This window comes from Phyllostomus discolor, chromosome 2, assembly GCF_004126475.2.
Source record: "Phyllostomus discolor isolate MPI-MPIP mPhyDis1 chromosome 2, mPhyDis1.pri.v3, whole genome shotgun sequence".
Classification (NCBI taxonomy): domain Eukaryota; kingdom Metazoa; phylum Chordata; class Mammalia; order Chiroptera; family Phyllostomidae; genus Phyllostomus; species Phyllostomus discolor.
In genome coordinates, this window is record NC_040904.2 from 72,610,954 (window position 1) to 72,683,042 (window position 72,089).

At 34.1% G+C, this 72,089-nt stretch overlaps 1 pseudogene; it reads right to left on the reverse strand.

The window, feature by feature from the left end:
• Window positions 1-25,427: 25,427 nt before the first annotated feature.
• Window positions 25,428-45,030, reverse strand: LOC114488315 (annotated as a pseudogene).
• Between the last annotated feature and the right edge of the window lie 27,059 nt (window positions 45,031-72,089).

The window sequence follows — 72,089 nt, forward strand, 5'->3', positions numbered from 1 at the left end:
ACTCGGCTTACATTGCTAGGTGGATGGTGGAACTATTCACTAAGAGGGAGACTACATGAGGATGAGCAGGGTTCAGGACAAAGAATATGACCACTACTCAGTGTGAGTGACTGCTGTTCCCTATCTAATACTTAATCATTGTCAGGTATCATGTCTTCTATGACAATTCTGACTTTATCACTTTAAATGTCAATTTTAAATACCTTGTGTTTGTTTATTGCTGTTTTGAATCTTAGCCAGTCTTTCTTTCTGCTGGGACTTGTCCTATTTCTGTGTTAGGTGTTGGTGGAGAAGCAGACCTCACCAGAGCCCCTGGGCTTTCACAGCACCACGGTCGCTGCTTCCATCACACCAGGATATCACAGTGCCCTAGTTTAGAGTTCACTGATTCAATGGTACATTTGGAAGCTCTACATCATAATTTTTTTATTCATGTGTGGAAATTACAAATCAATGCTTGGTGTGGCCTGGAAAATTCTCTTTAATAATAAAACCATTGGAATACACACTTTACTGAGGAAACATAGTCTCAACTAGAATCTAAAGCTTCATTTTTAGAACATGTTCTACAGTCAACCTGGTTGTTTCCAAAAACAAAATGTGTTTTTTTCAGTATAAGTATATTTTACACTATTTTTTTTTTCTGAATCAATCATTGATGCCTATAAAGCATACTTTGCCTCAAAGATCATCTGAGACAAATTCATGCATTCTTTATTGTATTGACTAAAAATAAAAGTTTCTTTCAAAAAAAGTCTCAGTAACCTATTTGTGAGTGGGTATTTATTTCAGATAGCCCTTCTCTAAAATTACCACAAATATATATTTTTCTAACATTGAGTGGTCATTCTCAAGTCTATCTGTTGAAATAAATCTTTATCTAATCAATCTGCTATTGCTTATTGTTTCTACTGTTCAATGCTGAAGCAGATAAAGTAGAAGAATTAATAAAGAGATTACACTTAACTATGGCCTTTCACTGATTCACAGACCTTAATTTTGGGGGTCTTCCCACCTGACACCCTCTACTAATAAAAAGTTTTCCTTGTGATGGCATGGGCTGCAGGGCCTGGGTTTCCCTTCTTTCCTGAGTCATTTTTATTGCAGCCCAAATTAGTTACTGGAAGCTAAGGGATAAGGATAGAATTATTTTAGATTATTTTAGATAGAGTGATCATATAATTTCTCTTAGAAACCAAAATACTTTGAAAGTGAAAGCAGATAATAAAATAAATAGAAACCTATTTAGTCATAAGCAGATTGTCTAGGCCAAGTAGGGTGGACCCAACTTACAGGTGGTATGTTTTTGGGCAGTCTGACTAAATATTTTTGACAACCTAATATGGGTCACCATACTTAATGATTGAACAGATAGTGTTCAATCTAAAATAAATGGATAAATTAGTAAGGCATATGAATATTCAGAAATTATAAAAACCAAGATTTTCCAAATGTGCAACTTAAGGCAAAGTTTCTTCAAATATACAATGTTTTGTTAAACTCTTGTTAATTCACCTACTCTAGTTTTCCAACCTATTTGGATGTCACCACTAGGTAAACATACATATGGAAAGAAGGACTGTTTATTCTGCAACTTTAGTAACTTTAGTTTTTATCCAGATACCTAGGAAATCTTTGCTGTAGAGAGGAATACCCTGAAGCAAAGACCAACTTTCTCACCTGCAATTATATTATTCATGGACAATCAAAAGCAAGAACAGTCACTGCTGTTCTATATTTTTGGTAAACTGTGGGGTGTACTCCGAGGTATTAGTATAACATCAGTCCTTTGCTGCCTGAATGGTCTCTGACTCTGCCATCGGCACTCCAATGCAGGTTTCCAGTCCTATCAACACACTTTAGTTATCTTCTGCCAAAGTGATGTCATGGCCCTGCTTTCTCATTAGGAGCTGATATTTATTTTCAAAAGTTTGATTTTCGTGGATGAACAGACTTTCTCCCTGAATAGTGGAAAAGCCATCAGTATTCTGCAGTCACATGCTGGGTCTTTGGTCAGACACTCCAAATTTTACCTCTGTGGAATATTCGTAATGCCAACAAAAGTCTAAGAACAAGTTGCTTTCCATTACCTTAACCTGAAATCATAGAAGAAACCTAGGCAATTGAAACAGAGCTCACAATGTTTGAAGACTTATTCTAAATATATATTTAAAACCATGAGACTTTTGGAAAATACATTAACAAAAATGTTTCAGTAAAACTTTTTAACTTGAAAAGCCTAAGGAAGTAAATTTTACTAACCAGAAATTCAGTAATTAGAAATCTGGACATTAACTTTAAGTCTCAGATATCTTTTATGAGTTTAAGGAGGCAGATTTGTATGACACACTCTTTGATAAGAATGCCTATTACCGATTGATGTAGAGGAACTGTTAAGAACATATTCAACTTTCATCAATATAAAGTATTTAAATTTAACTCTGGGAATACTATCAGGGTCTTTTGAACTAAAGCCTTTGGATTTCTTTTTAAGAAAATATCTATTTGTAATGATTGATATTTCATGACTTTTATTCTTTTCCAAAGTGATCTCCCAATGAATATAAAGAGGAAATTTACATTTCTAATGGAATAAATCTCATTTTATCTTGCTATTTTCCTAAGATTCCATTGGGCCCTTTTATAAATATAAGATTTATTATGGAAACTTGATGATTTACTTTTACTATACTTTGTGTGCACGGGCTTCTATCAGGGAGGCACTGGTGACTTGGAGTGGGCATAGGGAGAGTGCAAAGACTATATGAGAGAGAAACACTAGTCAGTTGTCTCCAGTATGCACTGTGACTGGGGACCAAAGCCTCAGCTTAGGTGTGTGCCCTGACCAGGACTGAACTTGCACCCTTTTGGTGTGCAAGACTACGTTCCAATCAACTGAGCCACCTGGCCAGGGTGGACATGTGTGTTTTTGATGAAAATAAATCCTTGTAATTTTTATCCTCCTGCCTTCTTTCTGCTCTCCCATTTAATATTGAATAAAGGAATGTGATTATCTTATTAATGGACTAGATTGTATAGTCTAGTACATTTTCAGAGCTTATGTGGTGTGACAGGATGTTTGTATTATGAAATTCCTAGCTCAAAGTGAACAAATTATTATTCTTGAACTAATCAGTTAATTATTGTAATATTTCAGGTATAGAACTGATTGTGGATATGGCACTTAATTGGCCTAAAGTGTTTGATATCAATATATGTATAGTAAGACTTGACATATGTGTCAATAACAATACATGAGTTAACAGTTTCCGACATGAACTAAAGCAACTTGAGCAGTTTCTTCTTTCATTCTTATGCTATTCCAATCCCTTTCATCTTTCTTTATATAAAATGATGGATTAATGGAACTATTTTCCCTTGGGCTGTGTAACATAAAATAGATCCAAATCAGTATGGTTCACTATTATAACGATAGTGACTAGCACAATTCCAAGCATACAATAGGAGAACAATAAATATTGATCAAATGAGTACATGAGTTAATAAGCAAATAAATATAACAATATAATGCTACATCTTTTAGTTTATCTTGTTTTCTTCTCCTCTGCAAAGAAAAAGCAAATAAAGTTCCAGAAATTCAGGTAGCACAGTAAAATATCAACTTCTGGGGACTTCTGACAACTTGTAAATATTATTCCTTTCCTCCTGCAAACTAAATCTATTTCTCATGCTTCTTGCTTGCTTGCTTTCATACCCACATACAAACAATTGGATTTTCTTGCTTTCCAACTCCAATAGAATCAGGTCAGCAGTGAGGATAGAAGCAATAAATCTCTTTATCTCTGTTGACTTTTATGGAACTGACATCTCTTAAAATATTTTTCTTGACTTTGGTGCTTTTTTACTGACTGATTAGGCAGTATGGCACTGCAGTCAATTGAATCTTTCTAAATCTAATATTAAAAGCAGAAAAGGAAAGACCTGAGGGGCAATAGAATAAGTGAAGAGGACCAGAGAAGGTCCAGTAATTCCTTTCCAAAAAAATCAGAAATTGTATTTAAGTGTTAGCCTTTCTAACTGCCTGAGTTATTGTCTTTATGGCTCTGACACTCTCTGTTTTCTATCATCAAGACAGCATTCCACTACTTTATGTTCATAGCAGACTCAGCTCCTGAAAATTGATTGATGATAAGTGCATTACAAAGTAAAATGTTCATTTCTAATGCTGAGTTAGAAGAAAAGATTTCTCCATTGTGATGGAATAGACAAGTTATCTAAGATTATGGAATATGTGGAACAAAAATGTAAGATCCAGGAAATTTTATTTATGTTTCTAGGTAAACTTTTTAATTTGGGTATACTGTCATTTGCAAGAACGAATAACAAGAAAAATCTGGACTATTTCACTGCCATCCCAAGCACAGTCTCTTTTAACTTCTAAAGAGTGTGGATATAGATGACACTGAGGGTGGCGATTGAAATGTGTCCAGATGCTTGAAGACATAATTAAATTTTAAAAACCCACACAGAGACATTTGCTAAAGCATCGTGTCACTTAGCCAACTCCTTATAAAGAATTTCCAAGGTTTTTTTTATTTTTAATTCCCCTGGACAATATGAGAAGCAAACACAAACAAACAACAAGAAAATTCTTCCATGCTCCTCCCATGAGGAAATAAATATCTTTCCTGAACAGCTTGTCAATATTTGCACAAGGACATGCTGAATAGTATAAGGAAGTATGACAATGTCATCTTAGAGGATGATATCTAAGAGCTTCTCATTTCTTCCTCTTTTTATGAAAGTTTTTTCCTCTGAAGCTGATAGAGAGGGCTTAAGTTGGAAGCTGTCATAGCACTTAATCGCTTCTTGTTTATTTTCCTTGAAAGGCCCTAGGTGGCTTGGAAAAGAACCATTCAATGTCACTTTTTGTATTTTTTTTACTATAACAGCTTTCCAAAAATATCCTGTAGATACCATGAAGAGAGGTAATTAAGAAACATGGTTTCATGCTAAAAAATTATTGGTCTTTTATATCATTGATTTTTATTATATAAAGGTTTTCAATAGTGTACAATTTGCCCGGCTTCAAATTCAACCTGAAAAACTGGAAAGGTCAAAGTCATTTAAAAACTTCATGTAGCCATAGTCAAAATAAAAATATGACCATGAGTTCCTAGGTTTGTCAGTCTGCTTAATGTTAGGTAGTCATAGAGATGGGTTTAGCTGGCAGAATATTTCTCCTCTAATATCTTTTAATAGAAGAGAAAAATATTTACTATTTGATAATTCTAACACTAAAGAGAACTTCGTGATACAAATTATGAGTCCCATCTTTATGTTTGAGCTAGTTAACTCAGGACAAATTCTGTGATACATTTTTGTGGTTGATTTAGAAGTCATCTAAAGGAAAATTCCAGAAGACCCTAATATAGAAGTGGTCCAAAAAGACATAACTAGATTTATGTTTTCCCTACTTCCTGCACAGTGAAACTTAGGTTATTTTAACTATTTTTATTTATACTTCTTCTTAGAAACAATAGAATTTGATGAGGTTTCCTAATGCTAAATTGATCTTTACCATCTATTTTACAGCCCACACCAAAAGTGATGATTCAGCTTCGTTTTCTTGATAGATGAATGTTTTTATGCTAGTTTCTCCCCTAGCATTGCTCATGATTGTTGTTAATTTTAGCCTTCTGGCAATTAAGAATCCTGATTTCCTCAACATCTACTTAAGAATTATTCATTAGGTAGGACACCAGGAGGAACAGATAACTGTCTAAGTATAGATAATTAAAAGTCACTGCAAATCCCCCTCAAATATTTTGCCCACCTGTCAGGCTCTTTGGCGTAGCAAAATTATCTTTTTTGTCAATTTTCAGTTTTTCAATAGGTAAGAGGATTCTGAATGAGTATCAACCTGTTTAATTGTTGGAAAAATAATTTTCAGAGCATCAGCACTTTCTGTTTCTCAGTGCAAATTATTAATTTGCTAAATATAAATAAAAATGCAATTTGCCTGATACTTTGGAATATATTAGTGTGAGTATGCAAATTGGAAAACTTCCTTCACTATAGTCGCATTATAATTAGGCCAAACTTTAAAAGAAAACCAAACAAAATAACAAATTTGAAGTCATTTTAATAAGTTTTTTTCAGCTTCTATTCCCCCATCCATATTAACTCCATCTTAGCTTTTTTCCCCTCCCTTTCTACCTTTCTTTCTATGAAATTCACAGCTTTGAAACACACTATTATCTTATCTCTTGCCTTTCTTTTCCTGCAGGTTCTTTCTATTACCTTTCTGCTAGATATCTAGAAAAAGTTGTTTTTTAGGGGGACCTCTGAGTGGTTCTTGGTAAGTGAATATTGATCAACTTTGGATCGGTCATCATTTTTGTCAGACACAGTTTAGATGGATTTACAACTATATATGTATATAATTACATATTACAACCTTTTATAACTGATAGTGTCTCAATTCTTCAAATTATAATTAAATATAAAATTAAAACATGGGAATTAAGAAGTACAAATAGATAATTATATAATAGCCATGAGGATGTAAAGTACAGTATAGGAAGTGAAGTAGCCGAAGAACTTACATGCATGACCCACGGACATGAACAAAGGTGTGGGGATTGCCTGAGGGAGTGGGCGGGGGTGCCATAAGGAGGGAGGCAAAGGGCTAAATTTGGGACAACTGAAATAGAATAATCAATAAAAAATAATTTAATTTTTTTAATGAAAGCACAAAAAACCCAAATTTTATTTTCAAATGCTAGCCTTTCAAATTTTTTCTAAAAAATTATACTGTACCTGTCCTCTCTTTTAACTTCCTTCACTTTAAACCAAATTGGATCCTATACCTGGTCATCTCATGCATTCAGCATTTTCTTCTCTGCACCTTCAGAACAGAGGAGGGCTCTAGATGGGGGTAGATCACTTCTGTGCACTGGCATGCCTCTCCAGCTAGCCCCATGCCATTGACTGCCTTCATTTTGCATCATTGATATTTCATTTTTAACCTTGTAGCCAACCATATTTCCAGATATCTCCATCCTGTAACTTTCACAACCATTTTTTTGAACTAAATATAAGATTTTTATACTATTCCTTTTAAATTTAATCTTATTTCTTTGGACTAAGTATTCCAGCTTGTTGAAAAAATATTTTACATCTGTCATTCATCATTTTCCTCAAGTATATTCCATTCTAAATTTGATAAGCATATTTTCTGTGTCCTATCCCAGTCATTATTTTTTTCCATACAAAACAGGATTAAAGACAGAATATTTTTATCAAATGAGAAGAAGCATCTTGTCAGGTTGACATTAATTAATATGCTCTATGTATTCCTCCACCAGTTATTTCTGATACCCAAGAATATTAACAAAGAATTGTCAAATATCTCAACAAAATTAAAATATAGTATGGTGTTTTTCAAATCAATATTGTCAGTTAAAACTTCTAAAAAGCAACTAAATCAATTTTGGAGTTACTCTTCCTTAATAAATCATTGCTGATTTCCAATTATTTTAATTTTATTGTTAAATAGTCATAAAATTCTTGTTTAATAATTCTCTGTATTCTAGCATTTCATGTGACTGTTATTTTACTCACTTTCACATTAGAGCTGTTTAACCTAGTCTATTAAAACCTAATTTTACATGGACAGATATCTCCAATAGTATAATGGAGGTCATCTAGGAAAGGGAATACATGTTATAATTAGTTTTCCTGAAATATTTCTATTCTGTTAAGTGAGGATGAATGAACAAATTTATTAAAATGCAATGGGTATTTTACAAATTATAGGTTAGTTTTTAAAAATTGCTTTATGATTAAATCACTCAAATGATTATTTCATAGTCAATGCTATATAGTACAGATTGTGAAGTAGAACTTTATTAATTTAGCAGCCTCCAGGTATATAAAATCTAAATAATGAGAAAAATAACAAATTAATAATAAACATGCATATGTAATATGTTTTACATTCCTGCTATTTTACTGGATGAAGACATAAAGGTAAGGTATACTAGATCAGGAAAAATAGATTACTGATTAAAAAATCATACTGTAGCCCTGGCCGGCGTAGCTCAGTGGATTGAGCTCAGGCTGGGAACCAAAGTGTCCCAGGTTCGATTCCCAGCCAGGGTACATGCCTGGGTTGCAGGCCATAACCCCCAGCAACCACACATTGATGTTTCTCTCTCTCTCTCTCTCTCTCCCTCTCCCTCCCTCCCTCCCTTCCCTCTCTAAAAATAAATAAATAAAATGTTTAAAAAAAATCATACTGTATACTGTATCTCATTTGATCAGAAGGTTGTATGGAAAAGATAAGACATAATTGCGGTACAAGGCCTAAAATTAAGGTCCAGTATTTTGTGCCTCCATGACATCTGAGTGCCTCACACAGCCTTTCTATAACTTCACCTCGGTACTCTGTTCTTACGCAAATATGGTTCTCTAGCCAAACAGCCCTCCTCATTAAAGGGGCCAGGTAAATTTTTTGTTTATTCCTAAGTAGCAAGTTGCAATTCCCTGCTCACCCATGGAATTAATTCAAACCAGCTAATCTCTCCTTTGGAAGCAAGGAACACCTCATCCACTTGATAATGTAAAATCTACCTCTCACAGCCTCTGGTTGTTCACCCCCTTCCTAAATTCAACCCTTGTGTCATCCTGCATGGCATGTGGTGGCCTCTTCCCCTGGTCTGTAGATCTGTGAGTATATGTGACTAATAATCTGCTGTTGATATCCTTTATCCAGAATAAAGGTGTTGGGTGTTGTGCATTCAGCCAATCCCTTAGCCTTCTGGGAGAATTCCTCACTCTCCATTGCATGAATAGGAAGTGTTGTAAACACGAAGCCAGATCTGGAAGAATGCAGATATTAGCCCCAACAGGAAAGTGAGGAGGTATTGTGAGTGGGCATGGGGTAGAATGGAGATAAGCATGACTGGTGAATTTGTGGCTCAAGATGAAGATTGCCCTGGCTAGAATTGCAGGTACTTTCTAAGGATAAATACATTTAAATAGAGATCATGAGCCATAAAAATATTCAGAGGGGCTTGATTTAATATGGTTTAAATTAATGAGTGTTTGCAAAAGTAAGTGCTTAAATGAAAGCATTATTTGAGGAAGATTAGAAATATGAAAACCAGAAAGTCATAAAATCTCAGAGTTGGTAGAAATTCTAGTCCTATATGCCTTTCATTGTTTGGCCTCCTCTACCAGATTCCAGCCATGTGATTGTCCAGTATGAACATAAGCTTGAAAAAAAAAAATGCACGCACACTGCCTGCTTCCCATGCCATCTTTGGATATATCTAATTTGTGAAAATGTTGTACTTAAATTTGATGCTTATATGTGTTGTTCATATTTATAACTACTAAGATCCAGGACAAGTTTACTAACTCTTTCATGGGATGATTTTTTAAAGAAACATTTCTTGTACTGCTGCTAGGACCCAAAGAAGCTAAGTAAATGGCCTATCACCCTTTGAGCAGGGAGCTGCAAAGTAAAATTCAAATCCAGTTTTTCCAATGAGGAGTCTTTTCATTATACCACTGTTGTCATTGACAAAGACGGGGAAGGTATCTATCAATTACTTTTGCAATTGAAAAAGTATGATCTAATTTTATGGTGGGAAGCTTAAAGTAAAATTATATGTATTTTTTAACACGTGTATTCAGATTTTTTTCTTGTCTATAAGTATTACTGGACTTTATCAGCCTAGAAATATATACAACTACTAAAAGTAATTACTATTTGTTTTTCAATGTAATTGGTTAAAGAAAATTTCTATTCTTTTTTTTAATAACTGACACAGAGAGTCATTTGCAAAGATGAGTATTCTTCTCAATAGGGAATGTACTGTTAATAATGACTCCATAAACCACTGTTGCATTAGTCAAATTCCCACAAGAAACATACACATTCAAATACTTTCAAAAACTTTAGATCCTCAAACTATAGAAACTGATGCTTTTGAATTGCTTTGTAATTAATGACCAGCATAGTTGTATAAAAAGTACAGGTCAAACTCAGGAGGTATAGCTCTCTCATGTGAGAAGAGGTGATGGCTCCACATTTAGTACTGTTTGTGTCAGAGTTATTTTGGTGTCGATACAGACATTGTTCATACATCAAGCGCCCTTACATATGAAAAGGCACCTACCTTTTCGTTTTCATTTGAAAGGTTAGTTTATCGGTTGAAGTGTCAAATATATTTTGGTATGTATTCAAGTGTAATTCACATGTTTTTTTCTGTCTAAACTGCGATCATAAATTTGAATATCACAGTAAGGTCTGAATTAGTTATTCAGTTGAAATGATTTTTTCTACACAGAAATACCCTGGAGCATTATATTTTCTGTACTCATCTTAGTAACTAGAAAAAGGACTTTGTAGTCTTTGCTTGAAAATGAAAACTGCTGGGAAATGAGGGAGAGAAGATGTATGCAGTTCTTTGTCCTGAGTCTCAGCTTGCAGGGCACACAATTCTACCACGAGAAATGAGTTCTGTGGAGTTTTTATGCCTATATCACAGAAAATAGAAATTTGAACTTGGGGTTATTTTCCCCTTTTTTATGACATTGTAATGTTCTGGACAGATACATTCCAAGCTCTAAGGAGCTATCTAAAACCTTTGAAACATAAAGACTGAAAATAACAGTAAGTTACAAACCAAAGGAGCTTTGTAAACTCTACAGTGGGATGTCAGTTCATCACATTATCCTTTATATTTCTTTTCAAAGCAGACAAACTTTCCCAGTCAAAGTGTATTGTTAATAAAATACAGCACCAATTCCCATGACTGTGCATTGGTCTACACTCACTTTCTACTGTTGCCTAAAGACTTTTCAGGCAATTTCAAGCCCAGGTGCAACATGACCATGGGCTGGGGGTGGGAATTGGAATAAATAAAAATATGTGGGAACTAATGAAAGCTCTGAACATGGACATGACTTAACCTCATTCATAAGCTAATATTGCGCAAAGGAACAAAATATGGTTTAACAGAATATGTTGAGTAGTTGCTCAGTATAACATAGCTTTCCATTCATATGATTGTTTATCTCCACCGGTATTAAAGGAAGTTGTCATGATTCTCTTTGGAGATAACAGGAGGAATTGATATAGACATAAATAGACTGCATCTGGAGGTAACACACAAATGTTTTACAGGTTTAGAAACAAGGTTATTTTCAGAGAAACTCTAGCCTCTCAACTTTTGATTACTTTGGTAATAACAAAAAGCATCTTTGGCAACACACCTGCATTCAAACAATTCTTTTTGTCATTATGGTGAAGATAAGACTTATTGAAGTGATTTGGCTGCTAGTGGATAGGAGGCAGTGAAGCTCAAGCAGGAAAGGAGACTAGAGATGACATTATCAGGTAACTAGTTCTTGATCTGGTTTATTAGGGGTAGAAATCATCATTTTTGGAATTTCTAGATTTAGTGTAATCAAACTTACATTTAAGGCTTACAGAATATGAGTGTAAGAATAAAAGCAGACAAAATAGAAACAGAAGCATAGATACATAAAACACACTGACAGCTGTCAGAGGGGAGGGGATTTGAAGGTCTGGGTTAAGAAAGGTGAAGAGATTAAGCAAAAAAATATATATATGTATCACATAGACATGAACAATGGTATTGTGATAGCCAAAGGGAGAGAGCGAAAAGGGATGGGGTCAGGTGGAAGTACGCAGGGGGAGATCAATGGGGACAGAAAGAAACTTGACTTTGGACAGTGAGTGCACAATGCAGTATGTAGATAATATATTATTTATTTGGACACTTGAAAACTGTATGGCTTTATTAACTAATGTCACTACAATAACATCAATGAATTAAAAACAAGTAAACTTTTAAAAAAAGAATAGAAGCAGAAAGACCTGTCAGGATGCTATTGCAATATCCCCTTGAAAGAATGTGGTGGCATGATTCAGAAGGATTTTGTAGTCAAATGAATAGATTTAGGATAAATTTGTAGGTATAATTAACATGCCTGTCTGATGGATCAGTATGTGATGTTAGATAAATAGAGGGGCCTAAGATGACTTCCCCCACCTTTTTAAAAAAGTCTGAGCAACTAGGTGAATGAAGGAATCTCACATGGAATTGCAGACCATTGGAGAAGGAGTAGATTGAGAGAGAAAAAATTCAAATAATTTGGTTTCAGACACATACAATTTGAGATGCCACTTAGACATCCATAAGGAGATATGAGCAGGTAGAAAAAAGAATATCACATCTAGTGATAGGTAACTGTTGAGATAGATGGAGACTAGAGATTGACATTTGAGTGCCATCAGCGGTAAGATATTTCAAGTCACGAGACTGGATGATAACAGGAGTGAGTATAGGTAGTGAGGAGGTTCCAGGACTAACCTTTCTGGCACAGAGAAAGTTTGTGGTAAATACTTTATCTGTGAGTCAAAACCCTTGCCATGAAAATTTCTGATGCTGCAATGAACATTGCTATATCTTGTCAGTTCCAGTACCAGGATGACAATTCTACTGTGACTATTGCATAGCTTTTAATGATGTGTTTTGTTTTCCTTAACTGAATAAAATTTGAGTCAAGTCAACAGTTAGTTCAAAGCTTTCTTTAAAAATTAGCCAGCTTTTTTTTTTTTCAGGTAAATCCTGAAAAGCAGAAGTCAACTTTTTATTGACTTACTGACTTGGGAGCCTAGCCATACCTATGTTTGAGACATACTCATGTTGAATAGATGCCCCCAAAACTGCTGATGTCTCTCCTAAACAGTAAAATGAGATAGAAGGTCTAGGTAACTGTTTGATATTATTTGGTTCTCCCCCAGTTTACCTGAGAAGATTTGGAGGCATGCGGAACTAAGAACCAATGTGACTTCCACCACATCTTGATAAGTACAGAAAAATGCATTAATTATGAGTGATATGGGGAGAAAAAAAATTGCCTTCTATCCCTTTAAGTTTATGGCTGAGACTCCTGTAGTAAAAGACAGATTCATAAGAAAAAATCATAATTTTATTAATATGTATACCTCATATATACATGTGAGATACCCAAGGAAAATAAGTAACTCCCCAAGGCAGCTTAAATTCAGGATTAAATACCATGTTAACAGGAAAAGGAGAGGAAAGATGTAGGACACTTAGGGGGAATAAATGATTTTTAGGAAAAATGAATGGGCTCTTAAAAGGATACAGGGGTAGGCAAAAGCAGGTTTACTGTGACATCATGAAATTCTTCTGAGTTAATAAAGCTATCTTAATAGTCATAATTTGCATGTCTTTTTCCATATGAACAACTGTAAAACTACTTTTGCCTGATCCTGTATATGAGAAATATGATAGGTTGTGACAAAGTTTATCTGGGTGTGGTGTTGACTTCTACTCTCCTATCCTGGTAGAGGAATTAGTCCTACCTGGTTGATAAAACTCCCAGAGAAAGGATTTGAAACAGTACAGTTCTTTTTGGTAGATATATTTTCAAGTAAATAAAGACAATTTATAGAAAGTATCTCCTTATATTTGCTTTTTAAAGTGCCTACAGCTTTAAAAAACATCAATGTATCAAAGCTATGTATTTTGAGGTGGCAAGTCCTGCTACCCTTCATGGCTACCAGAGTTACCCACTTATACTCTGTGTCTGAATAGCTTTCCCTGTGTGCTCCATATAGAGCCTTGTAGATGAGACTTCTGGGAAACTTGAATGGGAATGTTTTACATTTGGGAAGTACAGAAATAAATCATTGGAGGCCAGGGGTTAGACTCAGCATGGAGTCACTTAATAAGGCCTCTCAGTGATCCCTACCTCCTAGTGTTCCTGCCCTTGTGAAATTTTCCTTTGAGAATGGGCCAAAACTGATGGTTTATTTCTAACAAATAGAATACGGAAAAAGTTATGCAATGCCACTTTCATGATGAGGTTTTAAAGACTTGACTTTTGTTTTTCTAGAAGATCCTCTCTGTTGCCTTCTCAGCATGCTTCTAAAAGGCAAGCTGTTTTGTTTGAGAAACCCACATGGCAAGGAACTGAGGGTAGCCTATGGCCAATAGTCAGTGAGTAAATGAGACTGTCAGTTCGACAGCTTTTCAGGAATGGGATTCTGCCATCAGTCACATGACCATGAAAACAAATCTTTATGCAATTGAGATATAAGATGACTAAAACCCAACTTACATTATTTTAAAAATATATATTGATTTTAGAGAGAGGAGGATGAGGGAGAGGGAGAGAGAGAAACTTATATTTGTTGTTCCACTTATTTATGTATTCATTGGTTGATACTGTGTATGTTCTGTGGCCAGAGATCAAAACTGCGAGTTTGGCATATCCAACGATGCTCTACCAGCTGAGCTACCTGGTCAGAGCTTGCCATCTTGATATAACCTGTGAGAAGTCCTGAAATAGAAGTTTAGGAAAAGTTGTATCAGATTTCTGACCTGCAGCAAATATGCAACAATAAATGTGTATTCTAAGCATCTAAGATTTGAGGTAATTCATTATGCATCAATAGATTACTAATCCAGAACCTTTACTATCTCCAGGTTTTGTTTTTCTTTGATTGTTGGCTTAGTTTGTATAGTGGTTTGGCTTCCTCCTCATGATGAGAACTTGGCCTTCAACTTCTTTTGGGTTTTATATATTACAGTTTTTGCCACTAAAAAACTAACACATCCTCTCTTTAATAAGGATAAACATTTGGATATGTAAAACAAGTTGTACCGCTGACTTTCTAAAGCCCTCACTCCTAGTAGCTTCCCAATCACACTTAGAATATAATTTTTCCATAGAAAATGACCTTACATGAGTAGGCATTGCTTTTCTCACTCCCCACTTCATCTTTTTTTATCTCCCCAACCCCACCTAACCCTGAAAACTCTGCCCTATTTTCTGTTCACCATTGTACTTTTTATTTTTCTCAAACATATACACTCACTTGGCCCTCTCCCACCAGAATAGACTATATGAACAACTACATACTTGCCTCAGTTGTTCCCCTTTCTGATCTTTGCTCAGAAATGATCTTTGGATTTTCCCATCCTTCTCATCTCACCAAAAATGTTTCCTCTTTAGATCTGTCCCCACATTCAAGCTAAAGGAGCACACCATCCCAGGACAATCATATACAATTCACTGTTTAATTTCCTACATAATAACTGCTATTTGAAATCATATTACTTGCATACATATTTGTTACTTGTATTTTCTTTTTAGGCCATAGGTTACATAAAACCTAGTCATCTGTATTTCATTGTTGCAACTTCAAGATTTGTTAAACAATGAATAATGAATGAATGAATAATGTAAGTTATAATGGAATTACAATTTACATATACTGTGAGTTCAGAACATTATTTTTGGTTTTTGCATGAGAAGTGGACATTTTGAGAAACCAAGATAAGACTGGCGGTGACTTGTCATGCAGACTAGCTAAAGGGAATATGATAGAGAGGAAACTGCCTGAAAAACATCTTCTATAAAGTTCATTGAAATTCTCTTAGTGCCTGGCACAATTTCTTTGGAGTAATACTAAAGAAATACAAATTGGGACATCATTTTGCAATCTACTTCCAAGGAAGAAGATCATGAGTTCAGTTTTGAACATGGGAGCTCCAAAGGGCTTTGGAGACAGCCTTATATATATAATAAATAATAGTTGGATGGAGTTTCTCATACACAGAGGAGTGCTTTGGGATAATGATATTTGTTGTGTGTTTTGTGCAGAGAATGAAACTGAGACCATGGCATGAATGAGATCTCCTAGGGAAAGAGCTTTGGGAAAGCAAAAATAGATTAGGGCTGAACTTTGATGCACACCATTATTTACAGGCCTGGAGGAAAGAGAAGGAGACTGAATAAAATCCAGAGATATCAGAAAAAAATTATAAATAGAGGCTGGGGGAAATAAAGTTTCAAGAAGGGACTAGTAGCAACATACATTCAAAGTAAAGGTAAAGAGAAATTGTCCACTTACTTAAAAATTATAAAGGTAATGAAAGAAATTGAACACATACAACAGTGTGGGGGTTGCTGGGGGAAGATCGGGTGGGAGAGGTAGAGGAGGCTATAGGAAGATAAATGGTGATGGAAAGAGACTTGAAGAGGGGTAGTGAACACATAACATAGTGTACAGATGATGTGTTGTGGAATGGGGGATCTGAAACCTGTGTAATTTTGTTAACCAGTGTCACCCCAATAAATCAGTAAAAAGAAAAACAAAGAAAGAAAGAAGTAGGGGCTAAAGCCAAACTGAAGCAAATTGAAGAAATAGAAAAATGATAACTAAACTTTTGTATCTAAAGAAAAATTGAGAAAAGTGGAGATCAATTTGTTGTTGGTGACACTGTTACTGACATGATTCATGTGTACTTTCTTTATCCTGCCTTCAGGAGAAGGTTTGCCCATTTTATTTAATCTGCATATGGTAGAAGCAAATTCAGCTTCCGATGTATATTTATTTTGATGTGAAGTCTTTATTTGGTTGTATTTATTAGTCTTTGTTTTCCAACATCTGTTTCCTCTTCTTTATTCTTTAATAATAGACTAGAAATAGTAATCACCCAGGAACTGACAGTGAATTTTAATAAACCTGGAAGCGAGACTTCAAATTCAGCTTTAATATGATAAAAGCTATCTTCCTTTGAAGAAATTATCTGTAAAAAAGGCGTGGCTGGTGTGGTTCAGTGCATTGAGTGCCAGACTGTGAACCAAAGGGTCACTGGATTGATTCCCAGTCAGGGCACATGCCTGGATGGTGGGTCCAGGTCCCCAGTAGAGGCCACTCAAGAGGCAACCACACATTAATATTTCTCTTCTACACTTTCTCTTTCTCTTCCCCTCTCTCTAAAAATAAATAAATAAAATATTTAAAAAATAAGCAAGTTCTACAGACTCTCTTATTATCCTCCAGTTCCCTCAATTCCATGTGAAATATGAAGGCCACATCTTACAGCCACTGTAATTTCCATTTTTAGTTGTAAAATATGAGCATAGGTAAACAATTATCTAATCTTCTAGAGAGCTTTTTAAATATTAGAAATTTACTCACTTATTGTTTGTTTCAGCAGAAAAATAATCAACAGATGTTATGTTTTTCATGTAGATTTTAATTTTATGCAAATAAGTAAATGTTCTATCTATGTAAATATCACAGCATATCAAAGTGAATTAATTCAAATAAAACCAGATGAGAGCATATTCTCTTTTAAAATGAATAATATATAATTAATATATTATTTTAATATGTATAAGCCTCTCACTACATAGATGAAACTATTTTTAAAAATAACTGATATTTCAGTTTCAACATAAAGGTTAAGCCACAGAGTTATCCTAATGTTCAACTAAGAAATTTATTCCTAATTATGAGTTTCATAACAAAAGTTATTTTCTTCTTTGAGGAATAGAGACAAAGAAAGATTATTGTGAAAATACAGTTTGATTTTTTTGGCAAAATGAAATGTGAATTTTCAAAAATAAGTTTGTCAGTATGAGAGAAGGAAGACAATTGCAACCACCCACTTCTCCTGACACCTGCTGTGCTTTGCAAATGATGATTTTTGGCATTTGTGCTCCTGTAGGAAAAAATAAATTAAAATGAAGTTCAGATAAGATCTGGTTCTATGATATCATCTATAACTTCTAAATGACCAAAATAAGGCTGAAGTATGTACACATTAATATTTGGCATCTAACTCATAGTTTCTTTTCTAGACTCAGTAATGCTATATACTATATAGATGGTTAATTTTAGAATCAAGTTGTTTTATAACATTTAAGAATGCACATACAAACTTGTTCCTGTGGATTATTAAGAAAATGTTTAGGAACATTAAAAAAAAACAAAAATCAAGAAGTCTTGCTTCTGAAGTAAATATGGATGATGTTATCTTTATGATAACTTTAGAAAATCAGTTTATGTGTTAGTGCCATAGCAGGAGTATTATAGCTCAATAATTTAGTATAAGAAAAAGGTGAAATGTACCTTGAGTTAATCTATCTAACTTCACAGTGTAGAAGTAAAGCCTACATACTTTTCACAACTTTCTTGAGTCCATAAAGTTTTCTTGCAGCACATCCAGAAGTTGTACCCAATCTGACTCTTCACTGGGCTGTATTATGTAATATATATCAATATTAATTGTCCATTAGAAGTTTATGTCATTTTTCAAAATACAAATGTCAGGAAACCAGTAACATACATTCTAATTCAGTTGATCTTTGGAGTGACAAAGTCATCTCTGTGATGTGTAGACAGCTTGGGAAATGACAGTTTCATACTCAAAAATTGTCTGATTTGGTCACAATGGGTCACAGAATGTTAACTTTGCTTGATGGGATAGATTTTATATAGAAGAGTTGTGTCTAGATTGTGGTAGGTCATAGCCTTAGGACATGTTATACATGGCATGGGATTTTTCCATCATCATTTTGGAATCAACTTTGTTGTTCTTTACAGCTCTTACTCAACTTACGTTGCTGCTAAGGAGTCAAAACCTCAATAGAAAATGTTATTGTACCATCAAATATATTTCTGTGTGCAGGTGTCTGTATGTTTGCCTTTTTCTAAGCAACAATATTTCTATTGAGAAAAGCATTTAACATATCAGGTCCATCTTTTCCTATCAGCCCAAACTGCAGTTGTTCAAACATCTTTTCATAAAGACTAAAAGGTCTAAGTCTATTTTTTTTTCATAGATTTTTCCTCTCTCTATTACCAAGTGACTCAGTACTAGTTGTGGTCCAATATTTGATATTTTTCCAGATTTGAAATGGAAAAAATAATATTAGGCATAAAGATATAGCATTGTTTCTATAGAATTGTTAACAGTACTTTGAGTAATGAGAAGCTATCTCTGATATGCATGAACACATAAATATATGTAAGATAATATAAATAATAAAATTGTGCATTGTTATATAGTTTAATTATTTCAGAACATAGATTTTTAAGTTGGTGAGCTATAGACTTAGATTCTGTCTCTGCTAGTTTCTAATGTGATACTTTACTCATGTTACTTAAATTGTCTAATGTGTTCATTTACTAGCCTATAAAATTAGAGTAACATTTACTTGAAATATTATTTCAGTCATTAAATATGAAACAGCATGTGAAATTACTAACATAGTACCTGGGACATATAAGTCTGCTTATAACCATTATCAATTAATCAATAAGATTTCATTACTGCAAGAATCACTATGAGAGCTAGATTTAGTTTGCTGTTATTAAGTTTATTAAGCTTATTTAGCTCTAGGAGTAAGTCATTATTATGTAAGATATGTATGATGGATTGTGTAAAAACGCTGGCAGAGTTATTTAGAGTGATGGGAGACACATCATTTCTAAAATAAAGTATATTCCAGGGAAGAAAAACTAACTTCAACTTTTAATGTAAAAGGGGCTCAGTATAATAACTTACTTCCAGATTGATTTCTTGAAGATATGGTGTCATACTGAGTTACAAGTTTTGTTTATTTGTGGGCTTTTTTTTTTTTTTTTGTATTTATTACAAAAGTCAGTCAGTCCTAGTGAGTAGCAACCTAGTAATGGCTCACACCTGTTCTATCTTGGGCACTCATGAGGCCATAACATGTCTGACAGTCACCCATGCACTGCAGTTACTGCAACAATACTGACTTTTCACCCACAGAGAAGATTATTCATTCTATCTACTTGATTATCAAGAGTTTCCAATGTAGGCGGAGTTTTCCTCTGGGATTTTATAGGGAACATGAGTCCATTTCAAAGGAATGCATGTAATCTATTCATGCCCAGCCCTTCCTCTGACAGGCAAAATGAGGTCTAACAGAGTAATAATCGTTTTATACTTTGTTTTGGCTTATTTGGTTATTCTAGATAAATCAAATACCTTGGTTTCCGCTTACCTTTTAGAAATATAGTTTCTGGTAGGTCATTTTTTTTTAAGTTTATGAAGTCAGTATCTTTATTCCTGATTTGTTTTTATTTTATTTTTAGAGAGGGAAGGGAGGGAGATAGAGAGAGAGAGAAACATCAATATGCAGTTGCTGGGGGTTATGGCCTGCAACCCAGGCATGTAGCCTGGCTGGGAATCGAACCTGGGACACTTTGGTTCCCAGCCCACGCTCAATCCACTGAGCTACGCCAGCTAGGGCTGGTAGGTTATTTTTTTGTTAAAATTATACAATATAAATGTTAATTCTTTTAGCTCACCTTTTTTTTTGGGGGGGGGGCTTGCTGTTTTTGTTTTCCTTGCTATTCTTATTTTGTGATGTTTAGGGGCTTACTGTTTTAAATTTGCCCTCCAATCCAAGAAGTTGGGGATATTGAGCATCCATAATTGGTAGGGAGCTTGGATCTCTCAGAGTATGAATGAGGCCACATATGTTTTTGAGGTACACTCTGACCTGTAACTTAAGAATGTAGGAATTGGTAACTGGAAATTCTAACTCAGGGAGTAAGGTAAAATTTTAGCACAATCTAAATCACTCATACCTCATTCACTTCTACAGAGATAGACTTCCTGACAACTTCCTTTTATTATTCATAGTTACACTAAACTTAAAGAGAGATTTCTTTTGCAAGCCAGACAGTAATTTTAGGGAGAAAAATAAAAGATAAGGTACTCCACTGAAGATTTTTTTTTGTAGATGTAAAAACAAAGCAATCACTAATGCACACACACAAATAGCTCACAGAAACACAAAACACACAGTGTATACTCATTGTAATATATGGTTAAAAAAATTTAAAGTAGCCCAGTAGGAACTATTTCAAAGTTTTATGGAATTTATTTTCAACTATTTTAATGAAATGTCAATAAAATTGATGATATGACTGAGTATATTTCTACTTCATTGGGAAAATGTTAAAAAAGTTATATACATAGTGTGAAATTATTATGGATTCAATAATAACTCTTAATTTGAATTTAGTCAACTTTCCCGGCTATGACCACAATAATGTCAGCTTGATATGGTTTTTTAAATGTAGCATTAGATCTTCCTTTATTCTCAAAAATGAAAGTCTGTTTATCCCCTTAGAGAACACTTTTGCCACCTAACCCATGAAAGAACATCTTGTAAATCAATTTGTATTTTTTGTCTGTTGAGGAAGCATTGCTCAATAAATGCTTTAGTGGGAGAGTATTCTATAACCACCATGCATGCAAGTTTTTAGTTGATTGGATTGTTTGTTTTTTTGGTGTTGAGCTTTGTAAGTCTTTATAAACTTTGGATATTAACACCTTATTAGATGTATTGGCAAATATGTTCTCCCAATCATGGGGTTATTTTTTCTTTTGTAGATGAGCTCCTTTGCTGTGCAAAAAAAATTAATTTGATGTAGTCTCATTTGTTTATTTTTTCATTTGTTTCTCTTGCCTGGGAAGATATATCCAAAAAACTATTGCTATGAGCAATGTCTGAGATTTGGCTCCCTATGTTTTCTTCTACATTTTTTATGGCTTCGAGTCTAACATTTAAGTCTTCAATCCACTGTGAATTTATTCTTGTGTGTGTTGCAAGAAGGTGGTCTAGTTTCATTTTTCTGCATATATCTGTCCAATTTTCCCAATGTCATTTGTTGAATAAATGATCTTAGCCCATTGTATGTGCTTTCTTCCTCTGTTGAATATTAATTGACTATAAAGATGTGGATGTATTTCTGGGCTCTTTATTCTGTTCCATTTACCTAAGTGTCTTTTTTTTATGCCAGTACCATATTGTTGTGATTAGCATGGCCTTGTAATATAGTTTGATGTTAGGTAGTGTGATTTCTCCAACTTTGTTGTTCCTTTCTCAGGATCACTGTTGCTATGCAGGGACTTTTATGGTTCCATACACATTTTTTTAAATGTTTTTTCTAGTTCTGTGAAATACATCACAGAAGTTTTAGAATCTTGATAGGAATTACACTGAATCTATAGATTGCTTTGGGTAGCATGGAGATATTAATGATGTTAATTCTTTCTACCCATGAACACCATATATGCTTCTACTTATTTGTATATTCTTTAGTTTCTTCAGTGTCTTATAGTTTTCTGAGTACAGATCTTTTCATCTTGATTAGGCTTATTTCTAGATATTGTATTTGAAGCAATTGTGAATGGGATTTTTTTCTTAATATCCCTTTCTGTTAGTTCATTATTGCCATATAAAAATACAAATGATTTCTGGATATTGATTTTGTATCATGCTACTTTATTGAATTCATTTATCAGTTCTAGTAGTTTCCTGGTGAATTCTTTGGGGCTCTCTATGTGAAGTATCATATCATTCATATACAAAGAAATACAGATGTAAGTCTTCCTTTCCAATTTAGATGCCTTTTATTTTTTCTTCTTGTCTGATTGCTGTGGTTGGAAATTCCAGCACTATATTGAATAAAAGAGGTGACAGTGAACATCCCTGTCTTGTTCCTGATCTTAAGGGGAACACTTGTGCTTTTTGCCTGTTGAGTATGATGCTGGCCGTGGGATTGTCGTATATAGCCTTTATTACATTTAGTTATGCTCCCTCTATTCCAACTTTGCTGAGATTTTTTATCATAAATGAATGATAGATATTATCAAATGCTTTCTCTGCAGCTATTGATATGATCATGTGATTTTTATCCTTCATTTTATTCATGTGGTATATCATATTTACTTTTTATTGTTGCTCAATTACAGTTGTATCAGTTTTTACCCCTTGGATCTCCCCTGTCCTGCCCAAATCCCATTCCCACAGTCAATCCCAACACCCTTGTCCATGTCTATGGGTCCTTTTTACATGTTCTTTGACTTGGCTCTTCCCCTTTCTTCCTCTGTTATTTCGATCTGCCTTCCCCTCTGGCTACTATCAGTTTGTTCTTTATTTGCATGTCTCTGGTTCTATTTTGTTCTTTCGTTTTTTTGTTACTTAGGTTCCACATATAGGTGAGATCATATGGTATTTGTCTTTCATTGCCTGGCTTATTTCACTTAGCACAATATTTTCCAGTTCCATCCAAGCTGTCATGAAGGGTAGGAATTCCTTCTTTTTTTCTGCTGTGTAGTATTCCACTATGTAAATGTACCATGATTTTTGATATACTTAATTACTGCTGATATCACATTCATTGATTTATGAATGTTGTAGCAACCTTGCATCCCTGGAATAAATCCCACTTGCTCATGGTATGTGATCCATATGATGTATTCCTATATTCAGTTTGCTAATATTTTGTTGAAGATTTTAGCAGCTATGTTCATCAGAGATAGTGGCCTATATTTTTCTTTTTTTGTAGTGTCTTTATCTGGTTTTGGAATGAGGATAATGCTGGCCTTGTAAAGTGAGCTTGGGGGCCTTCAACACCCCCTCCTTGAATTTTTGGAAATATCCTGAGAAAAGGTGTTAGTTCTTCCCAGAATATTTGGTAAATATTCTGTGGTGGTGTTTTTTTTTCAAGTTCCTTTAAGTGTAAAGTTAGATTGTTTATTTGACCTTTTTCTTGTTTTTAGAGATAAGCCTGTAATGCTATGAATTTCCCTTTTAGGATTACTTTTCCTATGTCCCACAGATTTTAGATTTTGTGTTCTCATTTTTATTTGTCATAAGGTATGTTTTGATTTCTTCCTCGATCTCATTGTTGATCCATTCACTGTTTAATAACAATGTTATCTAGCTTCCATGTATTTGTGTATTTTTCAGTGCTTGTCTTGTGATTGATTTCTAGTTTCATAGTATTGTGGTCAGAGAAGATTCTTGATATGATTTCAATCTTCTAAATTTACAGAGACTTGTTTTGTGTCCTAACATGTGGTCTAACATGTGTGTTTTAAAAGTATGTATATTCTCCTGTTTTGGTGTGAAGTTCTCTGAAGATTTCAATTAAATCCATTTATATCTGTTGAGGGAGCATTTTTGTAGTCTCAGTAAGACCTTTAGTGGGAGAGTATTCTATAACCATCATATATAAAACTTTGTTGTTGAGGATTGTACAACTTGAATCTCTTGAGGCCTTTTTCCAAAGCCAAACACTAGGACATTGTTTTGCTCAGCCTTTTGAAGTGAATTTTTCAGTGGTCCAGTGTGCCCTTGATGGATGATAAGATAATGTTTTACAACACTCCAATTAAGCCTCCTAGAGTTAATGGAGAAGGAAAAAGGCTAAATATAAACACTGATCCATATATACTCTCCTTCAACCTTACTTTTTCCTATTCTCTGCACTAATGCATTCTTGGCTATCATCTTATCTGATGGCCAGTTACGTAATTTCCTACTAGTAAGGTAGTACTTATCAGTATATTAAATAGTTGGAGCAAGTCATTGATATTTATCAAATATATTATATACAATTATTATTCTTATGAATGGTTTGAAGATTGAAATTTAATACACAGAAGACACTGCAAACACTAATCAAGGGTCTTCTGTAGGTGGCTGAATGCATTCTGGAATATACTTCTACCAAACTTCATATCTTATTAAGCTTTAAACATATAGCAATAAAATTTTTAAAAAGTATATTATTGTCAATGAATAGATGTAGCTTACCACATAAAAACAGAAAAGGAAGGGAAATATTCAGGTGCTGTAATTGATGTTTTAGCTGTGGCAGTCAAGAGGAATTTGAAGCTGTATGACTTACAGAGGCACAGGGACCAGCACAGACCTGAGAATCTAGGATGATAATGTACTCGAAGGACCAGAGTTGTGATTTGGTATGGCAGAACTGTGCCTGGTCTTCCTCCATAAAGCCAGTAGCTTGGAAAGCAATTCATACTCTCTGAAACCTCCAATTGCTGGTTAAATTGTACCTATGAGAAAAATTGGATCTGAGCTATGCCACTTGAGGGTGTGAGTCCAGTTTCACAATGTCTGTACAACGGAGTTGAGATTTTTTTTTTTGGTCATGTGTTAGGAATTTGGGGGGGTTTTTGAAGTTTCATTTCTGTTTTTATTTTCATCTCTATTTGATTTTTATTTTTTTATTCGTTTAAAACTTTTTATGCTTTCAGGAGCATATTTATTGTGTTTGAGATGATACATCAGGTGCTCTTTGAGCCTCAAAGGGTAAAGTGAAATCCTCTTATTACAAACTGACAAAGTAAAAGGTAAAACATTTTTCCCAACAGCCTTAACCACACACTCAGAAATAGATCTGAGTTTAATACAAATGACATAATTCCTAGTCATCTACGGCTACTTTTATAACTTCATATAGATAATGAATTAGGTTAAAAATGCACTATACTATTTAGTAGGCTTCTGGACCAGTATCCTTAGTACATCACAAAATATATTTTGATACCCCAAAGAAGCAAGACTTGCTAGTTGGCATTTTAAGTATAACTAATCTACAGCTACAAAGTTCTACTCTTGATAGCATTTACATTTTGGGGGATTGTTCCACTATCAAAACAGTAAAAGTAGAAAGCAGGATCAGTATATCATATACATGGAAGGCCATACTGTAAAGTCTGTAAAGATATGCAGCATGGTGAGAAGATGTCATCTGCTCCTTCACACTGCATACAAATTATGTGAATTATGTTGCTTATCTCTTGGTCTACTCTCTGGCCTTCCTGTCATGTTCTGCTCTGTTGGTCAAATACAGAGTGACTATGCTTCCAACCAGAGGATCTGCAGGATAGCAGTCTGTCAAAAACCTTTGAAATAGTCAAAGCAGGACTTCAGTTATCTTTTAGGGTGTCCAAACAGATGACTCCCTGACTGTTGATGTTGCAGTGATAGATTTTGGTGTGGGAAGTAACCTTCAGAGGCTTAAATGGACAATGTAATGAAAATGAGACACCCAGAAAAAACATACCACTTTCATATGCAGAACCTGGTGGGCCAAATACAGTCAATCTCCATTCATAAATGTTACCTCCTTTAGACCCAGCACTGCAGTTAGGAGGAGGATCAAGAGTTATTTTAGGTAACTCTTTCTGAATTCTTTTAACCATAGTGGATGAGTTAGCCATGGTTTTGCTAGAGAGTTTGGTGTTTTTCTTCATTGCATGGCAAGTTTTCTTTTTCTTCTTCAAGCTCTAGAGTGGCTGGGTCTCACTGGTCTGCATCGGAACTACCACTACTGATGCTGGGGCTCTCATCATCGGACCATTACCTGTCACTGGACACCCTGATGAAGTTATTACTTGGAAAACCTGGCTGCCTGCCTGGCCTGCTCACAAATTGCTATGGTGTGGGGGCTATTTTTGTCTTTGGTTTAAATCAAAAGAACACTGGTAAACAATTTGAAGGAACTATCCTAGAAAAGAGTACTACTCAGGGTACAATAAGAACAGTGAACAACACTCAGTAGAGTAAGACTTCCTCTGCTCAGAAATTATCTTCTCAGACAAGATTTTCCTTAAAAAAAAATCCTTGGCTGCTCTATATAATAATGCTATGTTACCTTATATTCTACCTTTCACTGTGTACTAATTTTCTGTCTCTTGCATAACTCCACCAGATATATTTCACATTTGTTTATCTCTCTTCTCTCTTTAGAATATAAACTTTATACATCAGTGTTATTGCTGGTTTTGCACATCACTGCATATTCAGAGTCCAGGAACTATGCCTAGAACCCAGTATGCACACAAGAAATATCTGCTGAAATCACTGAATGAAAGTTTGAACATAGTAAATATAAAGCATGCTGCCATCAATTTAAACATGAGTTGTAGAATAATTTGAATCAAAGAACAAGATAATGCTGAAAACTTGTAGTTCTCTGATTTTCATTATATGACATATTTTGTATTATTTTGTAACCAGAAACTGTCAAGACTTGAGAAAATAGGCAAAGAAAAGAACTTTAAAATTACATAAACTAGATTTAAAATAAAATTGGCTCTTTACATACTAAGATGAACAAAAATTGAATTTGTTAATTATCACTGTGGTCAGTGTTCACATTGTAGGTGACTCTATAAGAACACAAAATGACTGGTCAGAACACCATCATACCTTTTATTACTGTCATAGGGCTTAGAACTATATATTGTTCTGTTCTGATCTTCTGAACTATACTCATTGAGCCTGTATTGTTATATTCATTTTTAAAGATTTTATTAATTTATTTTTAGAGAGGAGAAAGGAGGGAGAAAGAGAGGGAGATAAACATAAATTTGTTGCCTCTTGAGCACCCCCTACTGGGGTGCACATGCAACCTGGGTATGTGCCCTGACTGGGAATCAAACCAGCTACCATTTGGTTGACAGTCTGGTACTCAATCCACTGAACTATACAAGCCAGGACAAGAAAATGCTATTATCATCTTGAAGACATTTTACTAGAGCCTAGTCTTTCCCATAAATGTATGTGCCCAGTTTAGATGTGATTAACAATGTAGTTAATCACAACATGTATAAACTGTATAGACTTAGTCAAAACTTGGATACAGGTTTAAAAAGATTTGTCTGACTTATCTTTTTTATCAAAAAGTAAATATTAAATCACAATATGTATTAATGATATTATTAATGAGTTAATATTATATCCATGTTCACCATTTACATGATGCATTAAACATTTAAAAAATTTATTTGTTTTTAACTTACAGTTGACTTTCAAAACTAGTTTCAGGTATACAGTATAGTGGTTAGACATTTATATAACTTAAGAATTGACCTCTCCCAAAAGTTTATTAGACATCTGGCACTATACATATTTATCACTATATTCCCTATACTATACAGCCCTGTGACTATTTTGTAACTGCCTTTTTTTTCTTATTAATTCCTTTACCTTTTTCATCCAGCCCCATAACCCTATTCCTATCTGGCAACTAACAGTTTATTCTCATATATATGAGTTTGTTTCTGTTAAGATTATTATTTTTTTAATTTTATTTTAATCATTGTTCAATTACGGTTTTCTCCTTTTTACTCCCAATCCAGCCCCTCTTCCCACCCCTCCCCACTTCCCTCCCATTACCACCCTCCCCTTAGTTTAAGACCATGTGTCCTTTTCTGTTAAGATTATCTATTGTGATTTTTAGATTCCACATATTAGTGAAATCATATGAAATCTGCCTTTCTCCAACATATTTCACTTAGCATACTGCCCTCTAGGTCTATCCAATTGTTGCAAGTGGTGAGATATTATTTTCTGATGGCTGAGTAATATTCTATTGTATATAGTACCACATCTTGTTTATCCGTATATGTAACAATGGACACTTAGGTTACTTCTATATCTTGGTTGTTGTATCTAAAATGTCTCTCTTTGTCTTTAGTTATAGCCTTTGTTTGAAAGTCTATTTTGCCTGATATAAATATTACTATCGCAACATTTTAAAGATTATTATTTGCATAAAGTATCTTTTTTCATCCCTTTACTTTAGTCTGTGTTTATATTTCAGTCTGAAGTGTGTCTCTTGTAGGCAGCATATGTAAGGGTCTTATTTCTTCTATATTCAGCCACCCTGTATCTTTTAATTGGGGTATTTGAGTCATTTTTATTTAAAGTAATTATTGATAGGTTTGCAGTTATTGGCATTTTATTATTCATATCTTAATGTCTTCTTCTTTTTCTCCTCCTTCTCCTTCTTCTTCAAAATGTCTTTTTAACATTTCTTATAATACTGGTTTGGTGATGATGGACTCCTTACCTTTTACCTGTCTGGGAAGCTTTTTATCTGCCCTTTAATTCTAAATGAAAAGTGTAGCTGGGTAAAGTAATCTTGGTTTTAGATCCTTGATTTCATCACTTTGAATATTTGTTGGTAATCTCTTCTAACCTGAAGTGTTTCTATTGAGAAATCATCTGACAGTCTTATGGGAGCTCCCTTGTACATGGCTAACTGCTTTCTTCTTGCTGCTTTTAATAATCTCTCTTTGCCTTTAACCTTTGGCATATGAATTACAGTATGTCTTGTTTGAGACTCTCTGTGCCTCCTAGACTTGCACATCTATTTCCTTCACCAGGTTTGGGAAGTTTTCAGTCATTATTTCTTCAAACAGGTTTTTATGCCCTTGCTCTCTCCTCTTGGTACCACTATGATGCAAATGTTGTTATGCTTGAAATTTTCCAGGAGGTTCCTTAAACTTCCTTTTCTTTTTGTTCTTTTTTTTCTCTTTTGATTCAGTATTTTCCACTATCCTGTCTTCCAAATTACGGATTATCCTCTGCTTTATCTAATATGCTATTGATTACATCTAATGCATGTCTCATTTCAGTTTTTGTAACCTTCATTTCAGACCAGTTCTTATTTATGGTATCTCTCTTTGTGTAAGTTCTCACTGATTCCACCAATTCATACTCTAAGTCAGGGTGTCAAAATCATTTTCACCAGGGGCCATATCCACCTCATGGTTGCCTTCAAAGGGCTGGATGTAATTTTAGGACTGTATAAATGGAACAATTCCTTAATAGTTAAGCAAGAGCTTGGTGCTACCACCAGGTAGAAACAAGGTTCCGGGCCAGATAAAACAAGGTGGAGGGCTGGATTCAGCCTGCAGGCCTTGTGTTTGCCACCTGTGTGTGCTCTAAGTTATTGAACATTCTCATAACCAGTGTTTAAAAGTCTGTATAAGTTATATTGCTTTCCCCCATTTTGTGTAGTTCTTTTTATGGACTTTTATACTACTCTTTCATTTGGGACATGTTTCTTTATTTCCTCACTTTGGCTGCCTCCCCAAGTATTGCTGTTTTGAGTAGATTTGCTACATTTCCCAGTCTTGGCAGGGTGGCCTTATGTAGTAGATGTCCTTTGAGGCCCAGTGGTGCAGACTTCCTAGTCATCTGGCTGGGTGGTCCTTGTGTTGGTCATGTAACCTTCTGTTGGTCATGTAACCTTCTGTAGTAGTTGATACTTGATTGCTGTTGGCACATCAGTGGGTATACCTGACCTTCAAGTTGACCAGCACTACTGCACATAAGCTGTAGAGCAGGAGCTGACCCCAGAGAGTGGGATTTGCTCAAGTGGGGCCATAGTGCCTTCCAAGTCCATTCTTTGAGTGTGTCATTTTTGGAGCAAATTGGGTAGTGCTCTGGTGTGATATGAAGCCAGCCACTAAGTATGTTAATTCTGGGTCCTCTTAGGAGGGACTCTGGTGCAGGTACAGGTCTGCCAATGCCTGACCTAGACAAGTACCACCTGGTAGGAGCTACAAAGAGATATGCAGTGGTAACTGCTTGTACTAGAATTGGAGGTACCTAGAAGAGGCTGTGCTGTAAACTGAGTCTGACTGTCACTAGTGCTGGGGGAAGCTTAGCAAGAGGTACAAGTCAGCTGCTGATTGTTTGACACTGTAGATCTTAGAAAAAATTTAGGAAAGTCCTCTGCATGGACTGAAGTTGGCAGCTTGTGTGGAACATCCACTACAAGAGGTTTCAGCTGGCGTATGGGTTGGGTAGGGCAGGTTCTCAGGGAGTCAGCAGGGTGGGGCAAGTTTGATGGAGACTCATACTTGGTTCCTACCTGTGTCTGTAGTCTGGGAGATGGGAGGGCTCAATGAAGAAACAATGACAGCTGCCTGCTCATTGCATGTGGAGAGGGCTCAACAAGGAACTGTGGTATCTGCCAGCAGTCTAGTCCCAGAGAGAGTTATCCCTCCAACCCTCACTCTGAAGCCAGACAATTCACTTCCTCCCTATATGTCTCTGGTGTTTTCAAAGCTTCTTCCTCAACAATGGAGCTCAGACAGAGTTAGGTAGCAACTAAATCTATGCACAGGCTCTTTATGAGGAATGCCTGGGAATCCAGCAGCCCTTTATCTCACCCAGGTGGAATTTCCTCTGATTTCCACAACCAGATATTATGGGATCTCCTGTTCCTATTACTAGAGGTCTTACTGTCTAACCTGGGAAGTCTGAAATAGGGGTGGGACCCCCTCGTTCCTCAGGGGAAACCTCTGAAGCCACAATATCCCACCTGATTCTTAACTGCCACACTGTAGGTATGGGGCCAGTTCATTCCAACTCTTCACCCCTTCTTTCAATCTCAGTGTGGCTTCTTGTTGATATCCTTGATTATAGGAGTTCTGTTCCACTAGTCTTCAGGTGTTTTGCAAAGGTGGTTATTCTATGATTTAGTTGTAATTTTGATGTGATCATGGGAGGAGGTGAGTATAGTGTTTACCTATTTAACTATCTTGACCAGAAATTGCCAGCATTTAAAAAAATTTAAAAATTTTTGTTGTTTAATTTTGAGATCTTTAAGATACCAATCTTAATGGTGATTTCCATGGCTAATTTGCATCTAATGACCCTCCTCCTCCTACTTCTCCTTTATTACTTAAAACATATTCATTATTAAAATGCATAATCCACTTAGTGTTTGCCAGCTATTCTTTTATATAACACTTATTTGGAATATCTACATTTTTATTTAACCCAAATTAAGGATCACCATCTATTTAATCTTAATTGTCTTCACACAAATTGTTATGAAAGGCTGAAACTGGAAAAAATAGCCATTCTTTCAGGAATTTCTCCCAGTTTGCCATGTATTCTGAATCTAGAGTTTCACATTCTAATATAGTGACTCTCAGTGTGTGATCCAAGGTTAAATGGCATGAGAATCATCCAGTAAAATGTTGACAATATGATGTCCTTTGTCTCATTGACCTACTGACTTAGAGTCTCTGGAGATGGAGTACTTAGCAATTTTAATGCATAATATACAGTCATGAAAACGTGAAGGAATGCATTCTGAAAAATTCTTTGTTAGGTGATTTTTGTTGTCCTGTGACTTCATTGGGTGAACTTACACAAAACTGGATAGTATACAATCCCCACTGTATACTTTCAGATAGTATACGATACAATCCAGGGTATATTGTATTGCCTATTACAACACTGTACAGCATGTAACTATACTGAATACTGCAGGAAATTGTAACACAATGATAAGTATTTGTGTATCTAAACATAACTAATAATAGAAGAAGCATAGGTAAAATATAACATAAAAGGATAAAACATGGTACCCTTGTATAAAACACTACCACTACCACAGATGGAACTTGCATGCTTGTAATTTGCTCTCGGTGAGACAGTGAGTGTCTGATTGAGTGAATGTGAAGGCCTCAGACATTACTGTACATCACTGTAGACTTTATAAACATGGCACTGTATACTTAGGTTACACTAAATCCATAAAACAACATCAAAGTAAATCAAACATATGAAGCTGTTGCCAGCATAACACAACACAGTTTTAGAGTAAACATCATTTTTATAAATAGAAGTATACTATAAAAGATACAGCATAGTAAATGTGTAAACCAATAACATAGGCATTATTATTATCAAGTATTGTGTATTATACATAACTGTATGTCCTATAATTTTATATGCCTGGTTTGTTTATACCCATATCACCACAAACTCATAATATATTGCACTACAGTGTTTGGAAACCTATGACATCTCTAGGCAATAGGAATTTTTCAGCTTCATTATCTTATGGGACCACCATCACATACGTGATTCATTGTTGACCAAAACATTGTTTTGTGGCCAATGACTATACTTAGGGGATGTATAACTGTAGGAGCTCTAGGAACTTCATACACACAATGATAAATGAGAATAAAACGACTCTGAATTAACATAGAATTTTGCTTTCTAGGGCTCTCGACAGAATAAAATTGAGCAAAGAGGTACATGTTTAGCCTTCACAGCCTGCCATAGGAAGATAATAATTCAAGTCCCAGCTAGGTTTATAAATACCACATAACAACCAGGCTTTATGGTAAGAGAACTCTTACTTTAAGGTAAATATATCATAATTAATTTAGTAGAGGAACTGAATATTGTATACTCTGTAAGTCTTGCATAATAGGATTACAGCAGCATTTATTGCTACAATAATTATAGATATTATAAGTAGTATTACTAAGACTAATAAGCACTGTTAAATCACAAATAATAATTAATGAACATTAGGTATTTGCTTGGTAAAGAAGTATTTAAAATATTTGTTTCACAAGAAATATTAAATATGTATGAAAAACCAATCTTTCATAGACAAAAATGTAAAACCTGTTGTAAAGATCCAAGTTTTAAAAATTTTACACATTTTATTGGTTAAATATTCCCCAAACATTTTTGAAGGGTGGTGTGATGGAATTAAAAACATCCAAATGTAGCATTGAATATGAAAAAAAATTATTATTTATTCATGACTGTAAGAGTCCCACAAATTATAATTGAAAATGGCCTTGAACTAAATCTTGAGAGTTTAGCTTTCTCCTAGGGAAATTAATGCCTTATTTATTCATATGGAACCATGGGGCATGGAATCAAGTCTAATTGACTATGACATTTATTAATCATGTGTTTTCATAGACATTATATGATAGATGTAGATGAATGTGGTTTACCTTAGCTGCATAACATTTTCAGAAGGTCCAAAAGGGTTGTTCTGAGGATATGGCTCTGGTGACAGGAAAACCAACTACATAAAAGTATGGGACAAATCTTAAATGCATATGTTCATTTCACTTTTAAAATTAAATTTATTGGAGTGACATTGGTTAATAAATTTATATAGGTTTTAAGTGTACAATTCTAGGATACATCATCTGTTTATTGCATTGTGTGCCCACCACACAAAGTCAAATCTTCTGTCACCATACGTTTGACCCCCTTGCCTTTGCTACCTCACCATCCCCTTTCCCCATCCACAATGACTCTGTCTGTGTCTGTGAGATTTCTGTTTGTTTTTTTTTTGTTTGTTAATTTGTTGCTTTCAGTTTTATATCCCTCATATAAATGAAATCATATAGCTCTTTTTTTTCTGATTTATTTTGCTTAGCATTATATTCTCAAGATCTATCCAAGTTGTTCCAAATGGCACTATTTAATCTTTTCTTGTGAATGAGTAGTATTCCATTGTATATGCATCAACACTTCTTCAGTCATTTATCAAAGGGCACTTCATTGTTTTCATGTTTTGGCCAGTATAAATAATGCTGCAGTGAACATAGGAATGCACATATCTTTGCAATACATGTTTTCAAATTTTGGAGGTAGATAGACAGAAGGGGGTGGCTGAGTCATGTGATAACTCTGTTCTTAATTTTTAAGAAACCTCCATACTGTTTTTCATAGTGGTTGTACCAGTTTACATTTCTACCAGCAGTGGATAAGGGTTTCTTTATTATACAACCTCTCCAACATTTGTTATTACTTGCCTTATGTAAATGGCCAATAACCCAAGTTATTATAAAGATTTAATGTAATATTCATCAAAATCCCAACAGCATTTTTTAAAGAATAAAACAAAAAACTCCATAAGATTTATATGAAACAACAAAATACTTCAAACAACCAAAGAAATGCTGAGAGAGAGAAAAAAGAGAATAAAGCCAGAGGCATTACAATCCCTGACTTCAGATTATACTACAAAGCAATGATAAGCAAAACAAAATGGGATTGGCAGAAAAACAGACCCAGAGAACAATAGAAAAATATGGAAAGTTCAGAAATAAACTCACATGTATATTGGCAAATAATTTTCAGCAATGGAACCAAAAACATACAATGAAAGGTAAAAAAGCCTCTTTAATAAGTGATGCTGGGAAATTGGAAAGATGCATGCAAAAAAGAAAAATGAAACTAGACTACTGTTTGACCCCATATACAAAAATCAACTCTAAATGGATAAAAGACCTAAATATAAGACATGAACAATAAATGACATAGAAGAAAATAAAGTACTAAACTTATGGACCTTGGTCTTTGGATTTTCTGAATTTGACCCCAAAGTTAAGGGAAGTAAAGACAAAAATAAATGAATGGAACTATATAAAAATAAAAAGTTTCAGCACAGAAAAAACAAACAACAACAACAACAACAACAATAAAAGGCAACCACTAAATGGGAAATGATGTTTCCAAACAACAGCTCCAATAATGGATTAATAATATTTAAAGAACTCATACAGCTCCACATCAAACAAACAATCCAATTAAAACATGGTCAGAGAGCCCTGGACAGGTGGCTAAGTTAGTTGGAACACCATACCATACATCAAAAGGTTGCAGGTTTGATGTCAAGTCACGGCACATACCCATGTTGTGGGTTAGATCCCCAGTTGGGGTACCTACAGGAGGCAACAGATTTATATTTCTCTCTCACACTGATGACTCTCTCTCTCTTTCGTTTCCCTCTGTCTCCCTCTTCCTTCCTATCCACTTTCCTCACTCCTTAAAATCAATAGACATAACCTTAGGTGAGGATTAAAAATAAGAAAAAATGGGCTGAGGGCCAGGACACTTCTCCCAAGACGACATATAAATGGGCAATAGATATGAGTATATGTAAAGCTGTTAAACTTCACTAGCTATGAGGAAAATGCAAATCAAAACTACAAAGAGATACCACCTCATTCATGTTAGAATGGCTACTACCATATATTTATTTCTTGAGTGTCCTCAAATGCTTTAAAATTTAAAATATTTCAATTTAAAATATTTGTATCCCAAACACTTAACGTTAAATTCCATTATTGAGGTTGGGTTTTGAAAAAACAGAAAACAAAAGAATGAAATCATGAATTATGATGCTGCCTCAGAATCTGACTTTCCAGAAGAAAGATTTTTGGTTCTAATATTTTACATGACAGAAACTAAGGAAAGCTATCATCTTCTTCCCAGCCAAAACCCCACTTGACATTTTTTATTTTAATGTCCCTTTTAAATTTATAAGTAATAAGAAATGTAGAACAAGAAAGGAACACAATAAAAAATATGTAGAACATATTTTTAATCAGTTCAGCATTGAGCTCAGTAAATTAATTAGTATGTAATTGAATTGAAATAAAAGAAAGGGAAATATATGTCTTGAAAAATTCCTTTACTCTATAACTTTACTATCAGGTACTAAACTGAGAAATGGGATGAAGAAATAAAAGACACAAACCTGCTACCAGTAATCATCATCTAATGAGGGAACAAGACAATTATAACTTGAGGAATATCAGGGGAAACATTGGGAAGGGAGTTCAGTAAAATTCAAAGAACAACTAGGTACCAAGAAAAAAAGTGAGGTAGGATGTTTTTGTGAAGGGCATAGCATATGTGCAATTACACATGTAAATCATAGGACATTTGTGGAATTTCCCTTAGGGGCTATGGTCTAAGAATAGTCTTAGGAGCCACCAAGATGAACCAGTATCATTAGTGTTATTTATGATCCTGGACAAAAAAAAAAAAAAAAAAAAAAAGTTAGTGAAATCTGATTACATAACTTATAGAAAAAGACATTATTTAATTTTTAAAAATAAATGTTTACCAAAATATTTAAAATGTGTACTAAATTAAATTGACCAGATTGTTAAACACCTAAAATATTAATTTACTGCCTCATACCAATAAATTTATTTAGAACAAATATCTTAATTATCTTATAGGTTTACTATATAGTGGAAGCTTTTTAAGAGGAAAAGGAAGAGTAGTGATCAAAGCATTATTTTAGCATTTGTTCTTCTACTTAAAATATATAGACTAAATACAGAACACTACTTATGTAATTCATGAAGCAATTAACTTTTTAAGACTAAATGGATTCATTTCTAATGAACAGAGTATAAAACATTTCATGCAAATCTGAGTTGTGTAGTATTCACATAAGGAAAAGTATAAGTAAATAGAGCAATATGAGTCTAGCCAAAGGTGGAAATCAGATCATGAGTGGAATAAATATGACTTTTGGAATTTACAAATGTTAGTGAGGGCATTGGATGTGGAGTAGCTAACATCAGAGTTGCATGATCAAAAATATTCATAATCTTGCCATTTGATAATCTTAGCCATACAGAACTGAAATTATTTTATGACATAGAAATGAAAATTATAAGTTATCTTAACACAAATATCCATAAATTTTATAATAGATATCAATATGTTTATAATAAGCTTTTGGCAAATAGACAGTGAGGCCAGTATTCTGTTACTTGGTACATCAGATTCACTTTCTCCTTTATTCTAAAAACACTGTTACTTACCATCAGCAATGAATTTCACTTGTGAAGACCAAATAGTTCAATAATGAAGCTTGATGACATTGACAGCATTGGAATGTTTGTGTTACAGTAGAATAAGTGACCAGAGGGGAATAAAGGCAGGGCCCTTGCCACAGAAATGTAACAAAGAACTTAATACAGGAGGCTAGAAGCAAAGACACATCTCACATGTTGACCCAGAGGCTCTGAGCCTACTTCTATAAGGCTTCCAGGCATTCCAAACAAGATAGAACAATAGAGGGGGAGCTCTTGAAAGTGTGTGTATCATCTCCACTACCTGGGAAAAGGAAAACCTTGAGACTGTGTATTTATTCCAAGGTCTGGAAAGAAGAAGGGGAGGGGACTACAGTGCCCAAAGAAAATCCCATAAAACAACTTCAGTTAATTGCCTTCCCCCTGTCATGTATGCAAAATGAACAAATAGAATCTAGAGTAAAATAAGGGGATTTTTACTTATAGATCCGGGTCAATAGACCCCCACCCATACGATGTTTGGACAGTCACATCTGCCCTGAAAAGCTGGTACCACCTATTCTGGTCAATTAATATGTAACTTCTTCACCCTCACCCCACCAACTATCTAAGTCCTCAGAACAAAGGACTTGCTCTCTTGGCTCTTGGCCCTCTTAGCCCTTTCTTGCCACACAGGGGGCCCTGGGCAGCTGGTCTTTAGTCACCTGAGTGCTGGTCACCCAGCCTTGTGCCACCTTTCCCTTGTCACCCTTGCTTTTGCTTTCCCATTAGAACTTAACGCTAATGAACTTTGCTTGCATGCTGGTAGGTTTTCTTATCTATAATTCTTTACTGTGTTGGCAAAAACTGACTTTCTGGTAGTTTTTTCCCATAAACATGTACATGATCTGATATAATAGTAATCAATTTTTTATCTGAGTCTCATTTGTACGAGTGACCAGGAAGTATCTAAATAACCCCTATTTTGAGGACAAGTGTATAGGAGTCTTTTAAGAGCACAGAAAAAAATATCAATCAAGGGAACTAATGAAGGCATTTACCTGTATATGTTCCAACAGTAAATTCTATTCACTGTCTTTAATAACATTTCAAATGTCTCTTAAGACACCCTCTTTCTTTTCACTAGCATTTCAAAATATTAAGTTCATCTAAAAATCTATTTAGATACCCTTAGAGTAACCTCTATTTCTACTATTTTCAAATAAATATCTTTATTTCATATTCAATAAACTTACCCTTTCCTTCTGATTATAGTCTCTAGAACATTTAGTCTCCAAGACAGTTTCATACGTGATTATGTTCTGTGTGTTTTTTAAATGCAATTTTATTCCCTTTTGCCTGACAGAGAAAGTGTGCTCATAAACTGTTCTCTGTTCTAAGGTATGAATTTAAAACACAGTTGCAGAGTGGATTAAGAGAATAGTTAAAAATAACTTAGTTTTAATTTATATTGTTGGTTAGAAAAAAAATAAGCCATGAGTATTATCATAATGGTAATTTCTGCAGAATTAATATAATTCAATTTTTCTAATTAACTTCATGGAATTATTTCTAAATGTTTATTTTTTAAGTTTAAGTTTCTTTACAATAGAAAACATGTATTAATTTACATATTTACCTATGCAAGAAACAGAAAACCTTTAAAAGTGTGTATGCTCTTATGAAAAATATATTGAAAGGTAAAAAGCAGTTTATTATTTAAAAGTGTTGCCTTTATATTCAAGTGAACATATAAGACATTCTTTATAAAGTGCCTATTAGACATATGAAGAGAGACTATAGAAATAAAAGAAGAGAAATTTGCCACTTAGCTCTAAAAAGTTTTTGATTTTAAGCTGTTTTTAATTCTTATTTTATCTTTTCTTTTAAGATCTAAAATAACAAGAGGAAATAACTATAATTTGTTGAGTATACACCTACTATTTGTTAGATACTGCTGGAGGCTTTGTTTGAAATATGCCATGTCATTAAATATGTAACACATGACAAATATAGTAAACACAGTTATTCCTAGTTGAAAGCAATGAGGCTCAAAGACTTGTATGAAAGATTTAGAAGAGTATATAAGACAATGATATAGGATATATATACATATGTATGGGAATAAAATATAATATCATAATTGAAGTAATATAAAATCTTTGTCAGTCCTATCATAGAGTACACACTAAAAATATTGTTTTCCCTTTGTCTGGTTCTTTTTAATACAAAAGTACATAAACAAAGGGTAAAATTTGTAGAATGAAGTCTTACCATTTCTGGATTCATAGCTTACTTTGTTCATTAACTGAAATAAAATTATTTATAAAAGTCTATCTATAGAAATAGAAAATCTGACTAACCTGTATATATTGAATGAGATGGATTCAATAATCAAAACCTCCCTAAAAGAAGACCTCTGTACTAAAGAGCTTCATTGGGGAATCCCACCAAACAGTTGAAGAATTAATATCAATCCTTCTTAAACTCTTCCAGAATATTGAAGAAGAAGAAACACTTTATAACTTGTTTTGTGAAGCCTCCATTACCCAGGTACCAAAACTAGATGAAGACCCTACAAGAAAACAGCAACAATAATAACAACTAAAATACTACCAACCAATATTTTAAAATTAATACTCATACAAAACAAATGCTCAACACACATACTCAACAAATATCAGTTTGAATTAGCAAACCAAAGTCAGCAGAGTATTAAAAGGATTGCATATTATGACCAAGTGGAATTTATTCCTAGAATGTAAGAATGGTTCAATAATAAAAAAAATAAAAATCAGTATAATATACCACATTTAAAGAATGAAGAAGGAAATTGAGCTCTGTTAATACAGAAAAAGAAGCAACACTGGTACATTGAAAACTATAAAATGTTGCTGAAAGATTAAAGACATAAGTAAATGGAACAGCGTCTGTGTTCATGGATTAGGAGACATAATGTTATTAGGATGTCAATACTATACAAAAAAGATATATAGATTCAACACAATACTTCTCACTGTCCTAATGATGTTTTTTTACTGAAATAGAAAACTCCATTCTAAAATTTCTGTTTTGAGAGACTGCATATAGGCAAATCAATCTTGAAAACGAAGAACAAAGTTGGAGGACTCACATAGCCCAATTTTAAAACTTACTTAGTATCTGCAGTAATCAAAAGAGTGCAGTACTGGCATAAAGGCTGACAGGTAGATCAATGGAATTGAATAGAGACCGCAGAAATAAACTCTCACATATATGATTGAATGATCTTCAATAATGTTTGCTAAGATCATTCAACAGGGAAGGAATTATCTTTCAACAAAGAGTGCTGGAGAGACTGAATATTCATATACAGTAAATAAATAAATAGATTAATGAATCAATCAACCAATTAATTAATTAATTAATTTGTACTCCTACCTCATGGCATATACAAAATTAACTCAAAATGAGTCACAGACCTAAACATAATGTCTAAAACTATAAAGCTATTAGGAGAAAGGACAGGGTAAATGGTTCACTAGATTTGGCAATGATTTCTTGGATATGGCATTAAAACCATAGACAACAAAAGTAAAAAATAGTTAAAATGGACGTCCTCAAAATGAAAAACTTCTTTTGCATCAAAGAACATCACCAACAGCAAGAAAAGACAACCCACAACATGGAAGAAAATACTTATAAACATTATGTGTGATAAGAGATTAATATTTTGTGTACACAAGGACCTTCTATAACTCAACAACCAAAAACAAACACTCAACTTTAAAAATGGACAAAGGACTTAAATATACATTTTTAAAGAAGATACACAAATAACCAATACACACATGAAAAGATCAATATCACTAATGGATATCACTCAGTCATTAAGGAAATACAAATCAAACTCAAAATGAGATAACACTTCACATCCATTAGGATGACTATTGTCAAAAAACAAAACAACAAAAAAAAACAAATAAAACAAAAAGACAAACAAAACACCAGAAAATAATACTGTTGGCAGAAAGGGGAAAATTGGAAATCTTGTGCATTGCTGTTGGGAATTTAAAATGGTCCCACTGCTGAGGAAAATATTATGGTGTTTCTTCAAAAAATTAACTATAGAGTAAACCTAGGAATCAACAATGCCACATCTAGGTGTATACCCCAAAGAGTTGAAAGCAAGGTCTCAAAAAGATGTGTGCATGCCATGCTCATAGCAACATTTTTCACATACCCAAAATGTGAAAATAACTCAATGTTCATTAAAAGATGAATGGATAAACAAAATGGGGCATATATATACAATGAGATATTATTCGACCTTTAAAAAGAATAAAATTCTGATACATGCTACATTATGGATGACCTTTCGAACATTATGATAAGTGAAATAGGCCAAACACAAAGAAATGTATGATTTTATCTATGTGAGTTAAATAGAATAATCAAATTTATTGAGACATAAAATAGAATAGTGGTAACCAGGGGCTGGGGGCAGAGGGATAGAGAAATTTGTTGTTTAATGGGTACAGTTTCAGTTGGGAATGATACAAAAGTTATGGAGATTGATAGTGATGATGAGTATACAACAATGTGAATGTACTTAATGCCACTGAATTGTACACTTAAAAATGGATAAATTTGTCAATTTTACAGTATGTATATTTACCAATTCTTTTAGTATGGAAGAAAAATCTAGACTGATGATTATCTGCTGTTATGATATAGGAATGAGGAAAATTTTCTAGTATTGGTAGAGATATCACTGTTAGCCAGATATGGTCTTTGTCGTTAACTAAAGTTTTTTCATGTAACTCTCATATTAATCTACACAACATATTTTTAATGCCTCATTATTTTTCTTTTGAGGAAGATATCACAACTAACAATTTGACTCAAAGTCACATTACATGTAAGGAAGTATCAGATGGAATTCTTAGAAGAATGCTTCTCTGGCCCCAAAATTCATAGTCTTTCCAAGTATATGTTGACAATCTTAAGGGGATAGTTTCTTACATTCAAACAATAAAAGAATTTTCTCTGCTTAAATTCTGTTCATTTTGCAGATGAAATGGTTTATAATCATGATAAATTTGTGCTGTCATGACCGACTAAGCTTTTACAAGAAAGGAAATGATTATAGATTATTTATGATCATTAGTTTCATTTCCTATATGTATCTGATAGTTACAGAAAATTTATTGTTATGATATAACAAAGTATACATATTTAAATTTATTTAATTGCATATATTTAAGATCATTGTTTTTTAGCAGATATAAGGATGCTGTAAGTTACTATAATTTGACACAATATTGGCTAGAAGCATACACAATGCCACCAAGTATACAACGTTACAGAGAAAAGCATTTTTGATAAATTCATTATTTTTGTAAATGTGTATTGTATTCAATTTACCAATTGGATACTTGAGAATGATTAAGTCTGCTTGTCACTATTAATTATTAAATATATCATAAAGTTGTCATAGTCCACTGAGAAATAAATATTTAATGAATCTTGATGAACATGGATTTCTAATTAGAGATCTTAGAGCATAATCTACATATATAAATACATGGGAACTAATATATTATCATTGTAAATCACTTTCTAAAGAAGCCACTTAGCCTGAATATCCTCTTTTCTTAGAAGATTATGTCAAAATATCAGGAAAAAGAGAAAAATTCTTAAAAGGTAACCAGAAGATGACATTTTAAAATATTTTTACAGAAATGATGTCTCTATCAAAATCTTTGATTTTCAAGTGTGTATGATGGTCTTTCAAACTGGCAAAATATGGGTATCTGTGGCATATTATACATTTTACACAAGAATTAAGTAGTAAAAGTGGAATATGGTTACTTTTGTAAATAATTTAAAAAAGTCTCCTCCTTAGGTCCTAAATGTTCCATGCATTTAATCTATGTGCTACTTTTTATTTTCAAATGTACTTAAATATAAATATAATTAATATGTATTCTAACACAAAGCCTGCTAAAAAAAAGTGAGTTTTGAAACAAACAGGATAATGTTAATCAATTATACTTACCCAAACAATCACCAACCAACCAATAAGGCAGAACTGGGCTTCATTTTCATTTTAAATTTTGGTGAAGAAACAAGGCAAAAAAAAAAAAAAGAGAGCATTGCAATTCCTCCCTGATGAGGAGCAGCTGTGGCAATTCTTCTTTAGTTGCCTCATCCTGCTGGAGACCAGGTCTTTTTCATCCAAATGCTATTTTGTGGGGGGAGGTCTTACTGGTTGGAAAACATTGCTGTTTTATCTTGATTAAAAGATTGAATTAACAGGAGGGACTAAAGGGCTATTAAAAACACATAAGCAGTGGAGAGGGGGAAGGGAGGAATGTGGGGAAGGTAGAGGGAAAAAGAAGCATAATTAGTGGGCACAAAATAGATGGGGGGAGAAAAAAATGGTATAGGAAACAGAGGACTCAAAGAACTTATATGTAAAACCCATGGACATGAACTAAAGCAGGGAGGGTTGGGGGAGCAGGGTGGAGGGGGGATAAAGGGGAAAACTGGGAAAACTGTAGTAGCATAATCAATAAAAAATACTTAAAAATAGTGAAAAAACAAATAAGCAAATACAACAATCAAAACAATTTACATACAAATACCTAAGTTTAACAGGCTGAATGACAAGAAATGCTTTTCCTCCTTAGCAGAGAGGGCTTCATATTGCATTCATTTTACAAAGTGTTTAATGAGCACAAAATAGAAAATCTTCATTAAACGATTTTCTTTTTAAGATGTTTAAGTCTTTGACAACTCAAGTAGTCATGAATAGAATGGAATCTTCATCTAAAATTTGAGTATAAAAGTGTGAGAGTTTGAATGAATTTGGCAAAAAGGTAACGACAGGGAGAAAAGAACATGGGATGTGATAAAACAGCAGAGTGGTTGGGGAAACAGTGAGGACAAAGCAGGAAGTAGAAAGGGAATATGGAGTTGCTGTTTGACAGGCACTAGTTGCAACTATGCAAGATGAGGAAGTTAAACATTGTGTCCATAGTCAACATATTGTATTGTGCAGTTAAATATTTGCTGAGGGTAGATATGGTCTTGTAATATTAACATTAATATTAGCATTAATAGAATTAGAAGGCAATTAGTGATACAGGTAATCAAGTGAATCAAGTAACTCATTAATTGCTAACAATGAGACCACCAGAATGAAAAATAAGATGAAGATACAAAATGTAGGGTTTGGATGAAATGAAAGTTTGCTCATATACTGATTGTGTGATTTAACTTCTAAAATTTATAATAAAGAATACATTGTGATATGAGAGCAAACATGATGAGCAGTTTATAGTGGAAGATCTATCAAAGACAATAAAACGGGATTGCTCTGTTAAAAAGGGAGTGATCTCATTTTGCATGTGTGTATTAATCCTCTTTCTCAATTGCATCATAGTTTTCCTTTTGTGAATGCTATAGCTATTGTTACCAGAGAGAGAATGATAGCAGTGAAATAAATTATGATTGTTCTTTACATTTTAGATTGTTATGTAAACGTTTTTCCACAATGAAAGTTACCCAGGTCATGATTGTTTTTATACAAATTCATGTAGAGGTTCAGAATGATTTTTTTAAAAAGTATTATATGTTGTAAGTCATAATCAAAATCATTGTATATGCTATGAACCTTGGGAAATAGAAGGCTAAACAGAGGTACAACATTTAACTCAATAAATTCTTCCTTCATTTTAAACATTACTAGAGTTGGTTTTAGTTATGAATTTCATAACAAAATTGCTATATGTTCAAGATGTAATAGAGAGCTTCCAGATTTTGATAACTCTGTATGATCATATTTCTTAACTCAATGAAGTTAAAAGATCAGGTCATATGAAATGTACATCCAGACTATATACCTAGTGATGCTGTACATCTCTGTCATTCCTGGTCAGAGACAAATAATAGGACATAGAGAAATTGCTATAATCTTTCCTAAGGTTGTGGTGGCATATTTACAGGTCTTCATGAACCATTGGATGCTTTCTCAGTTCATCACTTATGAGTAGTATCACCAGCCCTGTCAACAGCCATTCCTCTAAGGAGCAATCATCCACATCTTGAAATCTTCTAGGACTACAAAGTCATCTGCAACTAGCAGTTAGATTGACACTGCTTACCTGAGTCTCAACATGGTGCTTGTATTGTGATATAATCGTCAGTTGCCATATGGAAATAGGGTCCAATAGATATTGGGAACATCCAAATGTTTGGCAAAGCAACATTCTCTAATTTAACTACTTACCCTGTGGTATTTCCCTGAACTTTTAATATTAATGCTTATCATAATGCATAAAAATATACATCTTAGCAAAACTAAAGAGCTATTCTAATGTTCTGAACTGACAAGTTAGAGATTGACATGGTCTCTACACAGATGATAATTTTTATGGGAATTTACAAGCTGAAGATACTGATCATGATAGATGGATGCCTCTTCAGGTTTACTAAGGCACTAGAGATGTATGATATAAATCTATTAGAATATACGTCATCTGCTCCTTAAATCTGGAACAAAAAGTGTCCTTAATTTGAAAAGAAAAGTTTTGAAAAAGCACATCAGTATGAAATAGATTATTTGGACATTTTGCTGACACTTGGGAAATTTTTGTTTGGTAAGGAGCATTCTTTGTGCTTCAACCTTGATAGCCACAGCCAGAGACTTTGACCGAGTGATTCAAAATATTGGTTTAGGAAATATACTTTGAAGCTGAAATTATTGCAAGGTACTCTCAGTCTCTCATTTTTACTTTCTATTCATATATATGCATTTGATGAATTTTATTTTTAATTTAACTTTATGGATTTTTTCTTTAAAATTATATAGGTTTCAGGTGTACAATTCTATAATATATCATCTGAGTATTCAATTGTGTGTTCCCCACACCAAATCAAGGTCAAGTCTTTCATCAGCATTTAGATCCTCTATACCCTCTTCTAATTGCCCCATCCTTCCCCTCTGGTAACCACCACACTGCTCTCTGTGTTTATGAGGGCTTTTTGTTTGTTCGTTTGTCTGTTTTTGCTTAATCCCTTCACCTTTTTCATCCAACCCCCAAGTCCTCCTCCCTCCTAAGTTTTAATTTAAAGTGTTATTTTAATTCATATAAAATAAATGAACTGTCATGTATTACTGATGGTACACCATATTATTTTCATGCTTCATAGTACTTTAACTATACCTTAGAAATAGTGCTCTGTAATTTTTACAGAAAAAATAAACCAGCTGCAATTCAGTTATTTTTTTGCTTTTGCAATTCCTAGAAATATCATGTATTATTTGATATATAAAAGTGTATGTAATAGTGGTTGTCAGTTTTTCCCTGGAGTTCTATTATATTTTGCTTTCTATATTTTGGCAGTGTTAAAGTAGAGGCTACTGGTTCTCTTCCACAATCTCTTCTCTAGTCTTCAAGTAGTAATAGTGATGCGTGGGTCACTGGCCAGCAGTGATCATGGAACGCTGTGGATGGCTCGTCCAAAATGCGAGAAAAACATACACAGAGACATCCAGGTCCTGTGGGGGAATAGGAACAGCAGGGCCACTCCTCACGTGGGGAGCACATTGACCACCTTCTCACCTGGAGGGCACCACTTGGCCACCCTCCCTTGTGGGGAGAGCGCCGTTCCCCCTCTGAAGAGGCTTTTTCTTGGTTTTGTTTGCATAAGAATTCAGGTAAAAGCTCATTACTCATTGCTAGAAAGTAAAGATCAAACAATAGATAACAAGGAAGTCTTAGGGTCTATTTTGAGCCTGGGTCAAAGAGCTGTAAGACTTGAAGGAACAAACTAACTTCCTCCTTGGACCCTTATCATTCAACTGAGCATTCTACACAAAGAAGGTTTCACAGGAATTTACATGTTCTTTCTCAGGCCTGATCACCTGGGGAATCTGCCCTTTTCAGCACAGAGCTGCACCACCCTGTCATTGTTTTAGGCTTAGGTGGAGCAAGGGAACTAAGGCAACCAAGAGATAAGGAGATTTTCTTCTAGACGATGAGGACTCAGGCTACATCAAAGCCGAGGAGTGAGGGTCCATCACCCCCTTTTGCTGTAGCCCCCAAAGTCCTTTCTTCGGGGCCTCCCATGTGACCGTGCCTGTCTTAGATTGTTCCCCCCTTGGGGAATCTTACCTGTCATTGGCTAACTGACCAAGCTTTGGGGTTCAGTTATGAATGAAGCTGCAGAAGCAGCGCTCCTGCCAGGGAGATAAGCTTTTGTCTCCTTTCTGGCTTACAGTTTCAAGGGCGTTCCCTCAGCCTTAGCCTTGGTGGGGGTTACAGCTTCTGATACCAGGCAGGGCAGTTCCCAACATAATAGCAGTTGGGCAGATTGCCTTTGCCAGACTCCTTTGCATTTACTCATAATGATATCAGTAGATATGAATCACAGCTAAGGGGAAATAAGCAGAGTGTAATGCAGCATTTTTATGTCTTTAGTTGGAAACTGGCAGAGACCTTTGGCCCTCTTGTTTGTTCCTTGTCTAGCCTACAGCATGGTTTAAAAATATCAGTTTCTTGGACTGAAAGGATGAGACCTGTATCTAACTCTGATTGAGAGATGAGGCAGAAGAAGCCTGGTCCTTAAAAACTTTCAAGTGCAAAATTCTCATACCATCACTGAATAGTTGCTACTGACCTTTAAGTATATGAGAGGAAAATAACTTGTTTCAGCTGTTGCTGTTTTAAATTTTTGAACACATGCTGCTCTATTTAATCCTAAAACTATGGTTTATTAGGTGGAAACAAATGTACAATTGTTATATCACTTTGGCTAATTGAGCATTTATCATTCTTTAGTGATCCCCAACTTCCCTAATACATGTATTTTTTCCCTAAACTCTATTTTTCTGATATTAATACATCCCTCCAGTTTTTGGTTCTAACTTTTACTTTTGAAACCTTTGGGGTGTTTATGTTTTGTGTGAAATGTTATTTGGTTTTCCCAATACATTTTCTTAGCTGTGTTTAGTTGATAAATTGAGTCCTGTTGATGTTTGTATATTTTGACTTAATTGTTCATCTTAGTGTTTTTCACTTATCCCACATTTTTTATTAACTTTTTCCTTTTATTTTACATGTCAGTTGAAATGTTTGTTTCTTCCTATTTTCCATTGATTTTTATCTTGTGAAACTAGGGAGTTTTGAGTTTTGGTGGTCATGTTTCATGCACCCTTCACTATGGACCCTTATTCCCTGAATGAGTTCAAACACCTCAGGACTCTTTCACATCGTCAACTCCAGTGTGCTTCACAGAGCATTCTGGTTGTGATTTCCCTTCCTTCTTTTTGTAGTCAAACACATTTGATATTGTTATTGTCATTATATACAGGTAACGTTTATTTAAGTTTTAATATATTTATAGCTTTTTTGTGACTTATATAACATAAATGTGTCTCACATGTTTGGAGGCTAGAATCTGAAATCAAGGTGTCCCTAGGTTTGTTCCTGGTGAGGGGCCTTCTATGGATCTGTTCTAGGACTCTCCAGTCGGTTTATAAGTGATGCCCTTTTTCCACCTAGTATTCTTCCTATATTTCATGTCATCTTCCCCATATGATCCTCTTATGTTCTTTCTTGCATCTTAGACCATCCTTCTGAGATTTATTTCCTCCTGAAATACATCCTTTAGAAGTTTCTCTGGGAAAGAATTATTTGTAGTAAAATTAACTGTGGTCCACTGGAAAATATCTTTATTTTACCCTCATTATTAATACATGGTTTTCTTGTGCAAGCAAATTTAGTTTGATGTGCATTTTGTCTATAATTCAGAAGTTTACTTCACAGTCTTCCTGCTTCCATTGTTGTTTACAAGTGTGCCATGCATCTATTAGATTATATCATTGTTACTGCTGCTTTTATGCTCTTTATTTTGTTCTTTTTATGAATGGCCTCTTGCAATATTATTATAATTTATTTATATCATTTCACACATATTGTAAACCTTATATCTACAAGTTTATCTCTAATCAGAGCTGGGAATTTATTTAAAGGATTTTTAAAAGCAGTAAATTTTAATCAGCATTATGCAAATCTCAATATCACCACAAATTTTCTGAATAGAGAGTATTTCTCCTCTCAGAATATGATTGTGGATAAAAGAAGTTTCTGTGGCTGTTAAACATTTATTTATGTAGCCCTGGCCTATGTGGCTATGTTGGGTGGAGCATTGTTCCATAGACTAAAAGGTCCCAGGTTTGATTCCTGGTCAGAGCACATACCCAGGTTGATGGTTTGATCCCTGGTCAGGGTGTATATGAGAAGGCAACTAATCAATGTCTCTCTTTTTCACGTTTATGTCTCCCTCTCTCTCCTCTCTCTCTAATAGCAAGGCAAAAAATTATTTATGTAAAATAATAAAAATCATTTAGGGGACTTAAGTTGGTACATTTACACAATGGAATACTACACAGCAGAAAGAAAGAAGGAGCTCCTACCCTTTGCAACAGCATGAAAGGATCTGGAGAGCATTTTGCTAAGTGAAATAAGCCAGGTGGTAAAAGACCACCATGCCATATGATTTCACCTATAAGTGGAACCTAATCAGCAAAACAAACAAGCAAGCAAAATATAACTGGAAACATTGAAATAAAGAACAAAACTGACAGTAACCAGAGGGGAGGGAGGAGGGAGGGGGAAGGGGAAGAAGGGGAAAGGGTCATCAAGGAACATGTATAAACAACCCATGGACAAAGCCAAAAGTAGGGTAGGATCAAAGGTGGGTGGTGGGGATATGTGGTATGGGAGGAGTGGTGGAGGGAAAATAGAGACAACTGTACTTGAACAACAATAAAGAATAATAAATAAATGAATTGTTTTTGGGTAAACAAAGATGTTTTTGCATAAGAATGTTTATCTCCCCTTTATTTTCCTTAAACTAAAATGTTCTGAACTTTCTTTCATATTTATTTAGGTGACAAACCATCTTAAGTGGCAAGGTAGAGGGGAAAAATGTTACAAAATAAAAAGAGAAGATAGCTCAGCTTATGAATATGTGTAGGGCAGTACATTTTTTCTGACTTCTTAACTTCAATGTCATTCTTTTCAAAAGAAAAACCTTATGGGGAAGCACATAATATTGTTGACATAGAAATAAGTATTTTAACTAATAAAATTAAATTGTTTGCAGACTTGTAGCTTAAATTTCCCCTTGAAAATAATAATACCTACATCTAAAATAATTGTCTTAAGAAGTTCTGTGTGATGATTGCTGGGGGTATGGAGGTATAAGGGAACTAATGGGCAATGGAAACAAATGCAATAAAGACTAAGTCAAATTAAAAACAAGAGTTTTGAGACCAATTTGTTTGCTCATTTATTTTGCAAATATATATTAAACTAATAATGTAGATTCTATATTTATGACTACTTTCTTGATTTTTTTGACATCTGCCAAAGAGATGAGTCATAAGTATAATGAAGAATCACTTAAATTAAAAAAATAAAAGGGAATGATAGCATTATTATATGGCTATAATATAAAGTAATTATTATTTTTTAAAAGTACAATGAGGGAAATAATTGTAAAATCATATAATAGCCTCCTATATTTTTAGCTCATGTATTTAGATCTCTTTTAGAAATCAGGAGTGGATTAAATAGAATTCAATGCTGTTCTTGAAATATTAAATTTCCAATTGTAAGTTAGTATAAAGTTAACCCTTATCCACAGTCATTTTGGCTATTCTTATAGGTTCATGTCTTGTGGCAGCTCTGTTGTACTGATCTTAGAAATAACACAAGTATTTACTCCAAATCTTTAATAAGGAGATGATTTTAATCTCCAGTCTTCCACTCTAAACTGTTCTTACTAATATTTTGTTTCATTGATAATATTCTAGCTTATCTTCTTTAAAAGTAACGCTTATTTCATCTTTTCAGATATATTTGATATTTTTGAAGAATTGTAGCAAAGCAATGATTCATAATCTACTTTTTTTATTAAAAACCACCAAGGAACATATATAAAGGACCCATGGACAAAGACAAAGGGTTGAGCAGGAAGATTGAATTTGGGAGGTGAGGGTGGGGAGAGCAGGGGGAGAGTAAAGAGGGGGTAATGGGGATAACTGCAATTGAACAACAACAAAAAAGAAAAGAAAAAAAATAAACTATCAAGGTCAAAGATATTTAATACTCCTATGAACTAATATGTTAAAGTTAAATTTCATAACACTAAGTAGGCAGATAGTGGAGAAAGTGTTTAATATATTTTAGCTTTCATTCAGGATATCAGAGTCTCACTCAGAAATCAATGTGTCTATTCCACTAATGTTTAATGTGGGGATGTGCCTGTGAACTATAGAAAATAATTATAATTATTTTTACTGGTAATTTGTAATAAAACTTCAAATAAAACTCTATATCAACAGGGGCAGGAAATTAAGTTACCTGTATTTTTTGGACTATAAGACGCACATTTCCCGCTCCCCCAAATTTGGGAGGAATAATGGTTTTTAATGCTGCTGTTGAGTTCTGTTTATGTTTATATTGGTGAAATATCATGTTATTTATGTTATTAAATATTTTACCACATTTTTTACTTCAAATTTTTTTTCCTATTTTCCTCTAAAATCTAGGTGCGTCTTATGGTCTGAAAAATACAGTACTTAAAAATTTTATGCCCTGTGGAAGTTTACCATATAAAATACATAAAATTAAATTAAACAAATTTGAATTAGGCAAAAAGTATTCAATGGTTTAAAAAACCCTTACATTAATTTAATGAAAAGAACAAATTCTCTCTTCCAAGTAGTATAGGTTTTAGAGTGCAAATGAGATTCAAATAACAACTCGACTTAAAATACATTTGGGAAAATTTCCTCAATTTTTAAAATTTCTACTTTCTCCCACCTTTTGCTCTGTTCCTGGGTTTTCAGTTTGCAAAATGTGATTATGATATTAACCCTAAGACACAGCTTCTGGCACATGTCTCAGCTACTTCCAAAGAGTTCATTCCTTTTGTATCTTCATTTGAGACAGGAATATTGAGAAATCAGAGTAGTGAACTAAAAATAGGTGAAAAAAAATCAGTCAGTCACCCTAGGATAATTTCACTTTTCCTCTAGACTCCCCCCAAACAGAATTTATTTATAAAGTGTTGTGCATTTATTCTTCTATATTTAAACTTCAGTCACCTTCAAAGTACTCTCCAATTGATGCAATAAACCTATCAAGATGGTTTTTCTACTGCTCAAAATAGTTTCTGAGCTTGTCAATTTTGGTGCCTTTTAATGCTTCTGCAATGTTTTTCTTCCATATCAGCAAAATGTTTCCTTCTGAGGAATTTATTCATCCAGGGAAACTGTAAAACAATTCTAAAAATTGAAGTTTATTATCAAAAATTAAAAAAAAAAATTGCTTGGGGCATGAGATCTGGTGAATAGGGAGTGCGGTGCATGGGAGTTAAGCCATTTTGGTTGAAAACTGCTGTACACTCAGCACAGTGTGGGCAGGTGTGCTCATTAAATGGCCCACGATGAAATGTGAAAATGTGTTGAAAGATTCTTCAAACAAATTCATTGAAGCCAAATGTAGCCTCTCACAACAACGCCAGCTGACACATTGCTACAGATGGGTTGCTAGAACACTCACCTAGTGGGGGAAGCCTGTACTACTAGGGGCCCACCCTCTAGAAGATAATTTTGTTTTTTGGGGGGTGCCCCCAGTATATGGCAAAAGAAATTGGGATAATTATATATATTTTAAGTAGGCTATTTAAAAAGATTTTATTTATTTATTTTTAGAGGGGGAAGGGAGGGAGAAAGAGAGAGAGAGAGAGAAATCAATGTGCAGTTGCTGAGGGCCATGACATGCAACCCAGGTATGTGCCCTGACTGGGAATCGAACCTGCGATACTTTGGTTCAGAGCCCACGCTCAATCCACTGAGCTACGCCAGCCAGGTTAAGTAGGCTTTATCTTACTCTTGCTCCTTTCCAAAAATCAAATCTTCAGACAAATACCCACAATCAAATGAGAAGGTTCCTAGAAGCTCAGGGCTATAATTTAACTCAGGCAGTAATATGTTAGGAGTCACATGGAATTGATTTCAAATCGCAGATCTCCTGGAGCCTGTGGATTCTATTGTTTCATATGATAACTTATGTTAGCAATACCTAAAACACAAGGTCATTATGAGGCTTAAATTTTAAAAAAAAAAATACATATGACATGCAAGGAAATCAAAAGCAATCCAAGAGATTCCAACAATTTTATACATATATTAGTTAGAAGAGGGTGGAGGGGTCATACCTCTACATAGAAGTAGTCTTAAAATATTTATCATCACATTGATAAAGAACTAAAGAACTTTTAAGATTAGAATTATTGATTTTTATTTTTAGAATATTTTGCTCTTGCCCTTGTTGGTGTGGCTGAATGTGGTGTGGTTTGTACCACAAACTGAAAGGTCACCATTTCAATTCCCAGCCAGGGCCTGTGCCTGGGTTGTGGGACACATCCCTGGTTGGAGGTGCATGAGAGGTAACTGATTGATGTTTCTCTTGCATATCGATGTTTCTTTCCCTCCCTTTCTCCCTTTTCTAAAAATAAACAAATAAAATCTTAAAAAATAATTTTTACTCTTTGCAGAAGGAAATGTTAATGAGTTGTGTTGAAATACACAAATGAATATATGTTTGGAATAAAATTCACAATAGTGCACGATCCTTCCTTATATGAAATATTTCATCATTTTATTATCCATATATGAAGATGAATTAATAATTGTATAAGTGGTATCAAGTGGGAACTACATAGTAATGAAGGCTAATGCTTACTGAAACTTTACTATGCCTATCAAAATACTGTATGTGTACTGTCTAGTTTAATGCAAATGGCACAAAATTCATTCTATGGGGAGAGGTAAAGACAAGGAAAATCAGGAATCTTGGGGCATAGAGAATATTAATAAACTGTCAATTATCAAGGGCTAGAAAGTAGACAAGAGAAGATAAACATGGTCTATCAACTTTAGAGCCAGTAGCCTTTATAATACTGTTACCCTTTAAAAATGTTGATAGAGAAAAAGTGAAATATTCTCCATATATTTGATGGCTTCCACATTTAAACATGCATTCACAATATTTACCTATATTACCTAATTACATTACCTATATGTGATTAAGCCTCTGTTTTGTATACCTTAAACTATATGGATAGAGAGATAAACTTCAAAATAAATTTTTTCCTGATTAAAATTTAAAAATTAAAAACAATTTCTTTGGGCTTATTTTTAGAATAACTAAAAATGTACATCTGAATGGAAAATTAAAAATATGTTGTAACATACATTTAGAATTTCAATATTAGTGGTACCTCAGATTAATGATCAATTCTGATTGCAACTGATTATATGAATGAACAGTGAAAAGAATTTAAGTTAAGTCTGTAAAGTATCATTTCAGTTCACTTTTTATAAGCCTAATTTAGGTTATGGTAATCATATTTTTTAATATTTTAAAAAATATTTTGTTGTTCAATTACAGTTGTCTGCATTTACTCCTCACCACTACCCCCACCACACACACACACCAGCCATCTCCACCTCTCTCCCTTGCTTCCACCCCCTCTTGGTTTGCTACATGTGTCCTTTATAGTCGCTCCTAACATCCCTTCCCCCTCATTGTCCACTCTGTCCCAACTCCCCTCTGGTTACTGTCAGTTTGTTCTTAATTTCAATGTCTCTGGTTATATTTTGCTTGCTTGTTTGTTTTGTTGATTAGGTTGCACTTAAAGGTGAGATCATATGGTATTCATCTTTCAAGCCTGGCTTATTTCACTTAGCATAATTTTTTATATTTGTATGATTTATAAGAATGAATATGGAAATTAAGTTTTGCTGTTGGATTTTTATGCCTTTTATTGAAAAATGTATTATTTGAAAGGCTTTCTTGTAGATTAATAGTAAGCAAATAATGATGGAAAAGGAACCATCACTGTTAAAGGAAATAACCTATTTGATTGAGTTCCCTCTTTCACACTGCTGTAACTGACTGCAATGTGAGTAACATCGGTTTTATATTTTTATGCTTAGAAAAGTCCATGGCCTTTTTTTCTGATTTAAATCATGTTTCAATAATTAGCATGTAAATAAATTTCAACCTAATTTTTCTAATTAAAAAAATAGATTTAGTTGCTTCATGTTAAAGATTCTCCCATTTTAACTACAGAACTTGGGCCTAAAATAAAAACTGTGTTACTTTACTTTTGGTGAGGGTCCAAAACCTTTGAGTCATTCATTTCACTTAGCACTTGAAAAATAAACCCGATTGAAGTCTTTGTGTGGCCATGCTCTAAGTGAGCAACGTTCTCTCTATGGATGTAAATAATTCTCTTTAGGTTTATGCCAGTTATAATTCTGCCTCAATAGGATGCCCCAGAGCATAGATACATGGTGTCTTTAATTACACTTACTTTTCAAATAGTAAGTATATGAAATAATCCTCAGTATATGTAAATAAATAATAATGGAGTGCTGAAGATACACACACACACACACACACACGAAAGGAAAACCAAAACAAAACTTTTAGTAGATCAAGCATTTTCATTAGGAACCAACAAATTTGTTGGCTCAAAAACAGTAATAGAGGAATTTTCTTTTTGCTAGCATAATAAAATGCTTAGAGCACAGAAGTTATAGAAAAGGACACAGAATTCATCTGCTGCTCCTCAGTCATATAGCAAACAGGAACTTAAAGGCATCCATCTGAAAATGAGGAGATTCTATGCTAAGGGGAGCACATTTGCAAAAGTCAATTTTCCAAGCAGAATCCTTATTTGTGTCTTTACTTCCAACTTTTTTCAGGAATAATTAAGAAATATAATTATATATATTTTAAGTGTACACTGTGATGATTTTATATACACACACATTGTGGAATGATTACCAAGATCAAGATAATGACTATTTCCATTGTTAACCCTTTTGTGTGTATGGTAAGAATGCTTAAGATCTACTCTCAGCAACTTTGAAGTGTACAATTCCATATTACTAACTATAGTCACCATGCTGTATATTAGATCCACAGAACTTACTCTTCCTGTAACTCAAAGATTATATCCTTTCATGTATACCTGCCCAACCTACCCCCATTCCCTGGCAACCATTGTTTGGATTTTTTTTAGATACACATTTAAGTGATACCATGTTAGATACCATATTGTCTTTCTGTCTCTGGCTAATTTCCTGTAGCATAATGCTCTCCAGTTTCATCCATGTTATCAAAATGGCAATATTTCCTTCTTTTTATGGCTGAGTAATATTCCATTATATTAGTATGAATAAATAAATTTTATTTATTCACTCATGTGTTAGAGGAAATTTAGATTGTTTTCACACTTTGGCAGTTGTAAACCTTATTTATGTTTTTATATAGCTTCACTACAATGTTATTTTAAGATTTAGAAAAAAAAACTAGGGTAAGATAGTTCTTTTGTATATATACTTCTAGTAGTCCACACTAAATGTGATAACAAATGTTTAAAATTAAAACTGTTAGACCTTTCCTGATAGCATTCATACAAAGATCACATTGAAACAAACCTGGTTCTCAATCAGGGGCCATTTTGCCCCCGAGAAGACATTCGCTGCTCAGGAGACACTTTCACTTGTTTCAACTTGTTGGCAGAGGTTTATACTGACATCAAGAAGTCAAGGGTGTTTCTAAACATGCTACAATGCACAGAATAGCTCCAGCACCAAAGAATTGATGAGCCCATAATGTTTGTAGTTCTATGGTTGGGAAACCCTGCAATAAGACTATTTCATGAATATGAAACTTAATTTTATAGCTTAAATCATTTAATGATGTAATGATTTGAGACTATCAATTGCTGAATTGTAATTCCAGGGTATATCTAGAATGTCAAAAACTCATTATTAACCTATATTTTTAGTTTGTTTGTAGGTTTTGTGAGAACTAGTTATTATTCATAAAGACCTGAATTTGAAGGCACCCAAACATCCAAAAGCATTGCCCTTATAAGTAAATCAGTGATGACTGACTTTTCTCTTTCCTGAGAAGTTGAAGAATTCACTCACACTTCTAGAGAACTGATATATCTAGCTTATCCAACATTTTTTATTAATCATTTAAAATGTAACATAATCTCATTGGAGAGTTGCGACACTGAGAATCAAGGATAGCATACTTGTTATATTCTCCTTGTGTATTTAGAGAGATAAACACAGAATGTTTACTCTGCAGGAAACTTTAGAGATCATCTATTCTAATCCTCATAGTTTATATGTGGAGAGAATAATTCTCAAAAAGGGGAAGTGTCGATCCAAGATTGCACAGCTAGTTAGGAGTAAAACCAGATGGACCCTTACGTTATATATCACTATCAAAATGAGGTCATGATTTGATGACTGTAAAATTGAATCTATGTATATTGAGATGTTATATTGAGATGATTTATAATGAATCTTGCTCAGCTGCAATAGTTTGGAATTGTCCTTCATGACTGACGTGACCTCTTTTGCCATCTAGATAAGATGGAACTTATGGCATAATGATTTTTTCCTTCTCTGGAGCGTACTTTCTACATTCATACTGGAAACATCATTTTCAAGTCACAGCATGCCATATATAGCATTCTACCGTAAATTATGTTATGCCTTGGAAGTTACACAAGCATGTATTAATATGTCAGAGAGATTAGGAGGTGAGTCTCTAAAAATTCATTCCTATCCACAAATCCATTAATCTTTTACATTTTTACGAAAAAAGGCTGTCCTTGAACAAAAACTTACATATAGACTTACAGTTTTTTTCTTTCTTTCTTTTGCCTTATTGTTGAAATGATTCTTTTGGATTTTATGACTTCATATATGATTAGGATCATATGACCGAATTATTTTTCTTGTTTTAATTTTTACCTCAAATTCAAGACTACTGATTTTGTCTTTAAATGGAGATTATGAAATGAATGGAAACCACACCCATTTCTCTAAACAAGGGCATATAAAATCTGTATGTCACATCAGTTTGAAGTGGAAAACTTTACAGAAGTTTGAACTGGATATAAAAAGGTACTTTTGGCCCTGGCTGGCGTAACTCAGTGGAATGAGCGCGGGCTGCGAATCAAAGTGTTGTAGGCTCAATTCCTAGTCAGGGTACATGCCTGGGTTGCAAGCCATGACCCCTAGCAACCGCACATTGATGTTTCTCTCTCTCTCTCTATCTCCCTCCCTTCCCTCTCTAAAAATAAATAAATAAAATCTTTAAAAAAAAATGAACCTACTTTGATTAAAAAAAAGGTACTTTCAATTGAATTGAAATAATCGTCACGATTTATTACCTCAACTTATCACCAGTTGATATTATTTTATATAATATTATGTTATCTATATTTTCATTGAGACATTTTAGCAAACTGAAACTTCATGGATAAGAAGCTTCAATAGTACATATTGGTAAAATGAACTTTTCTATTATATATCCTCTACTTAGATATATATCAATAAAGTTTATTTTATAATCCGGTAATTAAAATTTCTTAAGAAAGATCCAACATGTTATGTTAATGTTACAGTGATTAATATGAAGGTCCTACCTTTTATATATAAATATTTTTAAAGATTTTATTTATTTAATTTTAGAGACATGGGAAGAAAGGGAGATAGAGAGGGAGAGAAACATGGATTGGTTATGAACGTGCCTGACCAGAGGCTGAACCTGTAACACAGGCATGTGCCCTGACTGAGAATTGAACCTGTAACCTTTTGCACTGTAGTATGATGCCCAACCAACTGAACCACACTGACCACAACTCTTTATCAAAGAATAAATTATCATATCCTCAGCAGATTTTTAGTTTTGTTTTTCTTTTGTTGATTCTAGACAGAGGGGAAGGGAGGGATAAAGAGAGGGAGAGACATCAATGTGAGAGAGAAACAACTGCTAGTTGCCTCTTGTATGCATCCCAACAAGGGACCAAACTCACAACCCAGGCATGTACCCTGATGAGGAATTGAACCAGTGACCCTTGGGTTTTCAGGACAACACCCAACTGAGCCAACCACACTAACCATGGCTCTTCAGCAGATTTTATTGTTATTTTACAACTATCTCCTATGTATATACAATGTTAAAAGACAGTATTAATTACCTAAAATATTATGATAATATGTAAAATTATTCTGATATGATACCATTTTTAGGTAAGTTGTAAGGTATTTCAAAGTTGGTACCACATTTAGCATAATTATATTCAACAGAGAGATTCTCAGAATGTCTTAGACGTATCTTGAGGATTAAGGGTGTCAATATATAATACCTCTGTCTCTCCCTGTTGATTTAGAAACAATTTTAAAAAATAGGGTGCAAGACACAGCCAGGTAGATAGGAAAATTGTTATTAAAAACATATAGAGCCCTGACTGGTGTGGCTTAGTGGACTGAGCACCAGACTGCAAAGCAAAGGGTCACCAGTTCAATTTTCAGACAGGGCACATGCCTTGGTTGTGGGCCAGGTCCGCAGTAGGGGGTACCCAAGAGGCAACCACACATTGATGTTTTTCTCCCTTTCTTCTTTCTTTCCCCTTTCTCTAAAAGTAAATAAATAAAATCTTAAAAAATATATAGAAACTCTCTTTAGATTTGTGTCTAAAAGGGATTTACTATTCTTTCTTTGTTCCACTTTACCTCTTTCTCCTATACTTGTAAATTCTTCAGAACCCCCCACCCCAGGGAAAAGACAAAATAACTTGACTTTCAAGACTACTATTGACTTTTTGGCATTGATGGGGGTAAATATAGAGCAGATAACCAGAAATTAAACTTTTCAAGGCTTTAATTCTACAAAGTCAAGAAAATGAACTAGACAGTGAATGACAGTTTGTTCTTACCCACCAGCAAGAGAGAAATAAAAGATAAGAAATGTAGCAAGGAGGGGTAGTCTAACACAAGTATATTTCCATCTGAAATTGTGATGTCGAAGAAAGGAACTATTCTTAACAACATAATATTTTCTAATAAAATGTATTTTACTTGATAGGTTGTTCCCTGATAAGGTATTTGAATCCTTCTAGTAGTGACTCAGTTTTCTATCCTTCCAAAATGAAGGGGAAATGTCAATGTGTCCTCAGGGATTCTGTAGTTCTGCTGTTGGTAATCTGCTTGGGAGGAACATGGAATTATATGGACAAGAGAAATTATGAAAATACAAGTTGATTATGAGGTAGAAAATATTTACAGTAAAGCACTCATTTTTCTCTCTGTTTAACATTTATAAAAAGAATCAAGATTAGTCTTGATTAAAGATTTGCTTTTGTTTAGATTTTAATTTTTTTTATTATTAACATTTGTGTTCTTCAACTATTAATGAAAAGTGCCAATATGGACTGGCTGGGGTGGTTAGAGCACCAGACCAATATGCCAAGGTTGCAAGTTTTAATCCCTGGTCAAGGAACATACAAAATGTAACCAATGAATGCATAAATAAGTGGAAAAATAAATAGAAGTTTCTCTCTTTCTGTCTTTCTCCCTGTGTGTCTCTCTCTCCTCATACCATTCTTTCTAAAAACCAATAAATAGAATATTCTTAAAAATTACCATTATGAAGTATACTTTTGGGTTTTGGGAATTTTACCCTTAATTACCTAGTGATTTTCACTGAGATAAATTCATATAGAATATGAATGTTTGCAAACCACATCCTATATTTCTTTTCCAAAATTAGTGAGGCTAAATACAAAGAGAAAATAAGTAAAAAGATAAATTTTAAAATTTATGTTTTATTCTGGGTAACTTTAGTATTCATAGTCATTTTTTAAAATTTTTATGATACATAATTATGATGTTAAACTGGCTTAAAGAGAATAATTGATAGGCATTAATAATGTAGTAGAATATGGAATTCATGGTTTACATTAATATTTCTCATTCATGTGCATTTGATAAAAATGTGTCTATATTTATCCCACTGATAGAGAAGTTGAGATATGACACAAAGATACAAGTTTTAGAGCAAGGAAATGTATGTTATTTCAACTGTTTTAATTGGTTATATGAAGTGCTTTGAACTAAATAAAAGTAAAAGAAAATATTTGTTTCTGTGTATGCTGTAGAGGTCCATGTTGTCTAGATTTCAAGGTATCAGTTATATGACAAACCAAACAGGGGAGAGGAGTGGACCAGCCAGCCTTATATCACCATGAATCTAAGCTATACTATCCTGGAATCCTGAAGCAATCTCTAAGTTAATCCACAAGATGTAGAAAACACAGAGAAGGAACATCTATGAATCGCTGTTCATTCCGGGAGCAATCCCAGTGCCTTCCTTTGAACACTGGGCACATTCTTATTTTTTCAAGAGGAACTCCTCACAAGACTTTACAACCAGAGTTTGAGGATAAGAGAGACCTCTTCTGAATCATAAAACATGGCAATACAGAATCAACACTCATTTTTTAGCTTATAAATGTTGTATAAAATTAAAGAAAAATATAGAGATATGTTGTTACAAAACAGAGTCCATAATCCTCCCTTATTCATACTTTTACTTTCTACAAGTTTATTTATTTGTGATCAACAGCTGCACAGAAGTATCCCAGAAATAAACAATTCATAAATTTAAAATTTTCAGCTGTATGCCATTCTGAGTAGAGTGATGAAATATCACACCATTGTACTCTGTCCCACCAGGGATGCGAATCATCCCTCCATCCAGTGTGTCCAAATTGTACACACTCCCCACCTGTTAGTCACTTGATAGCCCTCAGGGATACCAGCTTGGCTGCCCTGGTACTACAGTGCTTATGTTCTAGTAACCCTGCATTTACTTAGTCATGGCCCCAAAGCTTATCATATAACTTTTATTATGCTATTGTAATTGTTCTATTGTGTTATTAGTTGTTGTTACTCTCTTACTGTGAATCATTTGCAAATTAATTTTTTCATAAGTATATATTTATGTATGTATGCATAGGAAAAAAAAACAACATACATAAAGGCTGTGGTACTATCTGCAGTTCAGACATCCACAGAGGGTCTTGGGAAAAAAATCCCCCAGATACAGGGGACTACTGGATATGGATATTAATAGAATAAATTTATGTTATTTATCTTTCAGTTTACATAAACATATTTGATATATAAACATATATACTTGGTAGCTAAACTTCTGCTGATGAAAGTTTAATATGATTCTCAGGAAAAATAGTATAGATGCTTTGAGAACATTAGTATCCATCAGTATTTCCTCTTCTCTTCTGTCTCTCTCTCTCTGTCCCCCACTACCCCTCTTGGCAAAGATTTATCTGTCATGCTTCTGCTCAGGACAGTGGAGGTTATGCCTGACCAGGCTAAATAAGAGTAGGGTGGCAAGGCCATGACTTTTTTAGAAAATTCTCTGTCTGAAATCTCAAAATACCTGTATACCAACAGTGAATTTTCCTGTCTGTCCTCCTGATTTCTGCCACCATATTACTCAGGAGTGCTCTGTCAGTTTGGTGCTGCTGATAATATACTAGGCTCTCAGACTTTTGTAACAAATGCAAGTCCTTAGGAAACTACTGAAAGTGAAGAGGAAAAATACAAAGAAAATTAAGGACTAAAGGAAGTATGCTTTTGTTCTATAGCAATGCATTTACTCTGTAAAGCAATGCATTTATCTATGTTTATGCTCTTTACTTCTCTCCTATATTAACCTTATCTGATTTACGCCACTTTCTGCCAATATGACAATAGAAAAACAAAGTTATAGAATCATGTAGAGTATTTGCTTTACTATTACTCCACCTACTGGAATTGCCCTTTACTGACCACAAATACTAGGACACCCACTTAAACAAAAAGGAGAGAAAGAGAATTGGAATTATGTATATGCACTGATAAAACTATTTTCTTAGTAATGATTTATTTAATAAGTTCATAATTTGAAATTAATAATTTTATTGGAGCATGAGTTGGGACTGTTCAGTAACATGATTCATTGTTTTACTCTTTATTATTTTAATGTTATCTCCCCTTTGAGTTCTAACCACATCATGTAAAAACAATGTTATTTTGATGCCAAAATGCTGCACTATGTATCATTGCAATATGTATCATTTACTTAGCAATCAGACATGCATTCATTATAAAAATAAAATGGAAATTAAATGTAAGCTCTCATGTTTATTAAATGTATTCAAACAACATAATTTTAGAGGAATACTGAAGTATTTTGTTCAATGCAGTCCTACATATCGAGATAAGTAAAATAATTTTCATTACAAATGCAATGTAGAAGAATTTGAGTTACTACAAATCATCCATTCTAACTTAATAAGTTTTCCAGATCATATAGATCAGAACATGGAAATCATCTATGTATAAAGATATTTACATTTATTTTTAAGAACATTTTACCTTATTTTCAATCTTGAAATGCCTGAAGAATACAATATAATTTTATTATATTTAATTAAAATTTGGTTAGTACTAGGATTGTATGTGATATTTATATGGAGCACATCATTGAGCAGGTAATATATCCATGGACAAGTATATTTTCAAAATTGTTAACATAAAATAACATAGTGACTAAAAATATTTGGGGCATTTTCAGTTATTAGACTCACTCTACTTAATGTTATATTTTTAAAGCATTCAAAATCAGCTGTATTTATTTTGGAAGTGAATTTGAAAGTGACTTCCATTTACAATAATGTGGGAACAGATTGACCAATACTGAACTAGTGCTAAATGTTGTGTGTATTTACAAATGTGAGTAAACATGACATGTAGGGGCTTTGCAATACCCAGATTCACATTAACTTTTCCTGAATGTACATGAACAAAAACAACAGGACAGACAACTGTATGTATATCAGCATCTAATGTGCTTTGGGGCATTTTCAGTATATTTCATTAACCAATAACAATACAGAGGCTGTTGACTCTATAAATTATTATATAATAAGTCTTGAATTGAATAATTCAATTTTCATATTCAAAAAAGGTAAAACACTTATTTTAAATTAGTCATAGACTAACTTAAAAGATGGCTTTTTTCATGTGTGTACAATCATTCACAAGTATGATTGGAACGTGGCAAAAATCAGATTGTGTTGTTTTTAGTAGAAAACACCCTTGTCTGAGAACAGAATAAGATGAAGTTCTTTTCTTCTACAGCACAATAAAAGCATGTATTAGATGCAAGTGAATCAACACAGCTGGTTGCTAGCATCACAATTAGGGAAGCACTGGTTTGGATAAAATAAGAACTGGCCTGAATCTCTGCCCAAAGCTTGAACTGAAATGACCCTGAAATAAGTAAAATACTTTGTCAACTACTTTTTTGCCTTGTTCTTGTTTCAAAGCCCTGTTTTTAAAATGAAAGTTTGGGAGTATCTATATCAATTATTTTAAATAAGGAAGTTGTAAAGCTACAATTAATCAAACAAACATACAAGAATACAACAAAACATATGCCAATAATATATTACCCAAATTTAAAACCTGAAATTGAGTATAAATAAATTTTATTTATTTTAAGTAAATTCCTTTTGGGGTCTTTTTCTCAAGTAAACATTGGAAGATTTTTGGTTTTACTAATAGAATGCAAAATTTTGCATATGCATTCTATTGAGTTTTTAATTTTCCACAAAAATTTTTTATCCTCACCCAAGGACATTTTTTTAAAGATTTTATTTATTTATTTATTTATTTAGAGAGGGAGGGAGGGAGAAAGAGAGAGAGAGAGAGAAACATCAATGTGCGGTTGCTGGGGGCCATGGCCTGCAACCCAGGCATGTGCCTTGACTGGGAATCGAATCTGCGATGCTTTGGTTTGTAGCCAGCACTCAATCCACTGAGCTACACCAGCTAGGGCTCCAAGGACATTTTTTTTATCATTGTTTTAAGAAACAGAGGAAGGGAGAGAGAGAACCATCAATGTGAGAAAGGAACATCAATTGGTTGCCTCCTGAACTACCTGATCCAGGGACCATACACGCCCTGACCAGGAATCAAACCTGCAACCCTTTGGCTACAGGACAATGCCCTAAAAAAACTAAGTTGCACCAGCCAGGGCAATTTTCCACAAGATTTTTGAGGAATGTTTTATTTCATATCAGTGTATATCTTAAGTTGTTTTTTGTTTCTATAATCATAATAGCTCTGTTCTGATGGGTTATATTCTGAATAAACTAAGTAAATGTGTAGCTACCCATTCTGCAATATAGGTTACAGTACAGGAAAGAATATTAATCAAAAAGAATGTGTTTCAGGTGTGCACCTTATTATCAGAAATTGAGATGTCAAAGTAAAACTAACAGATAAGCACTGCAGAGGAACCATAACTCCCAAATGTCCTTGAATTCTCAGTAAAATGCAGATATTACTATTAATGTTTTCACACTGACACTGGCATTACATTTCTCTTAAGCTGGGCTCAGTAATAAATCATAAAGTAGCTCATAACAGTTTAGTGTTTTTCCACCTCCTAACTAGTATCTCAGAGTAGAGTGATATGATTTAAAGCCAATCAGCTGATATTGATAATGCAGTTTAAAAACAAAGTGAATACAGAGAACATGCAGGGGGCATATTATTTTGCTGGAACAGGCTGAAAAGGCAGAACACCTCCATGTGGAAGGTGGCCAGCATTGTCCTAGAATGGAAAATGAAGAAATGAAAAAAGGAAAAAGATTAATGAAGAAAAATGGGAAAAAAGGAGGAAGTTTGGGTAGGAAGAAGCAAAGAGACTAAGAGGGAAAAAAAACAGAAAAAGGAAAGGAGAATTGTGAAGGACAGAGGAAGAGAAGAAAAAGAAAGATGGAAAGGTGATAAGAGAAAAGAAAAAAGCAGAGTGAAAATGTAACGGGCAAATGCCATGTTGAGGCCCTGTGCTTTGTTCTTTGTTTTAGCCAAATAAGGCAACTAGATTTAACTTCCGAATTTGGGCTTCCGGAAGCTAGCTTTGCCACAAAGGCAGGAAGCCCGGGGCTATTTAAACCCCGGAAAGTCAAAGTTCGGGGCTCAGAATTTGGCGTTTCTCCTCTGAGCCCCCATGCGTAATAAAGGATGGTGCTCTGCCATCTCTCCAGCGTGTGAGTTATTTTCTGCAACAAAAAGTAGTGATAAGAAGCAAAAAGTAAAGGAGAAGAAAGAACAAGTGAGGAATAAATTGGAAGAGGGAGTAGAGAGTAGTAGTTAGTCACTGGCTTCCTTTACTGTTTGTTAACATCTTTATAAGGCTGAGAAACAAGCCTGCTCTGAAGCCTGCTCTGAGGGAGGCAGCCCTGCTTCTCACACTTGGAGCTCCAGGCAGGTAGGGTAGGCAGCCCTCAGAAGCTTCTTTACGGGCACTGACCCAGAGAGATCGCTGTGTGGAGATGCTTTCAATATTCTCTTCAAATCAAACTTCTGCCCTTGTTTTATCTTGTGTGAATAATAAATCTCAAACTTCATGACAAATGAATTAGAATGTTGATGAAATAATAGGTATTGTGAATACTACATAACAAACATTAACTCAAGTACTATGTTTTTAAAAAATTGTTTAAAGATTTTATTTATTTTATGTTATTTTTTTAGAGGACAGGGGAGGGAGAAAGAGAGAGAAAAAAACATATATGTGTGGATGCTTCTCATGCACCCCCTATGGGGGACCTGGCCTGCAACCCAGGCACATGCCCTGAGTGGGAATTGAATGAGCAGGCCAGCACTGAATCCACTGAGCCACACTAGCCAAGGCTCCAGTACTATCTTTATTTCAGAAGATAAACTTTTTTTCCTTATTATTTTTATTTTTTACTATTTTTAAGAAGACTTTTCCTAAAAATTGAGATAAAATATTCTTGTGGTCTTCAGTCTTTTAGAAAAAAAAAATAAACTCTTTAATTCATTAACCTTTCTTCAAAATTGAACATCAAATGGTTTGGAACTTACTCTACTGTGATACTATAATATAATAAGAAATATACAGAGTTTGGCAGAAGTAACACCTGCTTGAGTGTGGTTGGTAGGGTAATAACATGGGTTTGATAATTTATCATGTTTTTTTTTTGTTTTGGGGTGTTTATTTGTTTGATTTTTTATTTTAATTATTGTTCAAGTACAGTTTTCTGTCTTTTACTCCCATCCCTATAGTTTTAATTTGAACATTTCACCTAAAATATCATATGGTGTGCTTGAATGTGATAATGTTGTTAGAGAATTACATGCTTATGATTGTTTAATAAAAGATTTTGTAATAAAAAAGGGGTGTTATTTGTGCTGGGCCCTGTATATAATTTGGTCTTTCTCCAAGCTCCTGGCCAGAGTTCCTAAAACCCTTGTAATTCCCTAAGTGATTCTTAACTGTAATTTTAAAAAATTTCCTAAGAACAATAGAACGGTCTTTTGTTACAATATTTGGTTTTTGTCCACAGTTCCTGAAACAGCTCCAGAGGAATAGAGGTGAAATGGTCACCTTTTGTTATTCACGACAAACCCTTTTCTACTATACCTGACTTTATGTTAATGAAGTGACTTTGGAAAGTTGCTAAGTAGGAGGGGCTTTTTGCCAGGAAAATCAGCCAATGTTATTGGAGGGTTAGAACTATTACCCCCAACTTCAGACTTGGGGTGGGGGGGTCTGGAGGTTGAGTTAATAACTAATAGTTAATGATTTAATCATTGTTGCCTAGGTAATGATGTCCCCATAAAAACAGTAACTAAAGGGGTTTGGAGAACTTCTAGGTTGATAAACATAGGGAATTACCAGGAAGGTGATCACCCAGATTGGGTGTGGAATCCCTATCCAGTCTCTATACCTTGTCCTAGGTGTCTCTTCATCTGGCTGTTTATTTGTTTCCCTTAAGATATCCTTTGGAGTAAATCAGAAATAGTAGGTAAAGTGCTTTCCTGAGTTCTTTGAGAGCTACTGTAGCAGATTTTTAAACCTGAGGAGTTGGTTGGTCAGAAGCTCAGGTGACAACCTGAAATTTGCTATTGGTGACTGAAGTGGGGGTGGGGGCAGTTCTTGTGGTATTATCACTAACTCCAGGCAGTCTGTGTCAGAACTGAGGATGCTTAGTCATAGGGAACTGGAGAATTTCTTATCTGGAAGCCACATTTAAAAAGTAAATAGAAATGGTAAAGTTAATTTTACTAATATATTTTATTTGCCCGATATATCTGAGATGTTATCCTTTTAACATGGAATTTGCAGAAAATTATTAATGAAATAGTTTGCTTTTTTAAAAACTTGAGTCATTGAAATTTGGAATGTGATCTATACTTGCAGCAGATCTCCATGTAGATTGCCCGTGTTCCTGTCCATCAGACCCCTGGTATTATTGATTACCTCACTGCACAGTGAAGCTCCAGTGGCAGGTTATATACAGTGCATGACATGGTTTCTTGAGTAATGTGGAAGTCCACTTTAAAAGAAAATATATTCTCAGGAGCCTCTCACTGTGGAAAACTTTTACATTTGTTTAATTTTATATTCATTGTAATGTTAAATATGTGCAAGCATGAATCTAGTGATACATTTCTCAAGCTTATAGCTCATATACATTTTAAGATCCACACAGATGTATTCTCATAAAAGCACAAATGCTAATAATCAACATAAATTTTATATTATGAATAATATTTGCTTAAACTTGATGTTTGAAACATGAATTAAAACTTGGCTTGTCTGAGCATGTTCTTTTGAGTTCAATGTCACATACTAACTAAATCTATACAAAACCTATGGCAGTATACCACATAGAAATATTATTTGTTCCTAAAGGCAAGAATAGACTTCTTTTTTATTTTTTGATTCCTACATATAAAGGAAATCATATGATAGTACTTGTGTTTCTCTGTCTGACATATTTCACTATTTCACTTAGCATAATGCCCCTAGATCCATGCACATTGTTGTGACTGGCAAGATTTTATTTATTTTAATGGCTGAATAAAATATTCCACTGTGTATATATAATATCACATTTTCTTTACTTATTTATTGATGGCCACTTAGATTCTTTCCATATCTTAGCTATCATAAATAATGCTGCAATGAACATGGAGTCGCATATATCTTTTTGAATTAGTGTTTTGTTTTCTTTCGATAAATGGATTTTTCTATATTGAGTCACCATTAGTCTTTTATTTAATCTGCAAATTAAAATAGTTCAATGTGGTGTCAATGTGATTTTGAAAACAAATTCAAATAATGAATTCCTTTGGTAGTTCTTAGTTAGAGGGCAGTCATTCAGATAGTCCAGATATACTGACCATTTTAAAAGCTATCAAAATGAAAACAGAATATTCTTTTGGTTGTTTGTTTGTTTTTCTTTTTTTACTGGTGTTCAATTACAGTTGTCCCCATCATTCCCCCATTACTTTCCTCTGCCCTACCCACACCCACCTCCTGCATTCCATCCTACCCTCTCCCACAGTTGTTTTTGTCCATGGGTCCTTTATACATACTCCTTGATGATTCTTAAATGTGATAGAGAACCTGTGAATTCTCTGTAACTTAGCTCACAGATGATCCTGTTTGAAATGCTGCTGTTGTCACATTAGAACATTTTTGTGTTATCTAAAAGGTAATAGGGAATTATTTGAAGTCCCTGAGAACTTATAAAGTCAGCCTTAGATTATAAAAAGAGAAATGCTTGTGAATGTAGATAGATGTTGTACATGTGTGTAAGAAGTATGATTCTAAACTCTTAAGATTTTTGATTGAGGGACATAAGAGTTTGACTATTTTTATTCACTCCAAAAATAGTAAACATGGTTAAATATTATTATTCAGAACATTTTTTGATATTTTTTGAATTACCTTAAAAAAGAATTAAGTGTTGGGACCGCCCTGCCTGGTCTCAGGAAGCTGTAACCCCCCGTGACTTAGGCTGAGTGAAAGACCTCTGGACCAGGAGCCATTGAGCAGACAAATCTTATTTCCCTGGCATGAATGCTGACTGTTCTAATGCCTGGCTTCCCTTTTGCATGATCGGCAGTCAATGATGGTAACAATTCTCTAAGAAAGAGAATGAATCAAAGACAGATCACGTGGGATGGTCTGAGGGAAAAAATTCACGGGGGCTGTGGAAATGAAGGGGTGATCAACATCAACCCCTGTGCCTCTTGGCTTTGTCAAAGCCTGAGTCTTTGTTCTTAGATGTGAGAAATCCCAGTCTCCTGGCTGCCTTTGTCTTCTGCCCTTCTCAGGCCTGCAGGGACGATGCAGGCCAAACCAGAAATATCTGGCCCCTGGGATAATCAGACCTGGGACATAGAATATGCAAGATCCTGTGAGATCTGTTTGCTGGGGAATGTTATTAACTTGGAATTTAAAAGCACAAGCAGGAAACCTTTGGAACCTGTAGCCCTTTTATATATTCAAGACCACAAACCTTGCCCAGAATCTCAGCAGGAGTTCTGTCCCCACCTTTGTAAGTTGCCTACATCTTTTGATCTTTCCTGCCAGACTGTGAATCCACAAACTAAGTCTGTTTTCTCAATAAAAATCTGCTTGGGTATGGACACGGGGCACTCTCCCCACTAGAGAAAGGGTGGCCATTCTGTCCCTATTCCCCCACAGGACCTGGTTGTCTCTGTGTATGTCTTTCTCGTGTTTCAATGAACCATCCACAGCATTCCATGCTCACTGCAGGGAGGTGGGCATGTGACACTTAAGAGCTGCATAAGCAAATCACTTCCATTATTTGATAATCCCCTAACTTATACTACTCAGTTATGCTCAAAGGTAAAACTACTCTGAGTATGTTCGACAGAGCAGTAAAGTCTTTGTCCTAAAGGGGTACAATAGCTGACTTTTGAACAACACCTGTTTAAACCACATGGGGTAACTTTTACTCAATATTTTTTTCAATAAATACATTTGGTCCATTGTATCTGCTAGTTTTGCATCTGCAGATTCAACAAACTGTGAATCAAAAACTATTTTTTGCATTCCCAACTGTGGTTTCCCAACCATGGATTTCTAACTATGAATTAAAAGTACTGCTTTTGATTTGTGATTGATTAAATTCGTAGATGTGAAAGTACAGTAGCTACTGCAGTAGCTGACTGTAGTTAAGATTTGAGGGAGTTATATGTTATATACAAAAAAAAAAAAACCCTTATATGTAGATTATCAACTTTGTGGATGTCAGTACTCCTAACCCCTGACTTTTCAAGGATGGCTGTACTGTTTTCTATCTTCAGTTGGTTGAACTCACAGATTAAAAATACATACTAAGGGCCAACTGCAGTTAAGTGTTGGGGGAGTCAAAAGTTATACAGGGATTTTAAATTGCACAGAGGTTGACACCTATAACCCCAGCATTGTTTCAGGGTCAGCAATACTCATAATATTTACTTAAATGTACATAAACTGAAGCACTTGTTTTTTCTACGCAGACACAGTTTGATAGCCATGATTTGAGTTTCTTTTATTTCTGTTTTTGTATGTAACAACTTAGTAGTAGCTCTTTTTCAAATATCTGAATCTTACTTAGTATTTTAAAAAATCTGTCACTCTTTATAATTATATATATGTCTACATATACAAACATATATTATTTGTTTATAAAATAGATATCTAGAAAACAAGTTATTAGTACCTCTTACAGTGACTTCTTTTGCTAAGAGACAAGGTAAGTTTGAATTCTTTGTGTGTGTGTATATGTGACCATGAATTTAATTTGGTGTGCATCCATTCAGAAAGGATATAGTAATCTTTGTTGGTTTTTAGAAGTTATAGAAACATATATGTAGTTAAATAATGAGACATTGAAAAATTTACAGTCTTTATGATAAAATGCTGATAATTACAAAGATCATAATTCCTTGAACATTATATTGATTATACATTTACAACTAAAAGAATTTTCCTGGTCAGGTATTTCTTGAAAGCCATGCCCAGCTTAAGAAAATAAGAGTGATTGAAAAATGATCAATATACAAACAAAAAAACAGTCATGCAAGTGTGGTTTATGGAATTTTGATTTCTTAGTATATCAGTTTGTGTTTTATAAAATAAAGGGTTTGATGTTCAAATAACTTTAGAAAATCATGAGTTACACCCAGTTAAGTAGATTGATATTGCATAATTTGCTTCATGACTTTCTGATAGGAGATACATGCCTACAGAGTTACAAAAAAAGATTTTTACCAAGGTACTATTTTATTTTTCCTTAAGATCTTGTATCTACATCACTAAGAAACAACATTTTTAATGTCTAATTTTTGGTTATAGTTTTGCAGTCAGA